The 69,168-nt window shown below is 61.2% G+C and overlaps 1 protein-coding gene across 1 annotated transcript; it reads right to left on the bottom strand.

Moving 5' to 3' along the window:
• Positions 1 to 29,826: 29,826 nt before the first annotated feature.
• Positions 29,827 to 68,532, bottom strand: LOC119945106 (neuronal growth regulator 1-like). The gene is made up of 7 exons (XM_038766133.1): positions 68,521 to 68,532; positions 65,988 to 66,477; positions 34,305 to 34,404; positions 33,653 to 33,656; positions 32,947 to 33,012; positions 30,045 to 30,154; positions 29,827 to 29,890 (listed from the first exon to the last, which is right to left on the bottom strand). Exons 1-7 carry the CDS (start codon positions 68,530 to 68,532, stop codon positions 29,827 to 29,829), a joined length of 846 nt encoding a protein of 281 aa, XP_038622061.1.
• Between the last annotated feature and the right edge of the window lie 636 nt (positions 68,533 to 69,168).

The following is a 69,168-nucleotide window of genomic DNA, read 5'->3' as shown; positions in this document are numbered from 1 at the left end:
AGGTACCCCTCAGCCTTCTGGCCCTGACCACCCTCTGCTGCCCTGCCCTGGTCGCCCTCTGCCCTTGGTTCATGGTCCCCCTTTCCTTCTTGGCCCTGGTCACCCTCAACCTTCTGGCGCTGGTAATATTCTCCCTCTGGCCCACGGTCCCCTCTACCTCCCTGCCTTGGTCCGCATATTCCACCTGGACCACACTGGTGCCCCGGTTCTTCCCAGTCCTCGTCCGCTTATAACTCCCGGCCAGGCACCCCTCTGCCTACTGTCCCTGGTCCCCGGATGCCTTCCAGCCCTGGTCTCCCTCAACTTCCAGGCCCTGGCCCCTTTCCTCGTCCTCTATCTCCCAGCCTAGGTGCCCCTATCTACTGGACCAGGTACCCCTCTGCCTCCAGGCCCTGGTCCCACTCTGTCTTCATGCCCTGGTCCCCCTATGCCTCCGGGCCCTGGTCCCCCGTTCTATCAGCCCTGGTCTCCCCTACCTCCAGGTCTCGGCCGCTCTCTCCGTCCTGGCCCTAGGACCCTCCACCTCCTGGACTAGGTCCCCCTATCTCCCGGCCCAGTTTGCCTTCTGTCTCCTGGCCCTGGTCACCCTATCTCTCAGCCCAGGTACCCCTCTGTCTCCTGACCTGGGACCCCTCTGCCTTCCCAACCTGGTCCCCATCTGCTTCCGTGCCTTGGCCGGCCTCTGCCTCTCTGTCCTGGTTGTCCCCCGCCTCTCGGCCCTGGGTCCCCTCTGCTTCTCAGCCCTAGTCCCGCTGGCTCCCGGCACAGATACCCCTCTGCCTCCTAGTACTGGTCCCCCCTGCCACGTCCCTGGTTCTCCTGTGACTGCCTGGTCCCGCTCTGCCTCCCCGCCCCGGTCCAATTCTGCCTCCCGGCCCTGGATCCCCTCTGCCTCCCTGCCCTGGTCACCCCCCGCTTCTCGTCCCCTGGTTCCTCTATGACTTTCGCCCTAGTTCCCCTTTACTTCCGAGAAGCAGGGAAGTGATAAGGGAAGGGAGGTAGATTTAACCCTCTGCCTGCTGGCCCTGGTGCCCGTTTCCTGGCACTGGTCCCCCTCTACCTCCCGGCCCTGGGCCCCGCTGCCTTCTGGCCCTGGTTCCTTTGAGCCTACAGGCCCTGGCCTCCCTCTATGTCCAATCCATTTGGTCTCTGTCCGTCCCAGCCATGGGTCCCCTTTACCTCCCGGCCCTTGTCCCCCTATTGTGCCAGCCACGGTCTCCCTTTACCGACAGGCACCGGCCCCTCTCTCCATCCTGGCCCTGGGACTCTCTACCTCCTAGCCTAAGTCCCCCTGTCTTCCGGCCCATGTACCTCGTCTGCCTCCCTGCCTTGGTCTCTCCCTGCCTCACGTCCCTGGTCCCCCACTGACTTTAAGCCTTAGTTCCCCTTAATTTCCGAGAAGCGGGGGAGACAAGAGCAGGGAGGCAGAGGTACCCCTCTGCCTGCCGGCCCTGATCCCCATTTTCTGGACCTGGTCCCCCTCTGCTTCACGGCCCTGGTCCCCGTCTGCCTCCTGAACTTCGTCCCCCATCTCCCGGCCCTGTTCCTTTTGAGTCTCCCGGCCCTGGTCCCTTTGAACCTCCCGGCCCTGGCCTCCCTCTACCTCCAGACCACTGGGTCTCTCTCCGTTCCGGCAATGGGTGCCCTCTACCTCCCACCCCTGGTCCTTCTGTTCTACCAGCCCTGGTCTCCATCTGCCTCCTGACCCTGGTCCCCCATCTGCCGGCCTTGGTACCACTCTGCCTACTGGCCACGGACCTCCCTTGCCGCCCTGCCCTGGTCCCCCTCTACCTCCTGGCCATGGTCCCCCAGTCTCCTCGCCCAGGTCCCCCTCCGCTTCCTGGCCTGGTCCCTCTGTGCCTCCAGGCTCTTGTCCCACCGGCATCTCGGCCCTGGTCCCCCTCTGCCTCTTGGCCCTTGTCCACCATCTCCCGGCCCAGGTACCTCTCTGCCTCCTGGTCCTGGCCTCCCCTGCCACGCTGTCCTAGTCACCATCTGCCTCCAGTCCCTGGTTCCCATGTGCCTACAAGCCCTATTTCACCCTTACTTCCAAGAATCTGGGGGGACAAGGCCAGAGAGCAGAGGAACCTCTCTGTCTGTCGACCCTGGTCCCCCTCTACCTCCAGGCCAGGGTCCCCCTCTACCTCCTAACACTGGTCCATTTAAGCATCCCAGCCCTATTCCCCTTCTGCCTCCCGACCCTGGTACCCCATCTCCCCCAGCCCAGGTACCCCTCTGCCTCCCGGCCATGGGTCCCCTCTACCTCCAGGTCCCTGTCCCCCTCTGCCTCCCTGCACTTGTTCCCCCCACTTCTCGGCCCTGGTCCCCCTTAGACTTCTGGCCCTAGTCCCTCTCTTCCTCCTGGAGGTACTCCTCTGCCTCCTGGCCCTTATCCCCGTTTCCCAACCGTGGTCCCCCTCTTCCTCCCGGCCCTGTTCTCCCTCTGCGTCCCAGCCCTGGTCCCCCCATCTCTCGGCCCAGGTACCACTCTGCCTGCTGACCCTGGTCCCCCTCTAGCACCAGACCATGGACCCCCTCTGCCTCCCGACACTGATCTCTTTGAGCCTCCTGGCCCTGGCCTCCCTCTACGGCCAGGCCACTGGGTCTCTCTCCTTCCCGGCCATGTGTCCCCTCTACCTCCCGGCCTAGGTATCCCTCTTCTACCAGCCCTCCTCTCCCTCTACCTCCAGGCCCTGGCCCCTTTCTCCGTCCCGGCCCTGGGACCCTCTACATCCCGGCCTAGGTCCCCCTGTCTCCCGGCCCAGGTACCGCTTTGCCTCCTGGCCCTGGTTCCCCTTTGCCTTCCTGCCCTGGTCACCATCTGCTTCCCGGCCCTAGCCGGCCTCTGCCTCTCTGAACTGGTCACCCCCGCCTCTCAGCCCTCATTCCCCTCTGCTTCTTAGCCCAATCCCAACTGTCTCCCAGCACAGGTACCCCACTGCCTCCCAGGCCTGGCACCCCTGCCTCCCGGCCCTGGTCCCCTTTTCCCTCCCTGACCTTGTCCCCCCGGCTTCTCGGCCATGGTCCCCCTTTGCCTCTGGGCCCAGGTACCCCTTTGCCTCCTGGTCCAGGTCCCCCTCTGCCTCCCAGTCCTGGTCCCCGTTTCTGGGCCATGGTGCCCTTCTGCCTCCCAGTACTGGTCTCCTCTGCTTCCCGACCCTGTCCCAACGTCTCCCAGCCCAGGTACCCCTCTGCCTCCTGGCCTTGGTCCCCCTCTGCCTCCTGGCCCTGGTCCCACTCTGCCTCCCGTCCCTGCTCCCTTTGAGCCTCCCAGCTCTTGTCTCCCTGTAGCTCCAGGCCATTGGGTTTCTCTCCATCCTGGCCGTGGGTCCCCACTACCTCTAAACCATGGTCTCCCTGTTCTGCCAGCCCTGATCTTCCTCTACCTCCAAGCCCTGGCCCCTCTCTCCGTCCTGGCCCAGGCCCCTCTCTCCATCCTGGTCCTGGGACCCTCTATGTCCCGGCATAGGTTCCACTGTCTCCCGGCCCTGGTCCCCCAGTCTTCCGGCCTTGGTAACCCTCTGCCCTCCGACCCTGCTCCCCCTGTCTTCTGGCCTAAGTAACCCTCTGCCTCCAGCCCTGGTCCCTCTCCGCCTCCCGGCCCATGTGTACCTCTGCCGCCAGGCCCAGGTACCCCTCTGCCTCCCGGCCCTGGTCCCCCTTCTCCCAGCCAAGTACCCATCTACCATCTTGAAGTAGAGATTGAAGTGGGGAGAGACAGGAGGATGGGTGATCAGAGAGGAGGCTGATGCAGTAATCGAGTCGGGATAGGATGAGAGATTGAACCAGAAGGGTAGCGGTTTGGATGGAGAGGAAAGGGCCCATCTTGGCGATGTTGCGGAGGTGAGACCGGCAGATTTTGGTGACGGATTGGATGTGAGGGGTGAACGAGAGAGCGGAGTCGAGGATGACACCAAGGTTGCGGGCTTGTGAGACGGGAAGGATGGTCGTGCCGTCAACAGGGATGGGAAAGTCAGAGAGAGGGCAGGGTTTGGGAGGGAAGATAAGGAGTTCAGTCTTGGACATATTGACTTTTAGATGGAGGGCAGACATCCAGATGGAGATGTCTTGAAGGCAGGAAGAGACACGAGCCTGAAGGGAGAGAGAGCAGGGCCAGAGATGTAGATTTGGGTATCATCAGCGTAGAGATGAGAGTTGAAGCCATGGGAGCGAATGAGTTCACCAAGGGAGTGAGTGTAGATAGGGAACAGAAGGGGACCAAGAACCGACCCCTCCCGGCTCTAGTTCACCTCTACCTCCCTTAGTCGACATCTTCTGCCCGGACCTCGTCACTCTCTGCCTACCGGCATGGTGCCCCGGTACTTCCCAGCCCTCGTAGCCTTCTACCTCCGGGCCCTTGTCTCTCTCTGCCTCTGGGCCCTGGTCCCCCGTGCCTGCCAGCCCTCGTCACCCTCTACTTCCTGCCCCTGACCCTTCTCTCCGTCCCAGCGCTGGGTCCTCTATACATCCTGGCACTGGCCCCCCTGTCTCCGGACTCAGGTACCCCTCTACCTCCTGGCCCTGGTCCGCCTCTGCCTCCCCGCACTGTTGCCCCTCTGCCTCCCGACCCTGGTCGTCCCCTGCCTCTCAGCCCTGTTCTCCCTCTACCTCCAGGCCCTGGCCACTCTCTTGTTCCCGGCCATGGGTACCCTTTAACTCCCGGCCCTGGTCCCCTTGTCTCTCAGCCCTGATACTCCTCTGACTCCTGGCCCTGGTCCCCCTCTGATGCCCTGCCCTGGTCCCTCTGTGATTCACAACCCTTGTCTCCTTCTACCTCCAGGACTTTGGGTCTCTCTCAGTCCCGGTTCTGGGTCCCCTCTACCTCCCTGCCTAGGTATCTCTCTACCTTCCGGCCCTGGGCCCCCCATCCTGCGGCCTAGGTGCACCTCTGACTGCTGGCCTTCGTCCCTCTCTGCCTCCCGGCCCTGGTCTCCCGTCTCCCAGTCCAGGTACCCCTCTGCCTCTCTGCCCGTGTCCCCAGGTCTCCCAGCCCAGGTACTCCTATGCCTCCTGGCCCTTTTCCTCCTTTCTCGTCCACCCTGTTCCCCCTCTGTGACTCCTGGCCCTTGTCTCATTCTACCTCCAGGCCCTTGGGTCTCTCTCAGTCCCGGCCCTGGGTCCCCTCTACCACGTGGACCTGGTCCCGTTGTCTCCCGGACCAGGTACCCTTCTGCCACCTGCCCCTAGTCCCCCGTGGCTGCCCTGCCCTAGTTCCCTTCTGCCTCCCGGCCCTGGTCTGTCTGTGTCTCCCGGCCCTGGTCTCATTCTACCTCTTGACCCTTGGGTCTCTCTCCATCCCGGCCCTGGGTCCTCTCTACCTCCAGGACCTGGCCCTCCGTCTCCCAGACCAGGTACCACTATGCCTCCCGGCCATGGTCTCCCTCTGTCTCACGGCCCTGCTCCCCATTTCCCGGTCCTGGTCTCCCCATGCCTCCAGAACCTGATGTCCCCTGCCTCACGGCCCTTGTCCCCACCCGCCTCCAGGCCCTGGTCCCCTTCTGCTTGCCAGCCCTGGCCGGCCTCTGCCTCTCTGACCTGGTCGCCCTTCACCTCTCGGCCCTGGTTCCCCTCTGCTTTTCATCCCTACTCACCTTGTCTCCCGGCACAGGTACCCGTCTGACTCCCAGCCATGGTCCCCCTATCACCCGGCCAGGGACCCTTCTGCCTCCTGGCCCCAGTCCCCTTGTCTACTGGCCCTGTTCCCTCTCTGCCCCCAGGCCCTGGTCTCCGTCTGCCTCCCTGCCCCGGTCCCCCTCTGCTTCCCAGCCCTGGCCGACCTCTGCCTCTCTGACCTGGTAGCCCCCCGCCTCTCGGCCCTGATTCCTCTCTGCTTCTCAGCCCTAGGCCCCGTCTCCTGGCCCACGTAACCCTCTGCCTCTTGGCCCCGGTCCCTCTGTCTACCGGCCCTGCTCCCCCTCTATCTGTTTTCCCTGGTCCATCTCTACCTCCCGGACCTTGTCCCCCATGCTTCTCGGCCTTGGTCCCCCTTTTGCCCTGTGTCCTGATCCCTATTTCCCAACCCTGGTCCCCCTCTGCCTCCTGGCCCTGGCCCTCCTCGACCTCCAGGATCAGGTCCCCATTTGCCTCCAGGCCCTGGTCCCCTTGTCTAGCGGCCCTGACCCCTCTCTGCCTCCAGACCCTGGTCCCTTTCGGGCTTCCTGCCCTGGTCCCCCTCAAATTCCCAGCCCAGGCCGGCCTCTGCCCTTCTGACCTGGTCATACCGCGCCTCTCGGCCCGGTTGCCCTCTGCTTCTCGGCCCTAGTCCCACTGTCTCCGGGCATAGACACCCCTCTGCCTCCTAGCCAGGGTCACCCTGTCCCCTGGCCCAGGTACCCCTCTGCCTCCCGGCCCTCGTCGCCCTGTATACCGGCCTTGGTCCCCCACGTTCTCCCGGTCCTGGTCACCCTCAGCCTCCCCGACCTTGTCACACTGCCTCTCGGCCATGGTCACCTTTTGCCTCCCGGCCCAGGTACCCCTCTGCCTCCTGGCCCTGGCTCCCAACTGCTTTCAGGCCCTGGTCCCTCGTCTACCGGCTCGGGTAACCCTCTGCCTCGTGGCCCTTGTCCCCCGCTGCCTCCAGGCCCTTGTCACCCATTCATTCAATCGTATTTATTGAGTGCTTATTGTGAGCAGAGCACTGTACTAAGCGCTTGGGAAGTACAAGTTGGCAACATATAGAGATGGTCCCGACCCAACAACGGGCCTCCCAACCCTAGTCCCCCATCTCCCGGCCCCTTTGGGCCTCCCGGCCCTGGTCTCCCACTACCTCCAGGCCACTGGGTTTCTCTCCGTCTAGGCTATGGGTCCCCTCTACCTCCATGCCCTCGTCCCCATGTTCTGCCAGCCCTGGTCTCCCTGTTCCTCCCGGCCCTGGTCCCCCCTGATTCCCTGCCCTGGTCCCCCTCTCCCTCCAAGCCATGAGCCATGGGTCTCTCACCGTCCCGGCCATGGGTCCCCCTGCTCTGCCAGCCTGGTTTCCCTCTACCTACCAGCCCCGGCCCTGGCCCACCGTCTACCGGCCCGGGTAACCCTCTACGTCCTGGTCCTGGCCCCTATATGCCTCTCTGCCCAGGTACCCCTCACCTTGCTGGCCCTGCTCCCAATCTACCTTCTGGCCGTGGTCCCCCAGCTACAAGCCTTGGTACCCCTCTGCCTCCTGGCCATGGTCCCCCCATGGTGCCCTGCCCTGGTCCCCCTCTGCCTCCCGGAACTGGGTTCTCCCTACCTCCAGGCCCTGGTCCCCCAGTCTCCCCGCCCTGTTAACCGTCTGCCTCCTGGCCCTGGTCCACCGTATCCTGGCACAGGTACCCCTCTGTCTCCTGGCCCCGATCTCTCTCTGCCTCCCGGCCCTGGTCTCCCGTCTACCGGCCCAGGTACCCCTCTGTCTCCTGACCGTGGTCCACTTCTGCCTCCAGGCCCTGATACCCCTCTGCCTCGCTGCCGTAGTCCCCCACCGCTTCTCGGCCCTGGTCACCCTTTGCCTTCCTGCCAAGATACTCCTCTGCCTCCTGACCCAGGTCCACCTCTTCCTCCCAGCCCTGGTCCCCCATCTCCCGGCCAAGGTATCCTTCTGCCTCCTGGCCCTGGTCCCCCACTGCCACCCTGCCCTGGTCCCCCTCTGCCTTATGGCTCTGGGTCCCCTCTACCTCCCGACTCCGGTCCCCCATCTCCTGGCCCAGGTCCCCCTCTGCCTCCGTCCCTGATTCCCCGGTCCCTGCCAGCCCTAGTTCGCCTTTAGTTCCAAGAAGCGGGGTGACAAGGGCAGGGAGGCAGAGGAACACCCTACCTCCCGGCCCTGGTCCCCCTGTCTCCCGATCCAGGTACCTCTCTCCCACCCGACCCTGGTCACCCCTGTCTACCGTCCGTGGTCCGCCTCTGCCTCCCTGCCCTTGTCAGCCCCGCTTCTCGTCCCTGGTCCCCCTCTGCCTCCTGGCCTTGGTCCCTCTCTTCCTCCTCCCGACCATGGCCCCCCTCTCCCGGCCCAGGTAGCCCTCTATTTTATGACCCTGGTTCCCCCTGCCACCCTGCCCTGGTCCACCTCTGCCTCCCATCACTTGTTCCCCTGTGACTTCCAGCCCAAGCTCCCCTTTACTTCCAAGAATCAGAAAGGACAAGGGCAGGGAGGCAGAGGAACACTCCCATCTCCCGGCCCGGGTACCCCTCTGTCGCCTGGCCCTGGTCCCCATCTGCCTCCAGGCCCTGGTCCCTCTCTGCCACCTGGACTTGGTCCCCCTCGCTTCTCGGCCCTGGTCCCCCATTGCCTCCCGGCCCTTGTCCCCCTCTGCCTCCTGGACCTGGTTTCCTACTTCCAGGCCCTTGGGCCTCTCTCCGTTCGGATCCTGGGTCCTCTCTACGTCCCAGCCCAGGTCCACCTGTTTCCAGATCCAGGTACCCCTCTGCCTCCTGTACCTCGTCTCCCTCTACCTCTAGGCCCTGGTACCTCTGTGCCTCCAGGCGCTGGTCCCTCTCTCTGTCCCGGTCCTGTGTCTGCTCTACTTCCCGGCACTTGTCCCCGGCTTTCCCGACCCAGGAACCCCTCTGCCTCCCGGCACTGATCTCCTTCTGCCCCACCCCCACCCCACAGCAATAGTGTATCTATGTACATATTTATTATTCTGTTTTATTAATGATGTGCATATATCTATAATTCTGTTTATATTGATGCTTCTGATGTCTGTCTGCTTGTTTTGCTTTGTTGTCTGTCTCCCCTCCTCTAGACTGTGAGCCCATCGTTGGGTAGGAACTGTGTCTGTTGCCGAATTGTACTTTCCAAGCGCTTAGTACAGTGTTTAGCACACAGTAAGCACTCAATAAATACGATTGAATGAATGAATGAATGAAGTGAGGAGAGGCAGGAAGTTGGGAGGTCGGAAAGGATGCTGAATCATTAATCCAGTGGGGGTAGAATGAGTGATTGTACTAACGTTGTGGAGGTTTGGTTTGGAGAGTAAAGAGTGGCTCTTGGCGATGCGTGAAGGTGAGCCTGGCAGGATTTGGAAACGGATTGGTTGTGTGAGGTAAATGAGAAAATAGAGTCAAGGGTGACACCACGGTTACAGGCTTGTGAGACGGGAAGGATGGTTATGCTGTCTACAGTGACGGGAAAGTTCCGGAGAGACCAGGATTTGGGAGGGAATAGCAATGATGGTGATGACGACGATGATGATGATGGTATTTGTTAAGCACTTACTATGTACCAAGCACTGTCCTAAGCACTGGGGTAGATACAAGATAATCAGGCTGGCCCATGTGGGGCTCACACTCTTAATCCCCATTTTCCAGACGGTAACTGGGGCAGAGAAGTGAACTGACTTGCCCCAAGCCACACAGATGATAAGTGGGGCAGCTGGTATTAGAACCCGTGACCTCTGATTCCCAAGCCCGGGCTCTAGGGAAAATATGGAGATCTGTCTTGGACCTGCTGAGTCTTAGGTGGACAACCAGGTGGAGATGTCCCAAAGGCAGGTGGAAATGCGACGGAGAGAGAGAGAAAAAACTGGGGAGGAGATCTAGATTTAGGTATCATCCGCATAGAGATGGTAGCTCAAGCCGAGAGAGCGAATAGGTTCTTTAAGGGAGTGAGTGTAGATGGAGAATAGAAGGGGACCAATAACTGACCCTTATAGGATCCCTACAGTAACGGGATGGGAAGAGGGGAAGGAGCCCACAAAAGAGACTGAGAATTGAAGGGCCAGAGAAATAAGAGAAGAACCGGAGAAGATAGAGTCAATGAAGCCAAACCAAGGTCAGAGAAGCAGCGTGGTTTGGTGGAAAGAGCCCGGGCTTGGGTGTCAGAGGTCGTGGGTTCTAATTCCGACTCTGCCACTTGTCTGCTGTATGTCTTTGGGCAAGTCACTTCACTTCTCTGTGCTTCAATTGCCTCATCTGTAAAATGGGGATTAAGATTGTAAACCCTATGTGGGACAACCTGATTACCTTGTGTCAATCCCAGCACTTAGAACAGTGCTTCGCACATAGTAAGCACTTAACAAATACCATCATTTAATTATTACTAAGGTTGGATAACGTGTTGAGGAGAAGGGGATGGTCGACAGTGTCAAAGGCAGCTAAAAGGTCGAGGATGATTAGGATGCAGTAGGAGCATTTGGATTTGGCAAGAAGGAGGTCATTGGTTATCTTTGAGAGGGGCTTTCAGTGGAGTGAAGGGAGCAGAAGCCAGATTGGAGACTCTCCCCTAGTAACCCAGAATGGACCATCTAACACTCTGCCTCTCCTTTCCCCATCCCTGACTTTCCCCCAGGGATCCATCAGTGACCAAACAACACCCCTGACTTTCCCTTCTTCATTAATTTCTATGCTTCGGTTTCCACATATGTAAAATGGAGATTGACTGTGAGCCCAGTGTGGAACAGGTACTGTGTCCAACCCAATTTTCGTGTTTCTACCCCAGCGGTTAGGACAGCGTCTGGCACATGATATGCGCAAAGCAATTACCACAATTATGATTATTCGCGAAGTCGGATTCGGCCATTCTGTGGGGGATTGTTCAACATAGGTCCTATTCTCATGTCTCATGCCACCTGAGGGAGTGGGCACCCTTACTGTCACCAGAGCCTGCGTACAGAGCAGCAGATTTCTCAACCCTAGTCCTCGTGGAAAGATGGAGCCAGGAGCTGGGCTGCCATAAGGTGTTGTTTTATGACTGGACTGTTTATGGCAGCTGGGCTGCCATAAGGTGTTGTTTTATGACTGGAGAATATGTTTGTTTTTGAATTTGCGTGCTTAAAAGTTCATCTCGGGTGGAGATAATGAGTAGGGGGCTGTCATATCTAGCAGAGGCTGATACTGAAAATGGGGATGGGGCCCTGTGTGGAGAACTGGTTCAGTCTGACTTGACTGGGATGGAGAATAATAATAATAATCATAATCATAATAATAATAATAATAAATAATAATAATGATAATAATAATAATAATAATGCCATTTGTTAAGCACTTACTATGTGCAAAGCACTGTTCTAAGCGCTGGAAAGGATACAAGGTAATCAGGCTGTCCCACGTGGGGCTTACAGATTTAATGTCCATTCTACAGATGAGGTAACCGAGGCACAGAGAAGTGAAGTGACTTGCCCAAAGTCACACAGCTTTCAGGTGCTGGAGCCGGGATTAGAACACATGACCTCTGACTCCCAAGCCTGTCGCGCTCTTTCCACTGAGCCACACTGCTTCTCGAAGTCTCGGGGCCCCAAATTCTGCAGATGGAACAAACCTTCTTGCAGCCGCGAACCTGTCTACACTTCCTCAGCCATTCTGTATCTCCCCCAGTCTATTCCATACTTCACTCTGCTACCAACGTTTTTCTATAGAAACATCCAGGATGCGTTTCACCGCTCCTCAAGAAACTCCAGTGATTGCCCATCCACCTCCTCATCAAACAGAAGCTCCTCACTATGGGCATAAGAGCACTCGCTCATCTTGTCCCCCCCATCCTACCTCACCTCCCTAGTCTCCTATCACAACCCAACCCACACCCTTCACCTCTCTAATGCCAACCTTCTGACTGTATCTCGACCTAGTCCGTCTCTGGCCTGGAACGGCCTCCCTCCTCATATCGGACAATGACTCTATCCACCTTCAAAGCCTCAATGAAGGCCCATCTCCTCCAAGAGGCCTTCCCTGACTAAGCCCTCCTTTCCTCTTCTCCCACTCCCTTCTGCATTGCTCTGACTTGCTCCCTTCATGCGTCACCTCCCTTCCAGCCCCTCAGCCCTTACATCCATATGTGTAATGTATTTCTTTATATGAGTACTGTCTCCCCCTCTAGACTATAAGCTCACTGTGGTCAGTGAAGCAGTGTAGCATAGCGGCAAGAGCATGGGCTTGGGATTCAGAGTATGTTGGTTGTAATCCCAGCTCTGCCATTTGTCTGCTGTGCGACCTTGGACAAGTCACTTTACTTTTCTGTACCTCAGTTACCTCACCTTTAAAAATAGGAATGAAGACTGTGAGCCCATGTGAAACAACCTGATTATCTTGTATCCATCCCAGTGCTTGTAACTGTTCGGCATATGGTAAGCGCTTAACAAATACCATAATAATAATGAATAAGTAATACATAAATAATAATAATAATAATAGTAATAATAATCAAGGAAAGCCTGTGTTATATTGTGTCCAGTCAAGTCATCCTTGACTCCGCTCTGTCATTCACCCCACACATCCAATCCGTCACCAATACCTACCGGTCTCACCTTCACACCATCGCCAAGATCCGTACTTCCCTCTCCGTCCAAACCACTATCTTCTTGGTTCAATCTCTCATCCTATCCCGACTGGATAACTGCATAAGTCTCTTTTCTGATCTCATACCCTCCTGTCTCTCACCGCTTCAGTCTATACTTCACTCTGCTGCCCGGATTGCCTTTCTACAGAAACGCTCTGGGCATATCACTTCCCTCCTCAAAAATCTCCAGTGGTTGTCTATCAACCTTCGCATGAAGCAAAAACTCCTCACTATTGACTTGTTATGTCTCCATTCCTTTGCCCCCTCCTACCTCACCTCCATTCTCTCCTTCTGCAGCCCAGTCCGCACACTCCTCTGACGCTCACTTCTTCCCTGGACCTCGTTCTCACCTGTCCCGTCATTGACCCCCGACCCACGTCCTACCTCTGGCCTGGGATGCCCTCCCTCCACACTTCCACCAAACTAGCTCTCTTCCTCCCTGGAACGCCCTCCTGAGAGCTCACCTCCTCCAGGAGGCCTTCCCAGATTGAGCCCCCTCCTTATCCTCTGCTCCTCCTCCCCTCCTCATCTCCCCGACTCACTCCCTCTGCTTTCCTCCTTCCCACAGCACATGTATATATTTGTACATAGTTCTTATTCTATTTATTTTATTAATGATGTGTATAAATCTATAATTTTATTTATCTGTTTTGATGCCAATGATGCCTGTCTACTTGTTTTGTTTCTTTGCCGGTCTCCGCCTTCTAGACTGTGAGCCCGTTGTTGAGTAAGGACTGTCTCTATCTGTTGCCACATTGTACTTTCCAAGGGCTTAGTACAGTGCCGTGCACACAGTAAGTGCTCAATCAATGCGATTGAATTAATGAATGAATGAATATTGTTATACTGTACTTCACCAACTGCTTCATATTGTGCTCTGCACACAGTAATTGCCCAGTAAATCGAATTGACTGGCTGACTGATGAATTCCGCTTAGCCAGGGGCTTGGCCCTGTTGGTGGGGTGAGGGCAGAAACCCTTTCAGGCCACTGGTAGTTGATCCTTTGTCCCCGCGAAAACTTGAACAATAACCCCAAACCACACTACATCTTGCTTGTTAGTGTGACCATCCAACCCCCGTGTCTTTGCCCTCCTCATCCCTGACTCTCCATCAGTGACCCAGCATGGACCATCCAGCGCCCCTGCCTCTCTCTTCCCCATTCTTGAGACTCCCCAAGTGATCCGGCAGGGATCGTTCAAAACCGCTGACCTTCGCTTCTCCATTAATCTCTCTGCTTCAGTTTCCTCATTCATAAAATAGGGATTAAGACTGTGAGCCCAGTGTGGGACAGGGACTGTGTACAACCCAATTATCCTGTGTCTAAGCCAGTGGTTAGTAGAGTGTCTGGCGGATAATAAGTGCTTAACAAAGACCACAGTTGTTATTATTATCTGGGAAGCTGGATTTGGCCAGTTTTCAGGGGATTGATCAGCGTAGGTGCTCTTCTCATTTCTGTTGCCACCTGACTTTTTTTCATTTCTTAAGTTCAGTCATTATGTTAGTGTTTGTTAGGCCTCGGCTCTTTCTGTTCGGTTGCTCGGATATGCATACAAATGATGCAGGGCCAAAAGCGATTGTTCGAAGTTCACAAATCCCAGGGTATAGACAATAAAGAAAGGAGAAGGAGCCGGAGGAAAGAGGGTTTAATCAGAGAAGGCCTCTTGGCGGAGTTGTGACCTTAATGCTTTGGAGAGGGGGATAATGACGGTCTGGCACATGTGAAGAGAGGGAGAGGGAGTTCCAGACCAGAGGAGGGACTTGGCAAATGGGGCCGCAGGCAAGATAGACGAGATGGAGGCCCATGGGATAAACCGGCGCTGGAAGAGCAAACTATCACCAGGTGGCGATAGAGAGGCACCGTGTGGGAGAGAAGCATCGGCGCCTAGTGGATAGAGCCTGGGGGGTCAGACCTGACTTCTAATCCAGTCCCTGCTATGTGCCTGCCGAGTGACCTTGGGCACGGCATTTCACTATTCTATGCCTCAGTTATCTTGTCTCTAAAATAATAATAATGATAAAATCATAATAACCATCATAATAGTTATTATGGTGGTATTTGTCAAGCACTTACTGTGTGCCTTGCACTGTTCTAAGTCCTGGGGTAGATACAGGGTAATCAGATCGGACACAGTCTATGTCCCACATGGGACTCACAGTCTTAATCCCCATTTTATGGATGAGGTAATTGAGCCTCAGAGAAGTTAAGTGACATGCCCAAGGTCACAGAGGAGACATGTGGTGGAGCCGGAATTGGAACCCACGTCCTCGGATTTCCAGGCCCGTGCCTCCCAGAACGACACCTGATGCTGTGAGGGGGTGATTGAGAGGTGCAGCTTCAAAGAATACTGCTTAGTAGCACTATGGGGCGGTAGAGAGGAGAAACACCCCAGAACAAGCTTACTGTGGTATAATAATAATGATAATAATAATAATAATAATAATAATAATAATAATAATAATAATACATTTTATGTGCTTACTTTGTGCCAAACACTGTTGTAAGAGCTAGGGTAGATCCAAGTTAATATGGTTGGACACAGTCCCTGTCCCATATGGGCCTATGAGGCCCATATTAGACTTAATCTCTATTTTACAGGTGAGGAAACTGAGGTAACTGCCCAAGGTCACACAGCAAGCATGTGGCAGAACCGGGGTTAGTACACAGGACCTTCTAACCCCCAGGCCCGTCCTATCCACTAAGCCACGAAGCCACGCTGGCTCAGTGGAAAGAGCATGGGCTTGGGAGTCAGAGGTCGTGAGTTCTAATTCCAGCTCTGCCACTTGTCTGCTGTGTGTCCTTGGGCAACTCACTTAACTTCTCTGTGCCTCAGTTACCTAAGCTGTGAGCCCGTTGTTGGGTAGGGACCGTCTCTATATGTTTCCAACTTTTTCTTCCGAAGCGCTTAGTACAGTGCTCTGCACACAGTAAGCGCTCAATAAATACGATTGAATAAATGAATGAATGAATGTAAAATGGGGATTAAGACCGTGAGCCCCATGTGGGGCAACCCGATTACCTTGTATCTACCCCAGTGCTTAGAACAGTGCAGCGTGCTTAGAAAAGAGAATCAGCGTGGCTCAGTGGAAAGAGCACAGACTTTGGAGTCAAAGGCCATGGGTTCAAATCCTGGCTCTACCAATTGTCCGTTGTGTGACTTCGGGCAAGTCCCTTAACTTCTCTGTGCCTCAGTTACCTCATCTTTAAAATGGCGATTAAGACTATGAGCCGCCCGTTGGACAACCTGATCACCTTGTAATCTCCCTAGGGCTTAGAGTAGTGCTTTGCACATAGTAAGTGCTTAATAAATGTCATAAAAAACAGTGCTTGGCACATAGTAAGTGCTTAACAATAGAAAAGCTGCGTGTCTCAGTAGAAAGAGCCCGGGCTTTGGAGTCAGAAGTCACGGGTTCAAATCCCGAATCTGCCAATTGTCAGCTGTGTGACTTTGGGCAAGTCACTTAACTTCTCTGTGCCTCAGTTACCTCATCTGTAAAATGGGGATTAAGACTGTGAGCCCGACGTGGAATAACCTGATCACTTTGTATACCCCAGTGGTTTGCACATAGTAAGCACTTAACAAATACCATCAGTATTATTATTAAGTACAATTATCATTATAATTATCATTACAGTGTACTGTACTGCCACCAAGTGCAGCCTCCCTGAACAAGCCCGCTGCTGTCAACAGGGGGTGATAGAGAGGTGCAGCCTCCCAGAATAACGATTGGTGCCACCAGGGGGCAGGCTGCTGTTCTCCGACCAGAGAATGGTTCTGGTTCGAGGGTCCAGGGACATCTCTCCAGAGCAGCTGCTCAGTGCTTCTCCTCTGCCTCTTACACCGTGGAGACATCCAACCCCCAGATTTACCCCATTATTAAGGAACCTTTACTGCTACCCCACAGGGAATCTCTGTGTGTGTGTGTGTGTGTGTGTGTGTGTGTGTGTGTGTGTGTGTGTGTGCGCGCGCGCGTGTGTGTTTGTGTTTGTGTGTGTGTGTGAATAATCTGGGGGAAGATGAGTAATGAAGCGGCTGCCGCTCATGGGAGAACAGGGTCTGGGGCTCTGTGCAGGAAGCTAGTTCTGTCTGACTCGATTGGGACCGAGAAGAGCCAGGGTCCTTAATTCTATAGAGGGGGCATGCTTTGCCGTGTGTCCAGTCCCTCTTCAGGGTCACTGCAAAGTCTCAGTCCCCAGAGAAAGGACATTTCTGGGCATAACACAGAAGCTTGAGGGATCTAGTGTCAGGCCGAGAACAGAGTGTCTATCAGGGTCTCTATCCGAATTTTCTCTGAGAAGCAAAGTGTGCAGACTCGTACCTGAGGTCAAGGAAGCAGGGGTGTGGGCAGGGAGGACAAAAAGCAGGTATTGTACTAGAAATTGCGGTCTAATCTATTGTGCGGTTCTGCACCGTCAATCGATCAGTTGGGTCGATGGAGCTCTTGCTGTGTGCAGAGCACTGTACTAAGCCCTTGGGAGAGTACAGTATGACAGACACATACCCTCCCCACAATAAGATTAATATTAACGATAATGTTGGTATTTTTAAGTGCTTACTATGTGCCAAGCACTGTTCTGGGCACTGGCATTGTTCTAAGTGCTTTTGCATATCGGGGGGACTGGAGTTCGTGGAGTAACAGAACTGGCGGTGCAGGTGGGAGGACAAAGCAGGTTTTCTTTTCTAGAAATGAAATTCTATACAGAGTGTAGTTCTGTCCCTCCAGTGTGAGGAGAACAAGCCACTTCTAAAGATGTGAGGAAGGGATGGGTAAGTGTTTGTAGGGAAGAGTGTGGCAGTCAGCGTAGCTGCATGTCCACTTAACCATGCTGGGCCGGGAGGGGGCAGGGAGAGTAGTCAAAAGTGTTGGCAAAACTAGGTTGTCTGTGATTCCCCCCGCCGCCTTTTCCTGCCTCCCCACTTCCCCTTTCCACACCCAACTTTGAGCACTGGTTTTCCTTTCAACAGATGTGATCCCGGTCAGACACTTAGGATGAGGGGTTCAGGTGTCTCAAGACCAAGATCCAGAACTCGACATGTCCACGGGCAGGGACCAGAGGAGAGGCTTCAGTGCCACTTCACTCCGATGAGACCGAGGTTCTTCTGCCCATCCCCAGAGGAAGCCAGAGTGAGTCCCGAGGTTCCCTTTCCTGAAATAGCATTCCCAGGCTGTTCAAAGCCCTCCAGCCAAAATCCCCTGGCAGAACACAGCTCAGGGCAGGATGGCCGAGGGGAGAATCTAGTTACTACTCATTAAAAAAAAACTGCTCAATGCATCTCTCCAGCCTTGAGGTGCATCTTTCTAATGTGGACAGAGGTCAATGCCCAGACATGCCCTGCTGTCAAGATGGGGTCTTGGGTGGTGCAGTCCTCCAAAAGAGAGAGAGAGAGAGAGAGAGAGAGAGAGAGAGAGAGAGAGAGAGAGTGTGTGTGTGTGTGTGTGTGTGTGTGTGTGTGTGTGTTTGTGTGTGTGTGTTTATGTATATTTATGGGTGTCTGTATGAGAGGCTAGCAAATTTTTGGTTCAAACCACACTTCATTTATCCATTCAATCGAACTTATAACAATAGTAATAATAATGTTATTTGTTAAGTGCTTACTATGTGCCAAGCACTGTTCTGAGCAAGGGGTAGATACATGGTCATCAGATTGTCCCACCAGGGGCTTACAGTCTCAATCCGCATTTTGCAGATGAGGTAACCGAGGCACAGAGAAGTTAAGTGGCTTGAATTAAGTTAAGGTCACAAGTAGCGGAGCCAGGATTAGAACCCAAGTCCTCTGACATCCAAGCCTGTGCTCTTTCCACTAGGCCATAGAGCGCTTAGTGTGAGCAGAGCACTGTAATAAGCGCTTGAGAAAGTACAGTACAGCAAAAAAGAGAGATGATCCCTGCCCCCTACTAGCGTCCAGTCTAGAGGAGGAGACAGGTACTAATACAAGTGAAAATGCATCAGGACATCAATACAAGTAAACAGGCATCAATTCGAAAAATACGATTACAGATATAATTAACAAAATCATTCATTCATTCAATCATATTTATTGAGCGCTTACTGAGTGCAGAGCACTGAACTGAGCGCTATATGTTGCTGACTTGTACTTTTCAAGCCCTTAGTACAGTGCTCTCCACACAGTAAGTGTTCAATAAATACGATTGAATGAATGAATGAATGACCACGGCCGAGAAGACAGGGAGACCAGGGCAGGGAGGCACGTCTGACCAGATCTGGGAGGCAGAGGAAAACCAGGGCTGGGGGACAGGGGGACCAGGGCCGAGAGGTAGAGGAGGACCAGTGCCAAGATTCAGGGGGGGACCAGGGCCAGGAAGCAGGAGGGGGACCAGGGCCAGGAGGCAGAGGGGGACAAGGGGGGGAGGCAGAGAGTGACAAGGGCCGGAGGCAGAGGGTTACCTGGGCCAAGAGACAGGCGGACCAGAGCAGGGAAGAAGAGGGGTACCTGGACCGGGGGATGGGAGACCAGGGCCGGGAGACAGAGGATTACCTGGGCCGGGAGGCAGAGGGGGACCAAGGCCGAGAGGCGGTGGGGGATCAGGGCAGGGAGACAGAGGGAGACCAGGGCCTGGAGGCAGAGGGGGGGACCAAGTCAGGGAATCAGAAGGGAACCAGGGCCAGGAGACAGAGGGGTACCTGGGCCGGGATAAAGGGGGACCAGGGCAGGGAAACAGAGGAATCCCAGGGCCGAATGGCAGAGGGGGACCAGGGCCAGGAGGCAGAGGGTTATCTGGGCCGGGAGTCAGGGTGAACAGGGCAGGGAAGCAGAGGACTACCTGGGCCGGGAGATGGGGGACCAGGGCCGGGAGGCAGAGAGGGACCAGAGCCAGGAGGAATAGGGGTACCTGGGCCGGGAGACATAGGGGGACCAGGGCCGAGAGGCCGGGGGGACAGGGTCAGGGAGGCATAGGAGGACCAGGGCTGGGAGGCAGAGGGGGATCAGGACCGAGACGCAGTGGGGACCGGGGCAGGGAGACATAGGAGGACCAGGGCTGGGAGGCAGAGGGGGACCAAGGTGTTGAGACAGAGGGGTTCCTGGGCCGGGAGACAGAGGGTCCAGGGCTGGAATGTAGAAGGGACCCAGGGCTGGGACGGGGAGAGACCCAAGAACCTGGAGGTAGGAGAACAGGGCCTGGAGGCACAGAGGGACGAGGGCCGGGAGGCAGAGGAGGATGAAAGACGGGAGGCAGATGAGGACCACGGCAGGGTGGCAGAAGGGCACCCGGACCAGGAGGGAAAGTGATACCTGGGCCGGAAGACAGGAGAACCAGTTCCGGGAGGTAGAGGGAACCCAGGTCCGGGACGCAGTGATGGACCAGGGCCTGGAGGTAGAAGGAGACCATTTATTCATTCAATCGCATTTATTGAGGGCTTACTGTTTGCAGAGCACTGTACTGAGCGCTTGGGAAGTGCAATTTGGCAACTTATAGAGACGGTCCCTACCCAACGGTGGGCTCACAGTCTAGAAGGGGGAGACAGAGAACAAAACAAAACATATTAACAAAATAAAATAAATACAATAAATATGCACAAATAAAATAAATAAATACAGTAATGAATACGTACAAAAATATATACATGTATACAGGTACTGTGGGGAGGGGAAGGAGGTAAGGCGCGGAGGATGGGAAGCGAGGGGGCCTGGGCACAGGGAGACCAGGGCGTGGACACATAAAGGGACCAGTTCCGGGAGGGAGAGGGGGACCAGGGCCTAGAGGCAGAGCGGGACCAGTGCCAGGAAGCAGATGGGTACCTAGGCTGGGAGACAGGGGTACCAGGTCCGAAAGGCAGAGGGGGACAAAGGCTGAGAGGGAGGCGGGGGACCAAGACAGGGAGGCAGAGGGGGACCAGTGTGGGAAGGCATGGGAGGGTTCACGGCCAAGAAGTAGAGCGTTATCTGGGCCGGGAGACAGGGGGACCTGGTCTGGGAGGTAGAGAGCACCCAGGGCCTGGACGGAGAGAGACCCAAGGGCTTGGAGGTAGAGGGAGATCAGGGCCGGGAGGCAGAGGTGGACCATGGCAGGATGGCAGACGGGGACCAGGGCAGAGGTGGCAGAGGGGAACCTGGGCCGGGAGACAAAGTGATGATGGCCGGGAGGTAGAGGGGACCCAGAGCTGGGATAGAGAGAGACCCAAGGGCCTGGAGGTAGAACGAAACCAGGGCCAGGAAGCACAGAGGGACCAGGGCCGGGAGGCAGAGCGGGACCAGGGCCAGGAGCCAGACGGGTACCTGGGCCAGGAGACAGGGGAACCAGGGCAGGGAGATAGAGGAGCATAGGGGTACCTGGGCTGGGAAGCAGAGAGGGATCAGGGCTGAGAAGTGGGTGGGGGGAGGGCGGCAGGGGCAGGGTGGCATAGGGGTAGTGGGGCCGGAAGGCAGAGGGGAAACAAGGTGGGGAGACAGAGGGGAACCAGGGACAGAAGGCAGAGGGTTACCTAGACCGGGCGACGGAAACCAGGGACGGAACAGAGAGAGGCCCAAGGCTGTAGATGCAGAAGGAGACCAGGGCCGGAAGTTACACAGGGACAAGGGCGGGGAGGCATAGGGGGACCAGAGCAGGGTGGCAGAGGGGGACCAGGGCCGGGAGATAGAAGGGACCCACGGCTGACACGGAAAGAGACCCAAGGGCCTGGAAGTAGAAGGAGACCAGGGCCGGGAGGCACAGGACCAGGGCAGGCTGCAGAGGGGAACCAGGGTCAGGAGGCAGAGGGGGACCAGGGCCGGTAGGCAGAGAGGTTCCTGGGAAGGGATACAGGGGGACCAGAGCCGGGAGGCCAAGGGGTGCCTGTGCTGATGGGTGGGGGGCAGGGCAAGGAAGCTGAAAGGGATTTCGTCCAGGAGGCAGTGTGGTAACTTGGCCGGAGGCAGAGGGGAACCAGTGCTGAGAGGCCTTGGGGACCAGGGCAGGGAGGTAGAGGGGGACCAGGGCAGGGAGGCAGAGGGGGACCAGGGCCAGGAGGCAGAGGGGAACCTAGACTGGGAAACAGGGGGACCAGGGCCGGGAGGCAGAAAGGGACCAGAGCCAGGAGGCAGATGGGGACCAGGGCCAGGAGGCAGAGGAATACCTGTAATGGGAAACATGGGGACCAGGGCCGGGAAACGGAGATCAGGACTGGCAGGCAGAGTGGTACCTCTGCGTCCCTGCCCTTGTATCTCCTGGTTCTCAGAAGTAAAGGGGAACTACGGCCAAAATTCAAAGGGACAAGAGGCATGGCAGGACCAAGGCAAGATGTCAGACGTGGACCAGGGCCTGGATGCAAAGGGGGACCAGGGCGAGGAGGCAGAGCGGGGCCAGGTCCAGGATTTACAAGCGAACCTGGGCCAGTAGACAGGTGGACAAGGGCCTGGAGGCAGAGGGTGAATAGTGCCAGGAGGCTGAGAGGTACCTGGGCTGGAAGGTAAAGGGGGACCAGGACCGAAAAGGGGGCGGACAAGGGAAGGAAAGCAGAGGGGGGCCAGGGCCTTGAGGCAGAAAGGGAGCAGGGCCAGTAGGCAAGGGGTCCCTGGGTCGGGAGACGGGGGACTAGGGTCGGGTGGTTTGGGTGAACAGGTCCGGGAAGCAGAGGGGGATCATAGCTAGGAGGCAGAGGGGTACCGGGGATCTGAGAAGGGGGACCAGGATCGGGAGGCAGAGGGTGTCCAGGGCCTGGAGGCAACGGTGGACCAGGGCCAGGAGGCAGAGGTGTACTCGGACCGGTAGACGGGGGACCAGGTCCGGGAAGCAGTGTGACAAGGACAGGGAGGCAGAGGGCGGCCAGGACCGGGATAAAAAGGGCGACCAGGGCTGGTAGACAGGACGACCAGGGCCGGGAGGCAGAGGGGTACCTATGCCAGGGGACAGGGGGACCAGGGCTAGGAGGCAAAGGGGTACCTAGGCCGGCAGACAGTGGGACTATGGCTGCGACGTAGAGGGTAACCAGGGCCGAGAGGCGGGGCGTGATCAGGTCAGGGAGGCAGAGGCCGGCCTGGTCCGGGAATTTGAGGGGGACCAGGGAAGGGAGCTAGACGGGGACCAGGACCGGGAGGGAGAGGGGACCCATGATCGGGACGGAGAGAGACCCAGTGTCCTGGAGGTAGAGGGAGGCCGTGGCCGGGACGCTCAAAGCGACCTGGGCCAGGAGGTAGAGGAGGACTAGGGCCAGGAGACAGAGGTGTACCTGGGCCAGGAGATGGGAGACCAGGATCGGGAGGCAGAGAGGGACCAGGGCGAGGAGGCAGAGGGGGTCCAGGGTTGGGAAACGGGGATCAGGGCCGGGAGGCAAAAGGGGACCAGGGCCGAGAAGCATGGGGGACAAGGTCAGGGAGGTAGAGGGGGGCTAGGGACAGGAGACGGAGGGAGACCAGGGCCGGTAGACAGGGGGACTGGGGCTGGGAGGCAGAGGGTTATATGGGCCAGGACCTGGGGCCTAGGGCTGAGAAGCAGAGGGGAACCAGGGCCGAGAGGCGGGGGGCGACCAGGTCAGAGAGGCAGAGGCCTGTCAGGGCTGGGAAGCAGAGGGGGACAGGGACAGGGAGGCAGAGGGGGACCAGTGCCTGGAGGCAAAGAGGGACCAGGGCCGGTAGACAAGGTAACTGGCGCCAGGAGGCAGAAGGGTCCCTGTCCAGGAGACAGGGCCGAGTGGCGGGGGGCCAACAGGTCAGAGATGCAGAGGCAGACCAGGGTCGGGAAGCAGAGGGAGACCAAGGCGGGAAGGCAGAGGGGGACCAGGGCCGGGAAGACAGAGGGGGACTAGGGCCTGGAGGCAGAGAGGGTCCAGGGCCGGGAAATGGGGATCAAGTCGGCAGGCAGAGTGGTACCACTGCCTCCCTGCCCTTGTACCCCCTGCTTCTCAGAAGTAAAGGGGAACTAGGGCCGAAAGTCAGAGGGGGACCAGGGACGTAAGGCGGGGGGCGAGCGGGGCTGGGAGGCAGAGGGGGATCAGGACCGAGAGGCTGGGGGTGACCTGGGCAGGGAGGCAGAAGGGTCCCTGGGCCGGGAGGCAGAGGAGTATCCGGGCCAGGAGATGGTAGACCAGGGCCGGGACGTAGAGGGGAGCCAGATCCAGGAGGCAGAGGAGTTCCGGGGCCGGAAGAAAGAGGGATCTGGCCTGGGAGGCAGAGTGGCACCAGGTCCATTAGACAGGAGACCAGAAACGGGAGGCATAGGGGTACCTGGGCCGGGAGATAGGAGGTCCAGGGCTTGGAGACAGAAGGGTAGTTGCACCGGGAGACAGTGGGACTGGGGCCGAGAAGCAGAGGGGAACCAGGGCCGAATGGCCGGGGGCGACCAGGTCATAGACGCAGAGGCTGTCCAGTGCTGGGAGACAGAGAGGTACCTGGACTGGGAGGCAAAGGGGGACCAGGGCGGAGAGACCGAGGGGGACAAGGGCCTGGAGGCAGAGAGGGACCAGGAATGGGAGGCAGAGAGTTACCTGGTCCGGGAGACAGGTGTACCAGGGCCTAGAGGCAGAGGGAGACCAGGGCCGGGAGGCAGATGAGAGAAGCAGCGTGGTGCAGTGGAAAGAGCTCGGGCTTTGGAGTCAGATGTCATGGATTCAAATTCCTGCTCCACCAGTTGTCAGCTGTGTGACTTTGGGCAAGTCATTTCACTTCTCTGGGCCTCAGTTACCGCATCTGTAAAATGGGGATTAAGAGTGTGAGCCCCCCCCCCCCGCCCCGCCATGGGACAAGCCGATCACCTTGTAACCTCCCCAGCGCTCAGTACAGTACTTTGCACATAGTAAGAACTTAATAAATGCCCTTATTATTATTACTATGGTGACTAGGGCGGGTTGGCAGAGGCGGGACCCGGGCCAGGAGGAAGAGGTGTACCTAGCCCTGGAGACAGGGGGACCAGGGCCAGGAGGTAGAGGTTGATTAGGGCCGAGAGGTAGATGGGGACCAGGGCCAGGAGGCAGACTGGTTCCTAGGCCACGAGACGGGGACCAGGACCGGGAGGTAGAGGGGACCAGGGCCGTGATGGAGAGAGGGACCAGGACCTGGAGGTCGAGGAAGACCAGGTCCAGGAGGCACAGAGGGATCAGGGCTGGGAGGCAAAAAGGAATCAGGGCAGGGAGGCAGAGGGTGACCAGGGCCAGGTAGTGGAGGGGTAACTGGGCCTGGAGGCAGAGGGGTCCGGCGCCTGGAGGAAAAGGGGGACCAGGACAGGGATGCGAGGGCGACAAGGGCAGGGAGGTAGAGTGGGATCAGGGCCATTAGGCAGAGGGATATCTGGGTCACGAGACAGGAGAACCAGGGCTGAGAAGCAGAGGGGTCCAGGGCCGAGTGGCAGGGGGTGACCTGGTCATAGACGCAGATGCGGACCAGGGTCGGGGGGCAGAAGGGTACCAGGGATGGGAGGCAAAGGGGGACCAGGGCGGAGAAGCGGGGGCGACAGGGGCAGGGAGACAGACGGTAACCAGGGCCTGAAGGCTGAGCGGGGCCAGGGCTAGGAGGTAAAGGGGTACCTGGGACGGGAGACAGGGGGACCAGTGTTGAGAAGGCAGAGGGAGACTTGGGCCGGGAGGCACATGGAAACCAGAGCCAGGAGGCAAAGGGGTACCTAGGCCGGGGGACAGGAGGACCAGGGCCGGGAGGTAGAGGGGACCGTGGGACGGGACGTAGACTCAACCAATGGCCTGGAGGTTGAAGAAAACCAAGACCGGGTTGCCGTGGGGCACCAAGGCCGGGAAACACAGAGGGACCAGGGCCAGGAGGCAGAGGGGGACCAGGGAAGGGTGGCAGGGGTGGGCCAGGGCCAGGAGCCAGAGCCTTACATGGGCCGGTAGGCAAAAAGGGACCAGGTTCCAGAAGCAGGGGCTCAAGAGCAGGGAGGTAGAGGTGGACCAGGGCTGGGATGCCAAGGAGGGCCAGGGATGGAAGACAAATGGGGACTAGGGTAGGTAGGCATAAGGGGACCAGGTCCAGGAGACAGAGGGTTACGTGGGCCGGGAGACAGGGGTCCACGGCCGGGAGGCAGAGTGGGACCAGTGCCTGAAGGCAGAGGGGTACCTGGGTCTGGGGACAGGGGGACCATAGCTGAGAGGTAGAGGGGACCCAGGGCCGGGACGGAGAGAGACCCAAGGGGTTGGAGGTAGAAGGAGAGCAGGGCCGAGAGGCAGAGGGGGACCTGGACCAGGAGGCAGAGGGGTACCTGGGTCGGAAGACAGGGGACCAAGGCCGGGAGTCAGACGGGTACTTGTGCTGGGAGGCAGATCGGGACCAAGGCCAGGAGGCAGTGGGGTACCTGGGACGGGAGACAGTGAGGGACCAGGACCAGGAGGCAGAGGGGTACCTGGACTGGGAGACGGAGTCCAGGGCTGGGAGGCAGAGGGGGACCAGGTCCAGGAGCCAGAGGGGGACCAGCGCCGGGAGGTAGAGGGTGACCATGCCGGGAGGCAGAAGTGTACCTTGTTCTTGAGACAGGGGGACAAGTGCCGGTAGAAGGAGACCAGTGCCAGGAGGCAGAGGAGAACCAGGGCCGGGAGGCAGAGGGGTTCCTGGATCGGGAAAGGGGGGGACAAGGGCCGGGAGGTAGAGCAGGCCCAGGGCCGCGACATAGAGAGGTAGCAAGACCTGGAGGCACAGAGGTACCAGGGCCTAGAGGTAGAGGAAAGTCAGGGCCATTATGCTGAGGGGGACCTGGGTCTGGAGACAGGGGGACCTGGGCTGGGAGGTAGAGAGGACCCAGGATCAGAACCCAAGGGCCTGGAGGTACGAAACCAGGGCCATGAGGCAGAGGGGTACCAGGCCCAGGAGAAAATGGGGGACTAGAGCCAGGAGCCAAAGGGGGAACAGGGCCGAGAAACGGGGGCGACCAGAGCCTGGAGGCAGATTGGGACCAGGGACAGGCGACAGAGGGATACCCGGGCCGGGAGATGGGGGTGTTCCTCTGTCTCCCTACACTTGTCCTTCCCGCTTCTTGGAAATAAAATGGAGCTAGGGCTGGAAGGCACAGGGGAACAAGGGATGGGAGGCAGAAGGGGACCAGGGCAGGGTGTCAGGGGGAACCAGGGCCAGGAGATAGAAGGCTACCTGGGCCGGGAGAGGGGGGACCATGGCCGGGAGGAGGAATAGTGGGTTCAGGGCCAGGAGGCAGGGGGTACCAGGGACGAGAAGCGGGGCTGACAAGGGCAGGGAGGCAGAGGGGGTCCAGGGACGGTAGACAGGGGTGACCAGGGCCGGGTGGGAGGGAGGTACCTGGATCGGGAGACAGGGGGACCAGGACCGGGAGGTAGGGGGTTCCTCTGCTTCCCTGCCCTTGTCCCCCCGCTTCTTGGACCTAAAGGAGAACTAGGGCTGGCAGGAACAGGGGAACCAGGGACGGAGGTAGAGGGGACCCTGGGCCAGGATTTAGAAGGGTACCTGGGCCAGGAGACGGGGGACCGGGGCCGGGAGGTAGAGGGGACCCAGAGCCAGAAGGCAGAGGCGGTCCAGGGCAGGTTGCCAGTGGGGCACCAGGGCCAGGAGGCAGAAGGATACTTTGGACGGGAGATGGGAGACGAGGGCTGGGAGGAAGGTGGGGGAGGAAGAGGGGGACCTGTGCCAGGAGGCAGAGGAGTACCTTGGCCAGAAGACAAAGAGGGACCAGGGCCGAGAAACGGTGGGGGACAAGGGCAGGGAGGCAGAGGGTTATCAGGGCCTAGAGTCAGAAGTAGACCAGGGCCAGGAGACAGAGAGGTACCTGGGCCGGGATAAGGGGGACCAGGGCCAGGAGGCAGAGGGTTACCTGTGCGGGGAGACTGGAGGACCAGGGCCTGGAGGTAGGGGGAACCCAGGTCCGGGACGCAGAGTGGGACCAGGGCAGGATGGCATCGGAGGGACCATGTCCAGGAGGGAGAAGGGTACCAAGACCTGTAGACGGGGGACCAGGCCCAGGAGGTAGAGGTGGACTAGGGCCAGCAGGCTGAGGGGTAGCTGAGCGGGGAGGCAGATGGGGATCTGGGCCAGGAGGCGGTGGGGGACCAGGACCAGGAGGCAGAGGGGTACCTATGTCCGTAGACGGGGGACCAGGGCCGGGATGCAGAGGGAGATCAGGGCCAGAAGAAAGAGGGGCACCTGTGCCGGGATACGGGGGACCAGTGCCAGGAGGCAGATGGTTAACTGGGCGGGGAGACTTGTGGACCAGGGCCTGGAGGTAGGGAGAACCCAAGTCCGGGAGGCAGAGGGGGACAAGGAGAGGGCATCATGGGGGACCATGAACAGGAGGCAGAGGGGTACCAAGGCCTGTAGATGGGGGACCAGGGCCAGGAGGTAGAGGGGGATGAGAGCCAGCAGGCTGAGGGGTACCTGGTCAGAGAGGCAGATAGGTGCCAGGGTCAGGAGACAGAGGGGTACCCTGGCCGGTAGACGGGGGACCAGGGCCGCGAGGCCGGGGTGGGGGACAAGGTCAGGGAGGCAGAGGGGAACCATGGTCGGGATACAGAGGGGGACCAGGGCTGGTAGGCAGAGAGATAGACTGGACCTAGGGCCGGAGGGATTAGGGGAACCGGGCCAGAAGGTCGGCAGGCGCGGGGGGGGGGGGGAAACAGGGCCAGAAAATAAAGTTGGACCAGTGGGAAAGGCAGCGGGGGACAAGGGCCAGGAGTCAGAGGGGGACCAGGTCCAGGAAGCAGAAGGGTACCTGGGCAGAGGGACAGGGGGACTAGGGCCGGGAGGCAGAGTGAGACCAGGGCCAGGAGGCAGCACGGTACCTGTGCCAGGAAGCAGAGGGGGACCAGAAAGGAGAGGCGGGGGGACCGGGGCAGGGAGGCAGAGGGGGACCAGGGCTATAAGGCAGAGTGGTACCTGGACCGGGAAACGGGGACCAGGGCCAGGAGGCAGCAGCGTACCTTTACCAGAAGGCAGAGGGGGACCAGAGCTGAGGGGCGGGGGGACCGGGGCAGGGAGGCAGAGGGGTACCTGGAGCCGGAGACAGGGGGACCAGGGCCGGTAGGTAGAGCGGACCCAGGGCCGGGACGGAGAGAGACCCAAGGGCCTGGAGTTAGAAGGAGACTAGGCCCAGGAGGCAAGAGGGACCAGGGTCGGGAGGGAAAGTGGGACCAGCGCAGGGTGGCAGATGCCGACCAGTGTCAGGAGGCAGAAGGGTACTTGAGGGCCGGGAGGCAGAGGGGTACCTAGGCCAGGAGATGGGGGACCAGGCCTGGGAGGTAGAGGTGACCCAGGGCCGGGATAGGGAGAGTCTCACGGGCCTGGATGTAGAAGGAGACCAGGGACGGGAGACAAGGGGGACCAGGGCCGGGAGGCAGATAGGCACCAACGCTGGGTGGCGGGGGGGCGGGCAGGGCCATGAGGCAGAAGGGTACCTGGGCCTGGAGACAGGGCAACCAGGGCTGGGGGGCAGAGGAGTACCTAAGCGGGGAGACGGGGTACCAGTGCACGGGGGCTACGGGGGGGAAAGCGCCAGGATGCGGCGAGGTACCTAGTCCGGGAGTCAGAAGGGGACTCGGGACGAGAGGCCGAGGAGACCAGGGCAGGGAGGCAGAGGGTGACCAGGGCAGGGAGACAGGGTTGACCAGGGCCGGGTGGCAGAGGGGGACCAGGGCCTACAGGTGGGAGAGACCAGGGCATGGAGACAGAGGGGGGCAATGGCCGGGAGGCAGAGGGGTACCCGGAGCGGGAAACAAGGGGACCAGTGCCAAGAGGTAGAGGGGTACCTGGGCTGGGAGGCAGGGAGACCAGAGTGGGCAGGTAGAGGGAACCCAGGGCCGCGATGAAGAGGAGGACCAGGGCTTGGAGGTAGAGGGAGAACAGCGTCGGGAAGCACAAAGGGACCAGGCCCCAGAGACAGAAGGGGACCAGGGCCAGGAGGAAGAGAGTTACCTGGACTGTGAGGCCAAGGGCTACCAGGTCCAGTAAGCAGAAGGCTACCTGGGCCAGGAGGCAACGGGACCAGGGCCTGGAGGTAGAGGGCACCCAGACCTGGGACGTAGAGGGACCCAAGGGCCTGGATGTAGACGGAGATTCGGGCTGGGAGGCTCAGAGCGATCAGGGCCGGGAGGCACAGAGCGACCAGGGAGGAGAGGCATAGAGTGACCTTGGCCGGGAGGCAGCGGGACTAGGTCCGAGTCGTGGGGGGAACCAGAATAAGGAGGCAGAGGGGGACCAGGGTCAGGAGGCAGAGGGGGACCAGCATGGGGAGGCGAGGGGAATCAGGGCCCAGAGGCAGAGGGATTACCTGGGCCGGGAGACAGGGGGTCCAGGTCCTGGATGCAGATGGGGAAAAGGGCCAGGATGTGGCGCGATACATGGGCCGGGAGGCAGAGGGGGACCACGTCGAGGAGCAGAGGGGAAGCAGGTCCGAGAGGCAGGGGAGGCAGAGGGCAGGCAGAGGGTGACCAGGAATGGGAGATAGAAGGGGACCAGGATGGGGAGGCAGAGGGGGACCAGGGCTGGGAGGTAGTGGGGTACCTGGGCTGGGAGACAGTTGGACCAGGGCCCGGAGGTAGAGGGAACCAAGGGCCGGGATTGAGAGAGACCCAAGGGCCTGGAGGTAGAAGGTGAACAAGTCCGGGATGCACAGAGGGACCAGGTCCGAGAGGTAGAGGAATACCCGGGCCAGGAGACAGGGAGACGACGGCCAGGAGGCAGAGGCGTCTAGGCCAGGAAGCGGGCAGCAGAACTGAGTTGTATATGGCTGGGGCGGAACGGGAAGCCAGGTCTGGAGGTAGAGGAGGACCAGGGCCAGAGGGCAGAGGGATACCTGGGCCGGGAGATGAGGGACCAGGGCCGGGAGGCAGAGGGTGACCTGGGCCGGGAGATGAGGGACCAGGGAAGGGAGGCAGAGGGTGCCCTGGGCCAGGAGACAGAGGAACCTGGGTCGGGAGAAAAAGCGGTGAAGGGGGGGGGCGGCAAGGGCAGGGAGGCAGAAGGGGACCAGAGCCGGGTGACCGAGGTGGAACAGGACCTGAATGCAGGGGCGTACCTGGCCCGGGAAACGGGGAATAGGGCCGTGATGGAGAGAGCCGTGATGGAGAGAGGGACCAGGGCCTGGAGTTTGAGGGGGACCAGGGCCAGGAGGCACAGAAGTACCAGAGCCGGGATGCAGACGGGGATCAGGGCCAGGAGGCAGAGGAGTACCTGGCCTGGAAGACAGGGCGACCATGCCAGGGAGGCAGAGAGGTACCTGGGAAGGGAGACAGGGTGAGCAGGGCTGAAAAAAGGAGTGTAACAAGTGCCGAGAGGCAGGTGGCGAACAGATCAGAGAGGCAGAGGCAGACCAGAGCCGGGAGGCAGAGGGATACCTGGGCTGGGAGATAGGGACCAGGGCTTGGAGGCAGAGGGGTAACTGGACCTAGAGACGGGGTACCACGGCGGGGAGCAGAGGGTGACCAGGACCAGGAGGTAGAGACGTACCTGGGCCAGAAAGTAGAGTGGGACCATGGCCAAGAAGTAGGGGGGACCGGGATAGGGAGGTATAGGGGGACCTGGGCCGGGAGACAGGGAGACCAGAGGCGAGAGGGGGACCAGGGCGGGTAGGCAGAGGGGGACCAGGGCCAGGAGGCAGAGTGGAACCTGGGCCGGGAGACAGGGGGACCCGAGCTGGGAGGTAGATGGGACGTGGGGCGTGACAGAGAGAGGGAGCGGGGCCTGGGGGTCCAGGGAGACCAGGGCCGGGAGGCACAGAAGGACCAGGGCCGGGAGGCAGAGGGGGACCAGGGCCAGGAAGCATAGGGGTACCTGGGCCGGGAGACAGGAGACCAGGGCCGGGAGGCCGAGGAGTACCTGGGCCGGAAGACAGGAGGACCAGGGCTGAGAAGCAGAAAGGGACCAGGGCCGAGAGGCACGTGGTGACCAGATCATAGACGCAGAGGCGGACCGGGGCCTGGAGGCAGAGGGCAACCTGGGCCGGGAGGCAAAGGTGGACCAGGGTGGAGATGTATGGGCGACAAGGGCAGGGAGGCAGACGGGGACCAGGCCCGGGCGGCCGAGGGGCAGCAGGGCCTGGGGGCAGAGAGGGTACCTGGGCCGGGAGGTAGAGGGAACCCAGGGCCTGGACGGAGACTCACCCAAAGGCCTGGAGCTAGAAAGAAACCAGGGCTAGGAGGCAGAGGGGTACCTGGCCCGGGAGACAGAGGGACCAGAGCCGATAGGCAGAGGAGTACCTGGGCCGGGAGGTAGAGGGGACCCAGGGCCGGGATGGAGACTCACCCAAGGGCCTGGCGCTACAAGGCCTGGAGGCACAGAGGGACCAGGTCCAGAATGCAGAGGGGGATCAGGGCATGGTGCCAAGGGGGGACAAGGGCCAGGAGGCAGAGGGGTAACTGGGCCGGGAGGCCAAGGGGGACCTGGGTCGAGAATACGGGGAGACAGGGGCAGGGAGGCAGGGGGGACCATGGCCGGGAGGCCACGGAGTACCAGGGCCGGGAGGCAGATGGGGACCAGGGCATGTAGGCAAAGGGGGACCAGGTCCAGGAGGCAGATGGGTACCTGGGCCGGGAGACCGGGGACCAGGGCCGGGAGGCAGAGGTGGAGCAGGGCCAGGAGGCAGAGGGGTACCTGTGCCGGGAGATGGGGGACCAGGGCCGGGAGGCAGAGGGGGAGCAGGGCCAGGAGGCAGAGGGGTACCTGGGCCGGGAGACGGGGACAAAGGCAAGTAGGAAGAGCGGACCAGGTCCAGGAGGCAGAGAGGTACCTGGGCTGGGAGACGGGGGACCAGGGCAGGAAGGCAGAAGGGTACCTGGGCCGGGAGGCAGGGGGACCAGTGCAGGGGAGCAGAGGGGTACATGGGCCGGGAGACAGGGGGACCAAGGCCGAGAGGCAGAGGGTTACCGAGGTCGAGAGAAAGGGGGACTAGGGCCGGGAGGCACTTAATACAATACTCTGCACAGAGTAAGCGCTCAATAAATACGATTGAATGAATGAAAAGGAGGCCAGAGCCCAGAGCCACTGAGGGACCAGGGCCGAGAGATAAAGGGGGATCAGGGAGGGGTGGCAGAAGTCGATAAGGGCCACGTGGCAGAGGGGTACCTACACCGGGATACATCGGGACAAGGGCGTGGAGGTAAAGGGGACCCAAGTCCCGAATGGAGAGAAAAGCGGACGGGACCAGGGCAGAGAAGCCGAGGGCGACCTAGGGAGGTAGAGGAGTACCTGGGCTGGGGGGCAGGGAGACAAGAGCGGGCAGGTAGAGGGGACCCAGGGCCGCAACAGAGAGAAGGACCAGGGGCTAGAGGTAGAGGGAGAACAGTGCTAGGAAGCACAGAGGGACCAGGCCCCGGAGGCAGAGGGGGACCATGGTAGAGCAGTGGAGGGGGACCAGGACCAGGAGGCAGAGGGGTACCTGGACCGGGAAGCAGAGGGAGACCAGGGCTGCGAGGTGAAGGGGAGCAAGGACCAGGAGTCTGAGTGGTGCCTGGGCCGGGAGACAGGGGGACGATGGCCAAGAGGTAGAGGGGTACCAGGCTGGGAGACGGGCAGCAGGGCCGGTTGTATATGGGACCCAGGGCTGGGAAGGAGAGGGGGACCCGGGCCTGGAGGCAGAGGGGGACACGGGACTGGAGGAATAGTGGGACGAGGGCTGGTAGGAAGAGGGGGACCAGGGCCAGAAGGCAGAGGGGTGCCTGGGCCGGGAAACAGGGGAATGACGGCCAGAAAGGGACCAGGGCCGGTTGGAAGAGGGGAATGACGGCCAGAAGGGGACCAGGGCTGGGAGAGGGGCAGCAGGGCTGGGTGCTTTATCTGACCTGGGGCTGGGACGGAGAGGGGAACCCGGGCCTGGTGGCCGAGGGCCACCAGAGCAGGTAGGCAGAGGGGGACCAGGGCCAGGAGGCAGACGTATACCTGGGACGTGAGACAGGGGGACTAGGTCCGGGAGGCAGAGGGGAACCTGGGCCGGGAGACAGTCGGACCAGGGCCGAAAGACAGAGGGGAACCAGGACTGAGACTCAGATGGGAACCAGGACCAGAAGGCAGAGGGGGACCGGGGCCAGGAGGCTGAGGGGTAGTTGGGTCAGGGGACAGAAGGACGAGGTCCAGGATGGAGAGAGACCCAAGAGCCTCAAGGTAGAAGGAGACCAGAATCAGGAGGCACAGAGCGCTTAGTACAGCGCTCTGTACACAGTAAGCGCTCAATAAATACGATTTAATGAATGAATGAACCAGGGCCGGGAGGCAGAGGGGAACCAGAGCAGGGTGGCAGAGGGGGACCAGGACTAGGAGGCTGAATGGTCCCTGGGCCAGGAAACAAGGCGACGAGGGCCTGGAGGTAGATAGGAGCCACGGCCGGGGAAGAGGGAGACCCAAGTGCCTGGAGGGAGAAAGAGACTAGGATCTGGAGTGCGAGAGAGTCTAGGGCCGGGAAGCAGAGGGGGACCAGGGCAATGCGGTACAAGGGGACCATTGCCAGGAGGCAGAGGGTTACTTGGGCCGAGAGGCAGGAGATCAGGAAGAGGGTGACCAGGGCCAGGAGGCAGAGGGGTACCTGGCTGGGAGACATAAGGGACCAAGGCCTGGAGGCATAGGGGACCAGGGCCAGGAGGCAGAGGGGTACATGGGCTGGGAGACGGGTTCCAGGGCCACGACGTAGAGGGGGACCAGGGCCTGGAGGCAGAGGGGGACCAGGGCCTGGAGGCAGAGGGGGACAAGGACCAGCAGGCTGAGGGGTACCTGGGCATGGAGGCAAAGGGGGATCTGGGCCAGGAGGTGGGAGAGACCAGGGCCTGGAGGCAATGGGGGACGAGGGCCATGAGGCAGAGGTGTACCTGAGTAGGGAGATGAGGGTTCCATGGCCAGGATGCAGAGGAGCACCTGGGCCGGCGATCAGGGGTACCAGGGCTGAGCGGCAGATGGGGACCACAGCAGAGTGGCAGAGTGGGATCAGAGCCGAGTGACTGGGGGTACCAGGGCAGGGAGGCAGAGGGGGACCAGGGCCAGGAGGCAGAAGGGTACCTGGGCCGGGAGATGGGGGACCAGCGCCGGAAGGTAGAGGGGTACCTGGGCAGGGAGGCAGAGGAGTACAGGTGCTGAGAAGCCGCGGGAACCCGGGCAGTGAGGGAGAGGGAGACTAGGGCCAGGAAGCAGAGGGTTACCTGGACTGGCAATCAGGGGGACCAGGGCGTGAGGTAGCGGGGTACCTGGGCCGGGAGACAGGGGTACCCTTGGGTGGTAGGTAGAGAGGACACAGGGCCAAGACGGAGAGAGCTGCCAGGGCCCGGAGGTAGAGGGAGGCCAGGACTGGCAGGTAACGGGGACCCAGGGCCAGGAGGCAGAGGGGAATCAAGGCCGAGAAGGAGGGGAGACCAGAGCCAGGAGGCAGAGGGGTACCTGGGTCAGGAGACAGGAGGACCAGGGCTGGAAGGTAGAGGGGATCCAGGGCTGGGACGGAGAGAAACCCAAGAACGTGGGGGTGGAACGAGAACAGGGCCGGGAGGTACAAAGGGTTGAGGGCCGGGAGGCAGAGGAGGACCAGGGCAGGGTGGCAGAGGGGGACCAGGACCAGGAGGCAGAAGGGTACCTGGGCCGAAAGAAAGGGGGACCAGGCAGAGAGACAGAAGGATATCTGGGCTACAAGACAAGGGGACCAGGGTCGCATGGTAGAGGTGACCGAGGGCCGGAAGGTGAGAGGGGGACCAGGGCCAGAAAGTAAAGTGGGACCAGGGCTGAAAAGCAGAGGGTAACAAGGGCTGGGAGGCAGAGGGGGACTAGGACCGAGACGCCGGGTGGGGGGGGGGACCAGGGCAGGGTGTCAGAGCGGGACCAGGGCGAGTAGGCAGAGGGGGACCGGGGCCAAGATTTAGAAGGGAACCTGGGCTAGTAGACCAGTGGACAAGGCCCAGGAGGCAGTGGGGGACCAGTGCCAGCAGACTGAGCGGTACGTGGTCTGGAAGGCAAAGGTGGAACAGGGCCGAGAAAGGGGTGGATAAGGGAAGGGAGGCCGAGAGGGACCAGAGTCGGGAGGCAGAGGGGGACCAGGGCCAGGAGGCAAGGTGTTCCTGGGCCGGGATATGGGAGGCTAGTGTCGGGAGGCTTGGGTGACCAGGGCCGAGAGGAAGAGAGGGATCAGGGCCAGGAGGCAGAGGGGTATCGGAGCCCAGAGAAGGGGGACCGGGGTCGGGAGGCAGAGGGGAACCAGGGCCAGGAGGCAAGGGGTTCCTGGGCCTGAAACGGGAGACTAGTATCTGGAGGCTAGGGTGACCAGGGCCGGGAGGCAGAGGGGAATCAGGGCCAGGAAGCAGAGGAGTACCGGGACCCGGAGAAGGGGGACCAGGGTCGGGAGGCAGCGGGTCACCAGGGCTAGGAGGCAGAGGAGTTCATGGGCGGGGAGACAGGGGGACCTGGGCCGGGAGGCAGAAGGTCTCAGGGCCGGGACGGAGAAAGGGGCCGGGGCTTGTTGGTAGAGGGAAACCAGGCTGGCAGAGCAGGGGGACCCATGGCCGGGACGGAGAGAGACCCATGGCCCATGGCTTGGAGGGAGAGGGGGACCAGGGCAGGGAATCAGGGGGATCAGGGCCGGAAGGTAGAGGGAGGCCAGGGCTGGCAGAACATGGGGACCAGGGCATGGAGGTAGATGGAACCCATGGCCTGGACGGAGAGAGACCCAGTGGCCTGGAAGTAGTGGGAGACCAGGGCCGGGAGGCGCAAAGGGACCGGGAGATGGGGGACTAGGGTTGGGAGGCACGTTGTTGGGTCGGGACCATCTCTATATGTTGCCAACTTGTACTTCCCAAGCTCTTAGTACAGTGCTCTGCTCACAGTAAGCACTCAATAAATACGATTGAATGAATGGGTGACCAGCGCCTGGAGGCAGCAGGGTACCCGAGCCGGTAGACTGGGGACCAGGGCCGGGAAGCAGATGGGAGCCAGGGCCAGGAGGCAGAGGGGTACCTGGGCCGGGAGGCAAAAGGGGACCAGGGACAAGAAGCAGTGTGACAAGGTCAGGGATGCTGAGGGTGACCAGGACCGGGAGAAAGTGAGGGACCGGGGACGGTAGACAGGGCGACCAAAGCCGGGAGGCAGAGGGGTACCTGGTCTGGGGGACAGGGGGCCCTAGCTGGGAGGCAGAGGGGTATCTGTGCCGGGAGACAGTGGGACTAGGGCTGAGAAGCTGAGGACAACCAGGGCCAAGAGGCGGGGTGAGACCAGGTCAGAGAGGCAGAGGCCGGCCTGGGCTGGGAAGTTGAGGGGGACCAGGGCAGGGAGCCTGACAGGGACCATGGCCGGGAGGCAGAGATGGACCAGGGCCTCTAGACACGGGGACAAGGGCCTGGAGATAGAGGGGACCCATGGCCGGGACGGAGAGAAACCCAGTGGCCTGGAGGTAGAGGGAGGCCACTCTATTCTATTTATTTTATTTTGTTAATATGTTTTGTATTGTTGTCTGTCTCCCCATTCTAGACTGTGAGCCCGCTGTTGGGTAGGGACCGTCTCTATATGTGGAAAAAGTGTACTTCCCAAGCGCTTAGTACACACAATAAGCGCTCAATAAATATAAATAAATAAATGAATAGGGGATCCAGGGCTCGGAGGGAGAGAAGGGTAAGGGCCAGGAGGTAGAGGGTGACGACGGCCGGCCGGCACAGGGGGACCAGGGCCCAGAGGCAGAGGGTGACCAGGGCCCGGAGGTACAAGTCTACGAGTGCTGGGAAGTAACAGGGCACCATGCCGGTAGGCAGAGAGGGACCAGGTCTGGGTGGAAGTTGTGGACTAAGGCAGGGAGGTAGAGGTGAACTAGGGCCGGAGGGAGAGGGGGAAAATGGCCGGAAGGTCGTGGAGGACCAGAGCCAGAGAGTAAAGAGGGAACAGGGTTGAAAGGCAGACATGGAAAACGGCCAGGAGGCAGAGAGGGACCAGGGCCGAAAAGCGGGGTTGGGGGGTCAGGGCAGGGCATCAGAGCGGGACCAGGGCCAGGAGGCAGAGGGTGACCCGGGCCGAGAAGCCGGAGGGATCAGGGCAGAGAGGCAGAGGGAGACAAGGGCCGGGAGGCAGAAGGGTACCTCGGCGAGAGACATTGGTACCAGGCCCGGGAAGTGGAGGGGTAAGTGGGCCATGAGAAAGCGGGACCAGGGTCGGAAGGCAGAGAGGTACCAGGGCCGGGAGGCAGAGCAGGACCTGGGCCTGGAGGCAGAGTGGGACCAGGGTTAGGTGACAAAGGGGTACCAGGATTCGTAGATAGGGGGAAATGACAAAGAGAAAGAGGGGGACCAGGGCCAGCAGGGTGAGGGGTACCTGTTTAGGGAGGCAGAAGTGTACCCGTGCCAGGAGACGCGGGACTAGGGCTGAGAAGCAGAGGGGAACCAGGGCCGAGACGCAGGGGGTGACTAGGACAGAGAGGCAGACGCGCGCCAGGGCCAGGAAGCAGAGGGAGACCAGGGTGGGAAGGCAGAGGGGGACTGGGGCCGGGAGACAGGGGTACCTAGGCCGGGAGGTAGTGGATCCCAGGGCCGGGATGGAGAAAGGTGCCAGGGTCTGGAGGTAGAGGGAGACCAGGGTTGGTAGAATATGGAGAGCAGGGCCGGAATTTAGAGGGGAGCCATGTGCGGGACAGAGAGAGACCCCGTGGTCTGAAGGTAGAGGGAGACCATGGCCTGGATGTTTAAAGGGAGCAGGGCCGGGAGGCCAAGGGAAACCAGGGCCTGGAGGTAGAGGAGGACGAGGGCCAGGAGGCAGAGGGGTGACTCTGCCCGGAGCTCGGGGGACCGGGGTCAGGAGGCAGGGGAGGACCAGGGCCTGGAAACGGTGACCAGGACCGGGAGACAGAGGGGGACCTGGGCTGGGTGGCAAAGGGGTCTAGGGCTGAGAAGCATGGTGGACAAGGGCTGGGAGTCAGAGGGGGACCAGGGCCGGAGGCAGAGGGTTACCTAGGCCGGATACAGGGAGACCAGGGCCGCAAGGCAGAAGAGTATCTGTGCCAGGAGACAGGGGCACTAGCGTTAAGAATCAGAGGGACAGGGGGCGACCGGGTCAGAAAGGCAGAGTCAGACCAGGGCCGGGAAACAGAGGGGGAGCAGGGCGGGAAAGCAGAAAGGGACCAGTGCCAGGAGGCAGAGGGATACCTGTGCCAGGAGAAAAGGGGACCGGGGCTGGGAAGCAGAGAGGTACCTGGGCCGGGAGACAGGGGGACCTAGGCCGGGAGGTAAAGTGTCCCAGGGCCGGGACGGAAGGAGGGGACAGGGCCTGGAGGTAGAGGGAAACCAGGGCAGGCAGAACAGGGGGGGACCTGTGCCGGTACGTAGAGGGGACCCATGGCTGGGACGGAGAGACCCAGTGGCCTGGAGGTAGAGAGAGAGAGAAGGACCGGGAGGCTTAAAGGGAGTAGGGGCAGTAGGCAGCGGGTGACCAGGGCCTGGAGGTAGAGGGGAACGAGGGCCAGGAAGCAGAGGAGTACCTGGGCTGGGAGACATTGGAGACAAGGGCACGGAGGCAGATGGGTTCTTGGGCTGGAAGAAAGGGGACCAGGGCCGGGAGGCAGAGGGGTACCTTGGGCGGGAGGCAGAGGGGGACCAGGGCCTGAGGGAGAGCGTTACCTAGGCCAGAAGACAGGGGGAGCAGGGCCGGAAGTCAGAAGGGTGCCTAGGCCGGAAGACTGGGGGACCCGGGCTGGGAGACAGTGGAACCTAGGCTGGGACATAGAGGGTCCCAGGACCAGGATGGAGAGAAGGGCCTGGGCCAGGACGGAAAGACGGGCCAGGGCTTGGAGGTAGAGGAAGATCAGGGCTGGCAGAACAAGGGCACCAGGGCCTGGAGGTAGTGGGGACCAATGACCAGGATGGAGAGAAACCCAATGGTCTGGTGGTAGAGGGAGACTAGAGCTGGGAGGCTCAAATGGAGCAGGGCCGGGAGGCAGAGTGGGACCAGGGCCTGGAGGCAGAGGGGTACCTGGGCTGGGAGACGGGGGGCCAGGGTCGGAAAGCAGAGGGGACCAGTACTGGGAGGCAGAGGGGCACCATGGCCCAGAAACGGGGACCAGGGTCGGGAGGCAGAGGGGGACCAGGGCCAGGAGGCAAAGGGGTACCTGGGACCAGAGACAAAGGGGGACCATGGCCGAGAAGCCGGGTGGACAAGGTCAGGGAGGTTAAAGGGGACCAGTGTAGGGAGGTAGCGTGGCCAGGGCTGGGAGGCAGAGGGGTACTTGTTCCGGGAGAACATTGGGATTGGGCAAAGAAGCAGAGGGGAATGAGGGCCAAGAGGTGGGGGGTGACCAGGTCAGAGAGGCAGAAGCCGGCCAGGGCCGGGAAGCAGATGGGGACCAGGGCAGAAAGGCAAAGGGGAACCAGGGCCAGGAGGCAGAGGGGTACCTGGGGCGGGAGACAGGGGGACCTAGGCCGGGAGGTAGGGGGTCCCAGAGCCGGGACGGAGAAAGGGGCCAGGGCCTGGAGGTAGAGGGAGACGAGGGCTGGTACAAGAGGGGCACCTGGGCCGGGATGTAGAGGGGACCAATTGGCCGGGAGGCAGAGAAGGTCCAGGGCCTGGAGCTAGAGGGGAACCAGGGCCAGGAGGCAGAGGGGTACCTGGGCCGAGAGATGGGGGGAACACTATTGGGGCGCAGAGGGAGACCTAGGCCTAGAGGCAGAGGGGGACTAGGGTTGGGAAACGGGAATCAGGGCCAGCAGGCACAGGGGTGCCTCTACGAGGAAGAAGGGGCCTGGGGCCAGAAGGCAAAGGGGGACCAGGACCGAGAAGTGGGGGGAACAAATGCAGGGAGGAAGAGGGGTCCCTGGGTTGGGGGAGATGGGGGACCAGGGTAGGGAGGCAGAAGGGGACCAGGGCTGGGATGCTTAAATGGACCAGTGTAGGGATGTAGAGGGGGACCCGGGCCTGGAGGTAGAGGGGGACCAGGGACGGCAGACAGAGGGGTTCCTCTGCCTCCCTGCCCCTGTCACCCCAGCTTCTTGGAAGTAAGGGTGACCCAGGGCTGGCAGGCACATGGGAAGCAGGGATTGGAGGCAGATGGTGACCAGGGCAGCATGGCAGGGCGGACCAGGGCCAGGAGGCAGAGAGGTAACTGGGCCGGGAGATGGTGGACAAGGACCAAGAGGAAGAGCGTGACCAGGGCCGCGATGCTGGTGGGGCTAGAGCCTGGAGGCACAGAGGGACCAGGTCCAGGAAGCAGAGGGGGACCTGGGCGAGGAGACTGGGGGACCATGACCGGGAGGTAGAGGGGGACCAGGGCAGGGCAGCAAGGGAGGACCATGGCCAGTAGGCAAAGTGGTACCAAGGCCGGCAGATGAGGGACCAGGGCCAGGAGGCAGATGGAGACCAGGGCTGATAGAACAGGGAGACCAGGGGTGGGAGGTAGAGGGGACCCATGGCCGGAACGGAGAGAGACCCAGTGGTCTGGAGGTAGAGGGAGGCCAGGGCCGGGAGGTTCAAAGGGACCAGGGCCGGGAGGCTCAAAGGGACCAGGGACGGGAGATGAGTGAACAGGTTTGGGAGGCAGAGAGGGACCAGGGCCGTGAAGTAGAGGGGGTCCAGAACCAGGAAATGGGGATCAGGGCCGGCAGGCAGAGGGGTACCTCTGCCTCCCTGCTCTTGCTCCCTCCGCTTCTCGGAAATCAAGGGGAACTAGGGCTTAAAGTCAGTGGGGGACCAGGGACGTGAGGCAAGGGGAGACCAAGGCAGGGAGGCAGACGGGGTACCTGGGCCGGAAGACAGGGGGACGTAGGCAAGGAGGTAAAGAGTCCCAGGGCCAGGATGGAGAGAAGGGCCGGTGTCTGTCGGTAGAGGGAGACCGTGGAAGGTAGAACAGGGGAATGAGGGCCGGGAGGTAAAGGGGACCCATGGCCGGGACGGAGAGAGACCCTTATATTGGACTTAGAGGGAGGCCAGGGCCTGTAGGCTCAAAGGAAACAGGGCCGAGAGGCAGAGGAGGACCAGGTCCTGGAGATAGAGGGGGAACAGGACCAGGAGGCAGAGGGGCCCAGGGCCGGGAGGCAGAGGGGGACCAGTGCCGGGAAACGGGGACCAGGGCCAGTAGGCAGAGGATTAAATCTACCTCGCTTCCCTTATCACTCCCCCGCTTTTCGTAAGGAAAGGGGAACTAGGGCGAAAGTCAGAGGGGGACCGGGGGACGAGAAGCGGCGGGGGGTGGGGGACCAGGACAAGGAGGCAGAGGGGATCCAGGGCCTGGAGTTAGAATTGGACCAGGGCGGGGAGTCAGAGCGGGACCAGGACCAGGATTTAGAAGGGTACCTGGGCTAGGAGACGGGGGACGAGGGTCGGGAGGTAGAGGGGATCAGGGCCAGGAGGAAGAGTAGTACCTGGGCCGGAAGGCAAAGGGGGACCAGGGCCGAAAAATTGCCTGGACAAGGGCAGAGAGGCAGAGGGAGACCATGGGAGGCAGTCAGAGGGGTACCAGTGCCTGGAAGGTGAGGGGACCCAGGGTTGGGAGGCAGAGGAGGACCATGGCAGGGCAGCAGTGGGGGACTAAGGTTATTCATTCAGTCGTATTTATTGAGGGCTGACTGTGTGAATAGCACTGTTCTAAGCTCTTGGGAAGTACAAGCTGGCAACATGTAGAGATGGTCCCTACCCAACAACGGGCTCACAGTCTAGAAAGGGGAGACAGACAACAAAACAAAACATGTGGTCAGGTGTCAAATCATCAGTATCAATGGAAGTAAAGCTACATGCACAGCATTGACAAGATAAATAGAATAGTAAATATGTACAAGTAAAATAGGCAGAGCGTACCTGGGCCAGGAGACGGGGGACCAGGGCCGAGAAGCGGGGTTGGGGGGGGTGACAATGGAAGGGAGGCCGATGGGACCAGGACATGGAGGCAGAGGAGGACCAGTGCCAGGAGGCAAATGGATACCTGGGCCGGGATATGGGGGACCAGGGTCGGGTGGTAGAGGGTGACCAGTGTCGGGAGGCAGAGGGGGACCAAGGCATGAAGACAGAGGGGACCAGGGCCTGGAGGCATAGGGGTACCTGGTCCAGGAGATATGGGCATCTAGGCTGGGAGATACAGGATAACCATGGCTGGGACGAGGAGAGGGGCCAGGGCTTGGAGGTTGAAGGAGACCAGGGCTGGAAGGCATCCGGGGACTAGGGACAGTAGGCAGAGGGGGACCTCGTCTGGAGATATAAGGCGACGAGGCCTGGGAATAACCGGGGCACCAGTGTGGTCCAGGTGGAAGATGGGGACCAGGGCAGGGACGTAGAGGGGACCATGGGCCAGAGGGAGAATATTACCGGCGCCAGAATGTTGAGGGGGACAAGGGCCAAGAAGTAAAGGGGGACCAGGAACCAAGGGCAGAAGGCGACCAGGGCAGGGCAACAGAGTAGGGTCAGTGCCAGAAGGCAGAGGGGTAGCTGGGCCTGGTAGTAGAGAGGACCCCAGGCCGGGACAGAGGGAGACCCATGGGCCTGGAGATAGAAGGAGACCAGGGCTGGGAGACACAGAGTTACCAGGGCCTGGAGGCAGAGGGGGACCAGGGTGGGAAGGTATAAGAGACCAATGCCGGGAGGCAGGGGGTACCGGGGCCGGGGGACAAGGGGACTAGGACCGGGAAGCAGAATGGTACCTGGGCCGGGAGACGGGGAGGACCCGGGCCAAGAGGTTGAGGGTCCCACTGCCGGGCCAGAGAGAGAGGCCAGGGCCTGGAGGTAGAGGGAGATCAGGGCCGGGAGGTAGAGGGGACCTATGGTCTGGAGGTAAAGAGGGACCAGGGCCGGTAGGCTCAAAGGGATCAGGGCTGGGAGGCAGATGGGGACCAGGGCATGGGGGCAGACGGGGAACCAGGGCCAGGAGAAAGAGCGGTACCCGGGCTGGAAGTCAGGGTGACCAGGGCCGGGAGGCAGAGGGATACCTGGGCCTGGAGACAGGGGGACCAGGACCAAGAGGCAGAGTGGGACCAGGGCCGAGAGGCAGAGGGGAACAGGATAGGGAGTCAGAGGGCGACCCAGGCCAGGAGGCAGAGGGTTGACTGTTGGGAGACAGGGTGATCTGGGATAGAAGGTAGACGGGACCCAGGGCCGGAACGGGGAGAGAACCAAGGGCCTGGATCTAGATGGAGACCAGTGCCGGGAGGCACAGAGTTTCCAGGGCCAGGAGGTAGAGGGGTACCTGGGTCTTGAGGCAGGGGCACCAGGGCCGGGACGCAGAGGGTTACCTGGGCTGGGTGGCAGAGAGGGACCAGGGCTGAAAGGCGGTGTGGACCAGAGTAGGATTGCAGAGTGAAACTAGGACCAGGAGGCAGAGGGGCACCAGCGCCGGGAAACAGGGGGACAAGGGCCAGGAGACAGAGGGGGACCAGGGTCGAGAGTAGGTGTGGACAAGAGCAGGGAGGTACAGTGGGACCAGGACCAGGAGGCAGAGGGGGACCAGTGCCAGGAAACGGGGACAAGGGCCGGCAGGCAAAGGGGCACCTCTGCCTTCCTGCCCTTATCACCCCCAGCTTCTCGGAAGGAAAGGGGAACTAGGGCCGAAAGTCAGAGGGGTCCAGGGTACGAGAGGTGGGGGGTTAGGGGGAGACCAGGACAGGGAGGCAGAGGGGGTCCAGGGCTGGGCGGCTTAAAGGGACTCGGGCGGAGAGGCAGAGGGGGACCAGGGCAAGGATTTAGAAGGGTACCTGGGCCAGGAGATGGGGGATCAGGACCGGACCTAGAGGGGACCCAGGGCTCGGAGGCTTAGGGGTACCTGGGCCTGGAGACGGGGGACCAGGGCCGGGAGGCAGAGGGGCATCAGGTCCAAGAGGCAGAGGGGTACCAGGGCCGGGTGATGAAGGACCAGGTCCTGATGACAGAGGGGAACCAGTGCAGAGTGGCAGAGGGGGACCAGGGCAGGGTGGCGAGGGCGGACCAGGGCCAGGAGGCAGATGGGTACCTGGGCCTGGAGACAGGGGGACCGGGGCCGGGTTGTAGAGGGGACCAAGGACCGGGATGGAGACTCACCCAAGGGCCTGGCGGTACGAGGAAACCAAGGCCTGGAGGCACAGAGGGACTAGGTCCGGAATGCAGAGGGGGATAAGCGCATGATGGCGGGGGGGGGGGAGACTAGGGCCAGAAGGCAGAGGGGTACCTGGGCCGGGAGGCAATGGGGCACCAGGGTCGAGAATTGGGGGAGACAAGGGCAGGGAGGCAGGAGGAACCAGGGCCGGGAGGCTACGGAGTACCATGGCCGATAGGCAGATGGGGACCAGGGCATGTAAGCAGAGGGGGACCAGGTCCAGGAGGCAGACTGTTACCTGGGCTGGCCGACGGGGGACCAGGGCCGGGAGGTAAAGGGGATCCAGCTTCGCGATGTAGAAAGGCCCAAGGGAGGCAGATGGGGACCGGGACCAGGAAGCAGAAGGTTACCTTGGCCGGGGGACCATGGCTTGGAGGACGAGGGGGAACAGGGATGGGAGAAAGAGGGGGACCAGGGCCGAGAAATGGTGGGGGACAAAGGCAGGGAGGCATAGGGGGACCAGGGCCAGAAGACAGAGGGATACCCGGGCCAGGAGATAATCGGGGATCAGGGCCGGGAAGTAGGGGGAACCCAGGGTCGGGAGGCAGAGGGAGACCAGAGCATGGCGGCAGGGTGGGGGGACCATGGCCAGGAGGCAGAGGGGTACCAGGGCCGATAGACGGGGGACAAGGGCCAGCAGGCTGAGGGGTTCCTGGGCAGGGAGGCAGGGGAGGACCAGGGCCATGAAGCAGGGTAGGACCAGGGCCAGGAGGCAGAGGGGTACCCGGGCCGGTAGACGGGGGAACAGCGCCGGGAGGCAGAGGGGGACCAGGGTCAGAATGCAGAGGGGTACGAGGCACGGGAGGCAAAGGGGGACCATGGCCGAGAAGAGGAGGTGACAAGGGCATGGAGTCAGAGGGGGTCCAGATCCGGGAGGCAGAGGATTACCTGGGCCGGGATACAAGGGGGCCTAGGCTGAGAGGTAGAGGGTCCCAGGTCCAGGACAGAGAGAGGGGCCAGGGCCTGGAGGTAGAGGGAAACAAGGGCTGGTAAAACAGGGGAACCAGGACCGGGAGGTAGAGGAGACACATCGCCGGGACTTAGAAAGACCCAGTGGCCTGGAGGTAGAGGGAGGCCAGGACTGGTAGGCTTAAAGGGGCCAGGGGCAGGGAGCAGAGGGGGGGACCAGGGGCCAGGGGGCAGAGGGGTACCTGGGCAGGGAGTTGTGGGGCCAGGTTCGGGAGGCAGAGATGGACCAGGGCCGGGAGGTAGAGGGGGACCAGGGCCAGGAGATAGAAGAGGACCAGGGCAGCGTGGCAGAGGGGGATCAGGGCCAGGAGGAAGAGGGCTAACTAGGCCGGGAGATGGGGGACCAGGGCCTGGAGGTAGAGGTGACCCAGGCCCGGGATGGAGAAAGAAACAAGGGCCTGGACGTAGAAGGGGAATAGGGCCAGGAGGCACAGAGGGACATGGGCCGGGAAGCACGGGTGGGGGGAAACCAGGACAGGGAGGCAGAGGGTCACCAGGGCCTGGAGGCCGAGCGGGACAAGGGCGGGGAGGTAGGGTGGTATCAGTGCCAGGAGGCAGAGAGGTACCTGGGCCAGTAGACGGGGTACCAGGTCCGGGATGCAAAGGGGGACCAATACCGAGAAGCCGGGGTGGCAAGAGCAGGGAGGCATAGGGGGACAAGGGCCGGGAGGCAGAGGTGGAACCAGGTCCGGGAGGCAGAGGGGGACCAGCGCCTGTAGACCGGGGGAGCAGTGCCAGGAGGCAAAGGTGTACCTGGGCCGGGGGACAGGGGGAGCTAGGCCAGGAGGTAGAGGGTCCCGGGTTCGGGACGCAGAGTAGGGCCAGGGCCTGGAGGTAGAGGGAGACCAGGGCTGGCAGACAGGGGGACCAAGACCCAGACGTACAGGGGGCCCATGGCCGAGACGAAGAGAGACCCAGTGGCCTGGAGATAGAGGTAGACCAGGGCCAGGAGGCTTAAAGGGACCAGGGTCGGGAGGCAGAGGGGGACCAGGTCCTGGACGCAGAGGGGGACCAGGGCCTGGAGGCAGAGGGGGACCTGGGCCGGGAAACTGGGAACTAGGGTCGGGAGACAGAGGAGTACCTGGGACTGTAGACAGGGGCACCTAGGCCGGTAGATAGAGGGGATTCAGAGCCAGGACAGAGAGAGGGGCCACGGCTTGGAGGAAGAGGGAGACCAGGGCTGAGAGGTACAAGGGGACCAGTGCCGGGAGACACAGGGGGACCAGGGCTGAGAGGTACAAAGCGACGAGGGTTGGGAGTAACGGGGGCACAAATTCCGGTAGTCAGAGGGCAACCAGGTCCGGACAGAAGATGGGGACCAAGGCAGGGGATTGATTGGACCTAGGACCGGAAGGAGAATGGGACCAGGGCCAGAAAATAAAGTGGGACCAGTGCTGAAAGACAGAGGGGTACAAGGGCCGGGAGGCAGAGGGGGACCACGGCGGGGAGGCAGAAGGGGACTACGGCCGGGATGCAGAGCGGTACCATGGCCAGGAGGCAGAAAGGTACCGGACAGGGGGACGGGGACTAGGGCCAGAAGGTAGAGGGAACCCATGGCCGTATTGGAGAGAGACCCTAAGGGCTGGAGGTAGAAGGAGACCAGGACTATGAGGCACAGAAGGACCAGGACCAGGAGCTAGAAGGGACCAGGGCAGGATGTCAGAGCAGGACCAGGGCCAGGAGGCAGAGGGGTAACTGGGCCCGGAGGCAGAGGGGTACCAGGGCCGAGAAGCAGGGGGGACCAGGGCAGAGAGGCATAGGGTGAAGTGGGGCCGGAGGGAGAAGCGTAACAGGGCTGGGTGGCAAATGGTGACCAGGGTAGGTAGGTAGAGGGGGACCAGATGCAGGAGGCAGATGGGGATCAGGGCCGGGTGGCAGAAAGTAACAAGCACTGGGACGCAGAGGACGATGAGGACAGCGAGGCAGAGCGGAATAAGGGCCGCGAGGTCGAGAGCTGAAAAGGTAGGGAGGCAGAGGGAGAAGAGGGCCGGGAGGCAGAGGGGGACCAGGGCCGGGAGGCGGATTGGGACCTGTTCCGGGAGGCAGCGGTGGATCAGGGGATGGAGGAAGAGGGGAACCAGGGCTGGAAGGCAGAGGGGAACCAGGGCCAGGATTTAGAATGGTACCTTGGCCGGGAGAGAGGGGGACAAGGACCGGTACCCAAAGTGGGACTAGGGCAGGGCGGCCCTGGGGTACCAGGGCCAGGAGGCAGAGGGGTACCTGGGCCAGTAAATGGGGTACCAGGGCCGGAAGGCAGAAGGGTACCTGGACAGGGAGGCAGAACAGGACCAGGGCAGATAGGCAGAGCGGGACCAGGTTCAGAAAGCGGAGGGGTACCTGGGCCGGAATATGGGGGACCAGGGCCAGGAGGTAGAAGGAGACCAGGGCCGCGAGGCAGAAGTGTACCTGGGCCGGGAGGGAGGGGGACAAGGGCTGGGAGGCACAGGGGTCCCTGGCCCGGGAGACAGGAGGACCAGGGACGAGAGGTAGAGGGGAAACAGGGCCGAGAATGGGAGGGGGACCAGGGCAGGGCGGCAGAGGGGGACAAGGGCCGGGAGATGGGCAGCATGGGTGGGTGGTATATCTGACCCGGGGCTGGGACGGAGAGGAGGACCCGGGCCTGGAGGCTGAAGTGGACCAGGGCAGGTAGGCAGAGGGGAACCAGGGCCAGAAGGCAGAGGGGTACCTGGGCCGGGAGACAGGGGAACTAGGTCCGGAAGGCAGATGGGAACCTGGGCCGGGAGACAAGCAGACCTGGGCCAGGAGACAGGTGCACCAGGGCCGAAAGGCAGGGGGAACCAAGACGGAGTCTCAGGTGGGAACCAGGGCAGGGAGGCAGAGGGGGACCAGGACCAGAAAGCAGAGGGTGACCAGAGCAGGGAGGCAGAGGTATACTTAGGTCGGGGGACAGGCGCACCAGGGCCGCCGAATGAGGGGAACCAGGGCCGGGCCGGAGAGAGACCCAGGGGCCTGGAGGTAGAACGAGACGAGAACCGGGCTGCACAGAGGGACCAGGGCCGGGAGGCAGAGCGGGACTAGAGCAGAGCAGCAGAGGGGGACCATGGCAAGGAGGCTGAATGGTACCTGGGCCAGGAGAAAAGGCGACCAGGGCATGGAGGTAGAGGGGAGCCACGGCCAGGGAGGAGAGAGACCCAAGACCTGGACATAGAAGGAGACCAGTGTCTGGAGGCACAGAGGGTCCAGGACAGAGAGACAGAGGGGGACCAGGGCAGGGCGGAAGAGGGGCACCAGGGCCATGATGCAGTGGGGTACCTGGGCCATGACACAGAGGGAACTGAACAGTGAGGCAGAGGGGTACCTTGACCAGGAGATGGGGGACCAGGGCCAGGAGGTAGTGGGGGACCAGGTCTGAGAGGCGGGTTGGACTGGGGCGGGGAGGCATTGGGGGACCAGGGATGGGAGGTAGAGGGGACTCAGGGCCGGAATGGAGAGATACCCAAGGGCCTGGAGTTAGAAGGAGACCAGGGCAGGGAGGCACAGAGCTACCAGGGCCGGGAGGCAGAGGTGGAACTGGGCAATGCGGCAGACGGTGACCATGGCCAGGAGGCAAAAGTTTACTTGGGCCGGGAGATGGGGGATAAGGGCAGGGAGGATGTGGGTGACTAAGCCCTGGAGGCAGAGATGGACCAGGGCCAGGAGGCAGAGGGGTACCTGGCCCAGGAGACAGGTGGATCGGGGCAGGGAGGCAGAAGTGTGCCTCGACCCGGAGACAAAGGAACCAGGGTCGGGAGGCAGAGGGGGACCTGGGCGGGGCGGCAGAGTGGTACCAGGGCCATGGCACAGAGGGACCAGAACAGGGAAGCAGAGGGGTACCTTGGCCAGGAGACGGGAGACCAGGTCCGGGAGGTAGTGGGAGACCAGGACTGAAAGGCAGTGCAGACTGGGGCAGGGAAACATAGGGGTACCAGGGCCGGGAGGTGGAGGGGACCCTGGGCCAGGACGGAGAGAGACCCAGGAGACGGGACCAGTGCCTGAAGGCAGAAGGAGACCAGGGCAGGGACGCAGAGGTGGTCCAGGGCAACGTGGCAGGAGGGGACCATGACCAGTAGGCAGAGGGTTACCTGGGCCGGGGGACAGGGGGACCAGGGCAAGGAGGCAGAGGGGTATCTGGGCCTGGGGACAGAGTGACCAGGGTGGATAGGCAGAGGAGGATCATGGCCGAGAGTCAGAGGGGTACCGGGGCTGTGACGCAGTGGGGGACCAGGCCCGGGAGGCAGAGGGACACCTGGGCTGGAAGGCAGAGGGGGACTAGTGCTGAGAGGCGGGAGGTACCAGGGCAGGCAGGCAGTGGGGGACCAGGACTGGGAGGCAGAGGGGGACCTGGGTTGGGAGGTGGAGGGGACCCACGGCCAGGAGGCAGAGGGGTATGTGAACCGGGAAACCAAAGGACCAGTGCTGGGAGGTAGTGGGGTACATCTGGACCGAAAGTCATGGGGACCAGGGCTGGTTGGTAGAGGGGAAACAGGGCTGGGAAGGAGAGATGGCCCATTGCCTGAAGGTAGAGGGAGACCAGGGCCGGAAGGCACAGAGGGACAAGAGCTGGGAGACAGAGGGGGACCAGGACCAGGACGCAGTGGGGTACCTTGTTCAGGAGACAGGGGGGCCAGGGCTAGGACATAGAGGGGTTACCTCGGCCAGGAGACCCGTGGACCATGGTCGGGAGGTTGAGAGGTACCTGGGCCAGGAGACAGAGGAACGAGGGACGGGAAGTAGAGGGGTATCTGGGCCCATAGACAGCGGGACCAGGGCAAAGAGGCAGTGGGGGACAACAGCCGAGAAGCAGAGAGGTACCAGGGCCTAAACGCAAGGGGAAACCCGATCCCGGAGGCAGAGGGGTACCTGGGCTGGGCGACGGGGTTCAGGGCTGGGAGGCAGAGGGGACCAGGGCTGAGAGGCGGGAGGGACCAGGGCAGGGACGGAGAGGGGGACCAGGACTGGGAGGCAGAGGGGTCCTGGGCCAGGCGACAGGGGGACCAGGGCCGGAATGTAGAGTGGGACCTGTCCCGGTATGTGGAGTGGACCCAGGGCCAGGACGGTTAGAGGAGACCCAAGGTAATAAGAAACTAGGATACTAGGCCTGGGAGGTACAGAGGGACTAGGGCCAGGACGCAGAGGGGGACCAGGGCCAGGAGGCAGAGGGGGACGAGGGCCAGGAGGCAGACAGGGACCAAGGCCGGGAAGGCAGAGGGGTACCTGAGCCAGGAGGCAGAGGGGTACCTGGGCCAGGAGGCAGAAGGGAACCAGGGCCGGGAAGCGGTGGGTGACCAGGGCAAGGAGGCAGATGGGACCATGACCGGGAGGCAGAGGGGGACCAGGGCCCGGAGGCAGAGGTGTCCAGGGCCAGGTTGCCGAGGGGTACCTCGGGGTCCCAGGTGTCCCTCTGCCTCCCGGCCCTGGTCCCCCACTGCGTCACAGCCCCGGTACCCCTCTGACTCTCGGCCATGATCCTCCTCTGCCTATCCACCCTGGTCCCCCTGTCCCCCGGCCCAGGTAACCCTCTGCCTACTGGTCATGGTCCCCTCCTGCCACGTTGCCCTGGACCACCTCTGCGTCCCTACCCTGGTCTCCTTCTGCCTTCAGGCACTGGTCCCGTCTCCTGGGTCTCTCTCCGTCCTGGCCCAGGGTCCCCTCCACCTCCCGGCCCTGGTACCCCTATGTTTCCCTGCCCCAGTCTGCACTGCCTTTCAGTCCTGGTCTCCCACTACCTCCCGGACCTGGTCTCCCGTCTCCTGGCCAAGGTACCCCTCTGCTTCCCTGTTCTGGTCCCTCTGTGCCATGGCCCTGGTACCACTCTGCCGCCCCGCCCAGGTCCCCCTCTGCCTCCCGACCCTGGTTCCTTTGTCTCCGGGTCGAGGCACACTTCTGCCTCCCTGCCCCGGTCCACCTGTCTCCTGGGCCAGGTACCCCTCTGCCTCCTGGCCCTGGTCCATCTCTGCCTCCAGGGCAGAGACGGGGTCCTGGGCCGTGACGCAGAGGGGGATCGGGGCAGATAAGCAGGGGGACCCGGGATATGCAGACAGAGTCGAACCAGGGCTGGGAGGCATATGGGGACCAAGGCTGGGAGGCAGAGTGGGACCAGTGCCAGGAGGTAGAGGGGTACCTGGGCCAGGAGACCCGGGTAACACGGTTGGGAGGTAGAGAGGTGCCTAGGCCGGGAGACAGGGGAAAAGTCAGGGAGGTAGAGGGGATCCCGGGCTGGGCTGGAGAGAGACATAATTGCCTGAAGTTTGAGGGAGACCAGGGCCAGGAGGCACAGAGAATCCAGGTTCAGTAGGCACAGAGGGACCAGGGCCTGGAGGTAGAGTGAGATTAAGGCCTGAAGGCAGAGGAGGACTAGGGCCATGAGTCAGAGGACTATCTGGGCTGGGAGCCAGGTGGACTAGGTCTGGGAGACAGAGGAGTACCTTGGCCGGGAGACAAGCTGACCAGGGCCAAGAGTCAGAGGGGGATCAGGGTTAAGAGGAAGGGGAGGACCAGGACCGTGAGGTAGACGTGGACCATGGCGGAGAGTCTGAGGGGAATCAAGGCTAAGAGGCAGAGGGGTACCTGGGTCCGGATACAGGGGACAAGGGCCGGGAGGTAGAGGGGACCCAGTCCCGAGAGGTACAAGTTGACGAGGGCTGGGAAAAACGGCGGCACCCTGCCGGTAGGCAGAGAGGGGTCAGGGCCGGGTGGAAGATAGAGACCAAGGCAGTGAGGTAGCGGGGACCTAGGGATGGAAGGAGAAGGGAGCCAGGGCCGGAAGCTTGTGGGGGACCCGGGCCAGAACGTAGAGTGGGACCAGGGCTGAACGGCAGAGGGGGACTAGTGCTGGGAGGCGGCAGAGGGGTACTAGGGCCGGGGGAGAGGGGGCCACGGCCAGGAGGTGGAGGGAACCCAGGGCCAGGAATGAGAAACTGACCAGGGCCTGGAGGTAGAATGAGACAAGGGCCGAAAGGGAGGGGGGAACAGGGCTGGGAAGGCAGAGAGCAGCAGCAGGTCAGAGAGGCAGAGGCTGATCAGCGTCGGTAAGTAGAGGGTGACCAGGGCTGTGAAGGCAGAGAGGGACCAGGTCCGGGAGGCAGAGGGGGAACAGGGCCGAGAGTCAGAGGGGGACGAGGGACGGGAAGCAGAGGGGGACCAGGGCCGGGTAATGGGGATCAAGCAGACAGTCATAATGGCACCACTGTCTCCCTGTCCTTGTTACCCCCGCTTCTCAGAAGGGGAACAAGGACCGAAAGAGGGGGACCATGGGCGTAAGGCAGGGGGCGACCAAGGCAGGGAGGCCGAGGGTGACCAGGGCAGGGAGGCAGAGGGAGACCAGGGCGGTGAGGCACAGGGAGACTAGTGCCAGGACACAGAGGGACCATGGCTGGAGGTTTGAGGGGGCCCAAGGGCGGGAGGCGGAGGGATACCAGGGCAGGAAGGCAGTGGGGGACGAGGGCGAGAAGGCAGTGGGAGACCAGAGCCAGTAGGCAGCGGGGTACCTGGGCCGGGAGACGGCACATCAGGGCTGAGAGGATGAGGAGGACGAGGGCCCGGAGGCAGAGGGGTACCTGGGCTGTAAGGCAAAAGGGGACCAGGGCCGAGAAGCGGGGGGTGACAAGGGCAGTGAGCCAGAGGGGGACCAGGTCCTGGAACCAGAGGGGTACTTGGGCCGGGAGACGGGGGACCAAGGTGGGGAGGCAGAGGGAGACCGGGGCTAGGAAACGGGGACCATTTCCTGTGGGCTGATTGGTTCCTTCCCTCCGGGCCCTTGTCCCCCCGCTTCTTGGAACTAAAGGGGAACTAGGGCTGTCAGGCACAGGGGAACCAGCGACAGGAGGCAGAGGGGGGCCAGGGCAGGGAGGCAGAGGGGGGCCAGGACCTGGAGGTTGGGGGTGATCTGGGCAGGGACCTGGGGGTGACCTTGGCCAGGAGGCCAAGGAGTACCTGGTCCGGTAGACGGTGGAACAGGGCCGGAAGGCAGAGGGGAACCAGGGCCAGGAGGCAGAGGGGTACTTGGGCGGGGACGCAAAGTGGGACCAGGGCCGAGAAGCATGGGGAGCAAGGTCAGGGCGGTAGAGGGGGACCGGCACCGTTAGACAGGGGTCCAGAGACGAGAGGCAGAAGGGTACCTGGGCCAGGAGACAGGGGGACCAGAGCTGGAAGACTCAAAGGGACCTGTGTTGGGAGGTAGAGGGGGACCAAGGCCTGGAGGTAGAGGGGGACCAGGGCCAGGAGGCAGAGGTCTCTGCCCTGGTCTCCCTGCCTCCCGCCGTAGGTATCTCTGTACCTCCTGGCCCTGGTTGCCCTCTGTCTCCCGGCTCTGGTCCCCCGTCTCCCGGCCCAGGTACCCCTCTGCTTCCTGGACCTGTTCCACTTCTGCCTACCTGCCCTGGTCCCCATCTGCCTCCCGGCCATGGTCTCCCTCTGCCTCCCTGCCATTGTTTCCCCCGCTTCTCGACCCTGGTCCCCCTCTGCCTCCCGGCCCAAGTAACCTTCTGCTTCCTGGCCCTGGTCCCTCTGTTCTTCCCGGCTCTGGTCCCCCACGGCTTCCTAGCCTTGGTTTCCTACAACCTACATGCCCTTGGGTGAGTCTCTGTCCTGACCCTCTGTACCCTCTACCTCCTGGACATGGTCCCCCTGTCTCCCGGTGTAGGTACCCCTCTGGCTCCTGGCCCTGGTCCCCCTCTGCTTATCCGCCCTGGTACACATCTGTCTCCCGGCCCTGGTCCCCCTCTGCTTCTCGGCCCTGGTACCCCTTTTTCCCTGCCCTAATCCCCCTCTGACTCTCGGCCCTGGTTCCCCTGTCTTCCGGCCCAGGTTCCCCTCTACCTCCCGGCCCTGGTCACCTTCTGCCTCCTCACCCTGGACCGCTTCTACCTCCCGGCCCTGGTCCCCTTGTCTTCCGGCCTAGGTACTGCTCTGGACCCCTCTGCCTACGTGACCTTGTCCCCCTGTCTCCCGGCCTAGGTACCCATCTGCATCCTAGCCTTGGTCCCTCTCTGCCTTCAGGCCCTGGTTCCCTTCGGCCTCCCAGCCCTGGTGCCCCTCTGCCTCCCCGCCCTGGCCCCCCTCTGCCTCCCCGCTCTTGTCGCCCCCGCATCTCCACCCTGGTTTCACTTTGTCTACCAGCCTAGGTACTCCTCTGCCTCCCGGACCTGGTCAGCCTCTGCATCTATGACCTGGTCACCCCTTGCCTCTCGGCCATTGTCCCCCTCTGCTTCTCAGCCCTGGTCCTCCTGTCTCCCGGTCCAGGTCCCCCTCAAGCTACTGGCCCAGGTCCCCCCAACTTCTCGGCCCTGGTCCCTCTCTATCTCCAGGCCCAGTTACACCTCTAGCCCCTGGCCCTGGTTATGCTCTGCCTCCCGGCCCTGATCCCCGATCTCTCGGCTAGGTTACCCGTCCACCTCCCAGCCCTGATGCCCCTCTGCCTCCCCACTCTGGTCCCATTCTACCTCCCGACCATGGTACCTCTCTACCTCCCGGCCGCGGTCACTCTGTCTCCCGGCCCAGGTACCCATCTACCTCCCGACCCTGGTCCCCCTGTTCTGCCAGCCACGGTCTCCCTCTATCTCCAGGCCCTGGCCCCTGTCTCCGTCCTGATCCTGGGTCCCCTCTACCTCCAGGCCTAGGTTCCCCCATCTCCCGGCCCAGGTACCCCTCTGCCTCCTGGCCCTCGTCTTCCTCTGCCAACAGACCCTGGTCACCCTCTGCCTCCCGGCCCTGCTCCCTTTATTCATTCATTCAATCGTATTTATTGAGCGCTTACTGGGTGCAGAGCACTGTCTTAAGCGCTTGGGAAGTACAACTCGGCAACATATAGAGACGGTCCATACCTAACAGCGGGCTTACACTCTAGAAGGGGGAGACATACAAGAAAACAAAACATTAACAAAATAAAATAAATAGAATAAATATGTACAAATAAAATGAATAGAGTAATAAATACGTACAAACATATATACATATATACAGGTGCTGTGGGGAGGGGAAGGAGGTAAGGCGGGGGGATGGGGAGGGGGAGGAGGGGGAGAGGAAGGAGGGCGCTCAGTCTGAGGAAGGTGGGCGCTTATCAGCCCAACCACAGCCGCCGCTTCCCCCACCCCACCCCACCCGACCCGGGGAGTGTCAGCCTCCCCCCGCCCCAACAAGGCTCGGCTTTGGACATGGGAAGGTTGAAACAGGCCCCAGAGGTACCGCCGTGCCCCTTTTCTATGGTATTTGCCAAGTCTTTAGAGAGGCAGCGTGGCTCCGTCGAAAGAGCACGGGCTTGAAGGCAGAGGTCATGGGTTCAAATCCCCACTCCGCCACTTGTCAGCCGTGTGACCATGGGCAAGCCACTCAACCTCTCTGGGCCCCAGTTCCCCCGTCTATGAAATAGGGATGAAGACCTTTAAACCTCCTGACACTGGTCCCCCTGTCTCATGGCCTAGGTTCCCCTCTACTTCCTGACCCTGGTACTAATGCCTCCCGGCCCAGGTACCCTTCTGCCTCCCAGCCCTGGTCCCCCTTTGCCTCCCGGCTCTTGTCTCCCTCTGCCTCTGCCATGGTTCCCCCGGTTTCTCGGCTCCGGTCCCCCTCTGCCTCCCGATCCTGGTACCCCTATGCCGCCTGGCGCTGGTCCTGCTCTGACACCCTGCCCTGCTCCCCCACCCTGCTTCTCGGCCCTGGTCCCCCTCTACCTCCTGGCCCTTGTCCACATCTGCCTTTCAGCCCTGGTCCCACTTTACTCTGCCTCCTGGCTCTTGTCCCCCTCTGTCTCCGGGCCTGGTTACCCTCTGCCTCCCGGCCCTGCTCCCCTGGTCCCCCTGTCTCATGGCCAATATATCCCTCTACTTCCCGGGCCTGGTATCACTGTCTCCCAGCCCAGGTACCCTTCTGCCTCACAGCCCTCGTCCCCCTTTGCCTCCTGGCCCTTGTTCCCCTCTGCCTCTCTGTCCTGGTCCCCTCGGCTTCTCGGACCCAGTCCCCCTCGCTTCTCGGCCCCGGTCCCCCTCTGCTTCCCGATCCTGGTACCCCTCTGCCTCCTGGCCCTGGTCCTGCTCTGACACCCTGCCTTGCTCCCCCACTCCACTTCTCGGCCCTGGTCCCCCTCTACCTCCTGGCCCTTGTCTACGTCTGCCTTTCAGCCCTGGTCCCACTTTACTCTCTGACTCTGGTCCCCCCCAAACTTCCGGCCCTGGTCCCATTCTCCCTCCGGCACTAGTTCACCTCTACCTCCCTGCCTCGGTGCAAATCTCCCGCCCGGACCTGGTCCCTCTCTGCCTAGCGGCATGGTGCCCCAGGGCTTCCCAGCCCTCTTTGCCTTGTACCCCCGGCCCTGGTCACCCTCTGTCTCCGGACCCTGGTCCCCCTGTGCCTGCCAGGCCTAGTCACCTTCTACCTCGTGGCCCTGACCCTTCTCTCCGTCCCAGCCCTGTGTCCCCTATACATCCAGGCCCTGGCCCCCCTGTCTCCGGACTCAGGTACCCCTCTACATCTTGGCCCTGGTCCACCTCTGCCTCCCCGCACTGGTCCCCCTCTGCCTCCCGGCCCTGCTCTTCCCCTGGCTCTCAGCCCTGTTCTCCCTCCACATCCAGGCCCTGGTCACTCCCTCATTCCCGGCCCTGGATCCACTCCACTTCCCGGTCCTGTTACCCCTGTCTTGCGGCTCTGGTACCCCTCTAACTCCCGGACCTGGTCCCCATCTGCCTCCCTGCCCCGGTCCCCCTCTGCCTCCCTGCCCCAGTCCCCCTCTGCCTCCCTGCCCCCGTCCACCTCTGCCTCCCGGCCCAGGCCGGCCACGGACTTTCTGACCGGGTTGCCTTCGGTCTTTAGGCCCAGGTACCCCTCTGCCTTCTGCCCCATGTCCTCCCCTTTCTCCCGGCCCTGTTCCACCTCTGCCTCCCTGACCTTGTCCCCGCCGGCCTCTCGCTTCTAGTCCCCCTCTAGCTCCCTACCCTGGTACCCTCCGCCAATCGGTCCTGGCCCCTCTCTGCCTCCCAACCCTGGTCCCCCGTCTCCTGGCCCAGGTACCCCTCTGCTTCCTGGATCTGGTCCCTTTCTACCTCCAGGCCTTGGTCTCCCTCAGCTTCCTGGCCCTAGTCGATTTGAGCCTCCCGGTTCTGGCCTCCCTCTACCTCCAGACCACTGGTTGCTTCTCCCTGCTGGCCAAGGGTCCCCTCTACCTCCTGGCCCTGATCCCCCTGTTCTACCAGCCCTATTCTCCCTCTACCTCCTGGCCATGGAACCTCTCTGCCTCTCGACCCTGGGACACTCTACCTCCCAGTCTAGGTCCCCCTGCATCGCGGTGCAGGTATCCCTCTGCCTCCTGGCCCTGGTCCAACTCTGCCTTCCCGCGATGGTCCTCCTCGGCTTCTTTGACCTGGTCACCTCTGCCTCTCGTCCCTGGCTCCCCTCTGCTTTTCAGCCCTAGTCCCACTGTCTCCCGGCCCAGGTACCCCTCTGCCTCCCAGCCCTGGTCCCCCGGTCTCCCGGCCTTGGTACCCCTCTGTCTTCCGGCCCTTGACCTCCAACTCCTGGACCAGGTCCCCCTCTGCCTCCAGGCCCTGGTCCCCCATCTACCGGCCGTGGTACCCCTCCGCCTCTGGGCCCTGGTCCCTCTCTGCCTCCAGGCCCTTGTCCCCCGGCTTCTCGGCCCTGGTACCCTGTCTCCCGGCCCAGTTACCCCTCTGGCTCCCATCCCTGCTTCCCCTGTGCCTACCAGCCCTAGTTCCCATTTACTTCCACGAAGTGGGGGCGATAAGAGCAGGGAGGCAGAGGAAACCCTCTGCCTGCCAGCCCTGGTCTCCGTTTCCCGGCCCTGGTCCCCCTCTGCTTCCTGACACTGGTCCCCTATCTCCCGGCCCAGATACCCCTCTGTCCCTTGGCCATGGTCCCCCTCAGCTTCCGGGACCTGGTCCCCCTCTACCTCCGGGCCCTTGTTTCCCCCGTTTCTCTTCCCTGGTACCCCTTTGCCTTCTGGCCCAGGTCCCGTTCTTCCTCCTGGCCCTGGGTCCCCTCTTCCTCCTGGTCCTGCTCCCCCTTCCCCCGACGCAAGTACCCCTCTGCCTCCTGGCCTTGGTCCCCTACTGCCGCACTGCCCTGGTCCCACTCTGCCTCCTGGCCTTGGTCCCCCTCTTCCTCCTGGCCCTGGTTCCCCCCGACACCCTGCCTGGTGCTCCTCTGCATCCCGGCTCTGCCTCTCCTTGAACTCCCAACCCTGGGCCCTCTGTCTCCTGGCCCAGGTATCCTTCTAACTCCCGGCCCTGGTCCCCCTCTACCTCCCAGCCTTGGTCCCGCTCTCCTTCCTGGGCGGGAGTCTCCTCTATCTTGAGGCCCTGGGCCTTCTCTTCCTCCGGGACCTAGTCCGCCTTTTTCCCGGTGAAGGTCCCCAACCGCCTCCCGGCCCTGGTCCGCCTCTGCTTCTCTGACCTGGTCGCTCCCCGCCTCTCGGCCCTGGTCACTTTGAACCTCCTGGCCCTGGTCTCCCTCTACCCCCAGGCCATTGGGTCTCTCTCCGTCCCGGCAATGGGTCCCCTCTACCTCCCGGCCTAGGTCCCCCTTTCTCTAGGCCCAGGTAACCCTCTGCCTCCGACCCTGGTCCTCCTCTACCTCCGGGCCCTTGTCCCCCTATGCCTCCCTGCCCTTTTCTGCCCTGCTTCCCGACCCTGGGGATCCCTTTGCAAAGGAGGATCCTTTTGAATTTCGGCCCAGGTAATCCTCTGCCTACTGACCCTGATCCCTCTTTTCCTCCCGGTCCTGGTCCCCCACCTCCCGGCCCAGGTACCCCTCTACTTCCTGGCCCTAGTCCCCCACTGCCGCCCTGCCCTGGTCCCCCTCTGCCTCCCGGCCCTGGGTCCCTTCAACCTCCAGGCCCTTGTCCCCCTGTCTTCTGGCCCAGGTACCCTTCTAAATTCTGGCCCTTATCCCCCTCTGCCTCTTGGCCCTGCTCCCTCTGTCTCAGGGCCCAGGTACCCCTCTGCCTCCCTGCGCTGGTCCCCCTGTCTCCAGGCCTAAGTGCCCCTCTGCCTCCTGGCCCTGGTCACACTCTTCCTCACGACCAAGGTACCCCTCTGCCTCCCAGTTCTGGTCCCCCTCTGCGTTCCTGCCCTGGACCATCCTGCCTTTCATCCCTGGTCCCCCTCTGCCTACAGGCCCAAGTACTCCACTGCCTCCTGGCTCTGCCCCCGCCCCCCCGCATCCCAGACCCTGAACCCCGTCTCCCAGACCAGGCGCCCCTCTGCTTCCCGGCCCTCGTCCTCCCATGTGTCTCGGGCGTGGTTCCCCTCTGCCTCTCGGCCCTGGTCCCTCTGTCTCCGAGCCCAGGTACCCCTCTGCCACCAGGCCTTGGTCCCCTTATGCCTCCCGGCCAGGTACCCCTCTGCCTCCCCGTCCTGGACCACCTATCTCCCATCTCAGGTAACCCTCTGCCTCCTGGCCCTGGTCCTCCTCTGCCTCCTGGGTCTGGTATCCCTCTGCCTCCTGGCCCTGGTCCCCTCCTTGCCTCCCGGCCCTGGTCCCCTTCTGAATCCTGGCCCTGGTCCCTTTATCCAACGGCCCAGGTACCCCTCTGCCTTCCTGTCCTGGTCCACCTGTCTCCCGGCCCAAGTACCCCTCTGCCTCCTGGCCCTGGTCCTCCTGTGCCTGCCGGCCCTGGTTCCTCTGTGCCTCTTGGTTCCGGTCACCTTCTACCTTCAGACACTTGGGTCTCTCTCCGTCCCTGACCTGGGTCTTCTCTACCTCCCAGCCCTGTTCCCCCGTCTCCCGGCCAAGGTACCCCTCTGCCTCCCGGTTCTGGTCCCCCTCTCTCCCGGCACAGGTACCCCTCTGCCTCCTGGCCCTGGTCCCATCTTCCTCTAGGCCCTGGTCCCTGACTTCCTGCCCAGGTAATCCTCTACCTCCTGGCCATGGTCCCCCTATGCCTCCTGGCCATGGTCCACTTCAGACTCCCAGCACTGGTCCTCCTCTGCCTCCCAGTCCAGATCCCCCTCTGCCTCCCGGCCCTGGTCCCCCTCTGTCTCCCGGCCCTTTCCCCCTCTGCCTTCCGGCCCTGGTCCCCCTCTGCCTCCCTGTTTTGGTAGCTCCCTGCCTCTCGGCCCTGGTCCCCCTCTGCACCCGGCCCTGGTCTCCCTCTACCTCCAGGCCCTGGGGTCTCTCTATGTCCCAGCCCTGGGTCCCCTCTACCTCACGAAGCTGGTTCCCCCACCTCACGGCCCGGGTACCTCTCTACTTCCCAGCCCTGGTACAAATGTCTCCTGGCTCAGTTACTCTTCTGCCTCCCGGCCCTGGTCCCCCTCTGCCTCTCGGCCCCGTTCCCCCTCTGCATCCCGACCTTGTTCCCGCTCTGCCTTTCAGCCCTGGTCCCACTTTACCTTCTGACCCTGGTCCCCTCTTCCTGCGGCCCTAGTTCACTCCTGCCTCCCTGCCATTTTCCGCCCGGACCTGGTCCCTCTCTGCCTACCGGCGTGGTGCCCCGGTTCTTCCCAACCATCGTCGCCTTGTACCTCCCGGCCTTGGTCCCCCTGTGCCTGTCAGCCCTCATCACCCTCTACCTCCTGGCCCTGGACCTTCTCTCCATCCCGGCCCTGGGTCCGTCCCCTCTACCTCCAGTCCCAGGTCCCCCTGTCTCCGGACTCAGGTACTCTGTCTCCGGACTCTGTCTCCTGGCCCTGGTACGCCTCTGCCTCCCGGCCCTGGTCTCCCTCTACCTCCAGGTCCTGGTCACTCTCTCTTTCGCAGCCCTGGGTCCCCTCTACCTCCCGGTCCTGGTCCCACTGTCTCCTGGCCCTGGTCCCCCTCTGCCTCCTGGACCTTGTTCCCCTCTGCCTTATAGCCCTGGTCCCACTTTACTTTCTGGCCCTGGTCCCCGCCCCACTCCACGACCTTAAAGCCCTGGTCCCATTCACCCTCCAACCATAGTTCCCCTCTACCTCACTTCCTTAGTCCTCATCTTTCACCGAGACCTAGTCCCTCTCTGTCTACCAGCCCAGGTCCCCCTTGTGGCTGCCAGCCCTCTTTTCCCTCTACCTCCTGTCCCTGGCCCTTCTCTCCATCCCGGCCCAGGTCCCTCTCTGTCTCTCGGTCCTGGTCTCCCTTTGCCACCCGTCCCTAGTTCCCCTGTGCCTGCCAGCCTTCGTCTCCCTCTACCTCCTGGCCTTAGCCTTTCTCTCCGTCACGGCCCTGGGTCCCCTCTACCTCCGGCTCCTGGTCCCCCTGTCTCCAGACTCAGGTATCCTTCTGCCTCCTGGTCCTGGTCCATCTCTGCCTCCCCGCACTGGTCTCCCTCTGCCTCCCGGCCCTGGTGGACCCCTGTCACAAGGCCCTGGTCTCCCTCTACCTCCAGGCCCTGGTCACTCTCTCATTCCCGGCCCTGGGTCCCCTGTCCACTTGTCCAGCTACCCCTCTAACGCCCGGCCCTGGTCCCCTGTTTCCCGGTAAAAGGATACTTCTGCCTCCCGCCCCTGGTCCCCCTCTGTCTCCTGGCCCTGGTCCAACTTTACCTTCTGGCTCCGGTCCCCCCCGACTTTTTAACCCTGGTACCCTTCTCCCTCTGGCCCTAGTTCACCTCTATGTCCCTGACTTGGTCCCCATTTTTCTCCCGGAACTAGTCCCTCTCTGCCTCCCGGCATGGTGCCACAGTTCTTCCCAGCCCTCGTCACCTTGTACCTCAAACCCTGGCCTCCCTCTACGTCCAGGCCAGTGGGTCTCTCTCCGTCCCGGCTCTGGGTCCCCTTTACCTCCTGGCCCTTGTCCCCCTGTTCTGCCATCCCTGGTCTCCCTCTGCCTCCAGGCCCTCGCCCCTATCTCCAACCCGGCCCTGGGACCCTCTACCACCCAGCCTAGGTCCCCCTGTCTCCCGGCCTAGGTAACCCGTCTGCCTCCCTGCCTTGGTCTCCCCCTGCCTCACGTCCCTGGTTCCCCACTGACTTTTGGCCCTAGTTCCCCTTTACCTCCGAGAAGTGGTGGGGGGACAAAAGCAGGGAGGCGGAGGTACCCCTCTGCCTGCCGGCCTTGATGCCCATTTCCCAGACCCGGTCCCCCTCTGCCTCCCGACCCTGTTCCCCCATCTCCCGGCCCTGGTCCCTTTGAGCCTCCTGGCCCTGGCCTCCCTCTACCTCCAGGACACTGGGTCTCTCTCCGTCCCGGCCATGGGTCCCCTCTACCTCCCAGCCCTGGTCCCCCTGTTTTTGCCAGCCCTGGTCTCCCTCTGGCTCCTGGCCCTGGTCCCCCATCTACCGGCCTTGGTACCCCTATGCATACTGGCCATGGTCCTCCCCTGCCTCCCTGCCCTGGTCCCCCTCTACCTTCTTGCCATGGTCCCTCAGTTTCCCCGCCCAGGTCCCCCTCTGCCTCCTGGCCCTGGTCCCTTTGTGCCTCCAGGCCCTTCTCCTACCCACATCTCGGCCCTGGTCCCCTTCTGCCTCTTGGCCCTGGTCCACCGTCTCCGGACCAGGTACCTCTCTGCCTCTTGAACCTGGTCCCCCCTGCCACGTTGCCCTGGTCACCATCTGCCTCCTGTCCTCGGTTCCCCTGTGCCTTCCAGCCCTAGTTTCCTCTTACTTCCAAGAAGCTGGGGGGCAAGGGCAGGGAGGCAGATGGGGAGCAGAGCCAGGATTTAGAACGGTACCTGGACCAGGAGGCAGGGCGACTAGGGACGGGAGGTTGAGGGGACCCAGGGCCTGGAAGTAGAGGGGGACCAGGGCAGGGCAGCAGAGGGGGATCAGAGCTGGGAGGCAGAGGGGTACCTAGGCAGGGTGACATTGGTACTAGGGCTGGGAAATAGAGAGGTACCTGGGCAGTTAGACAGGGGGACCGGGGTTGTGAGGTAGAGGGGACCCAGGGTTGGGATGGAGAGAGAGACCCAAGGGCCTGGAGGTAGAGGGAGATCAGGGCCGGGCTGGAGAAGGGGACAAGGGCTGAGAGGCAGGTGGCTACCAGAACAGGGAGGCAGAGGGGGACCAAGGCCGGGAGGCAGATGGGTACCTGGGCCGGGAGATGAGGAGCCAGGGCCGGGAGGCAGAGGGTGATGTGGGCCAGGAGGCAGAGGGGTACTTGGGCAGGGTGGCAAAGGGGATCCAGGGTGAAGAAGAGGGGGCGACAAGGGCTGGGAGGCAGAGGGGGACCTGGGCCTGGAGGTAGAGAGGGACCAGGACTAGGAGGCAGTAGGGCAGTTGCGCATAGGGGGACCAGGGCCAGGAGGCAGAGTGGAACCTAGGTCGGGAGACATGTGGATTAGGGCCGGGAGGTAGAGGGGATCAGAGCCGGGACGGAGAGAGGGACCAAGTCCTGGAGGTCGCGGGAGACCAGGGCCTGGAGGTCGCAGGAGACGAGGGCCGGGAGGCACAGATAGTCCAGGGTCGGGAGGCAGATGGGGATCAGGGCGGGGAGGCAGATTGGGACCATGGCCAGGAAGCAGAGGGGTACCTAGGCAGGGATACAGGAGGACCAGGGCGGAGAAGCAGAGCAGGGCCAGGGCCGAGAGGCAGGTGATGACCAGGTAATAGAAACAGAGGTGTATCAGGGCCGGGAGGCAGAGGGGTACATGGGCCAGGAGGCAGAGGGGTACCTGGGCTGGGACGCAAAGGGAGACCAGGGCCGAGAAGCATGGAAGACAAGAGCAGGGAGGCCAAGGGGGACCAGGACCGAGAAGCGTGGAAGACAACAGCAGGGAGGACAAAGGGGACTAGTGCCAGGAGGCAGATGGGGCCCAGGACAGGTAGGCAGAGGGTACCTGGGCCAGGAGATAGGGGCACCTAGGCCGGGAGGTACAGTGCTCTGCACACAGTAAGCACTCAATAAATACGATTGATTGAATGAATGAATGAATTCCCCTGTGACGGGCTCATCCGTTGAGCGCCCGAAACCGAAGAGAAGACAATAATAATAATAATAATAATAATAATAATAATAATAATAATGGCATTTGTTAAGTGCCTACTATGTGCCAAGCACTCTTTTAAGCACTAGGGAGATACAAAGTAATCAAGTTCTCCCACATTCATTTATTCATTCAATAATATTTATTGAGAGGTTACTGTGTGCAGAACACTATACTAAGCTCTTGGGAAGTGCAAGTTGGCATCATATAGAGACGGTCCCTACCCAACAACAGGCTCACAGTCTAGAAGGGGGAGACAGACAACAAAGCACAGCATGTGAACAGGTGTCAAGTCATCAGAATAAATACTAGTAAAGCTAGATGCACATCATTAACAAAATAAAATAAATAGAATAATAAATATGTACAAGTAAAATAAATAGAGTAATAAATCTGTACAAGCATATATATACAGATGCTTTGGGGAGGGGAAGGAGGTAGGGCGGGGGGGTGGGAGGGGGAGAGGAAGGAGGGGGCTCAATATCAGAAGGCCTTCTAGAGGAGATGAGCTCTCAGTAGGGCTTTGAAGGGAGGAAGAGAGCTAGCTTGGAAGATGTGCGGAGGGAGGCATTCCAGTCCAGGGGGAGGACGTGGACCGGGGGTCGATGGCGGGACAGGTCACGGTCTTAATCCACATTTTCCAGATGAGGTAACTGAGGCACAGATAATTGAAGTGACTTGGCCCAAGTCACACAGCTGGTAGGTGGGGGAGCTGGGATTAGAACCCGTGACCTCTGACTCCCAAGCCCAGGCTCTAGGGAAAATAAGGAGATCTGTCTTGGACCTGTTGAGTCTTAGGTGTCAGGTGGACATCCAGGTGGATATGTCCGGAAGGCAGGAGTAGATGCGAGCTTGGAGGGAGAGAGAGAGGACTGGGGAGGAGATAGAGATTTGGGTATCATCTGCATAGAGATGATAGTTGAAGCCGAGGGAGCGAATGAGTTCTCCGAGTGAGTGCAGATGGAGAATTCATTCAATCGTATTTATTGAGCACTTACTGTGTGCAGAGCACTGTACTAAGTGCTTAGCAAGTACAAGTGGGCGACATATAGGGACGGTCCCTACCCAACAGCGGGCTCACAGTCTAGAAGGGGGAGACAGACAACAAAGCAAAACATATTAACAAAATAAAATTAATAGAATAAATATGTACAAGTAAAATATATAAATAGAGTAATGAATATGTACAAACGTATATACATATATACAGGTGCTGTGGGGAGGGGAAGGAGATAGGGCGGGGGGATGGAGCGGGGAGGGGGAGAGGAAGGAGGGGGCTCAGTCTGGGAAGGCCTCCTGGAGAAGGTGAGCTCCCAGTAGGGCTTTGAAGGGAGGAAGAGAGCTAGGTTGGTGGATGTGCAGAGGGAGGGCATTTCAGGCCAGGGGGAGGATGTGGGCCGGGGGTCGATGGCGGCACAGGTGAGAACGAGGCACGGTGAGGAGATTAGCGGCGGAGGAGTGGAGGGTGCGGGCTGGGCTGGAGAAGGAGAGAAGGGAGGTGAGGTAGGAGGGGGCGAGGTGATGGACAGCCTTGAATCCGAGAGTGAAGAGTTTCTGCCTGATGCGTAGGTTGATTGGTAGCCACTGGAGATTTTTGGAGAGGGGAGTAACATGCCCAGAGCATTTCTGCACAAAGACGATCTGGGCAGTGGCATGAAGTATGGATTGAAGTGGGGATTGACAGGAGGATGGGAGATCGGAGTGGAGGCTGATGCAGTAATCCAGTCGGGGTAGGATGAGAGACTGAACGAGCAGGGTAGCAGTTTGGATGGAGAGGAAAGGGCGGATCTTGGCGATGTTGTGAAGGTGAGACCGGCTGGTTTTGGTGACGGATTGGATGTGAGGGGTGAACGAAAGAGCGGAGTCAAGGATGACACCAAGGTTGCGGGCTTGTGAGACGGGAAGGATGGTAGTGCCGTCAACAGTGATGGGAAAGGCAGGGAGAGGGCAGGGTTTGGGAGGGAAGACAAGGAGTTCAGTCTTGGACATATTGAGTTGTAGGTGGCGGGCAAACATCCAGATGGAGATGTCCTGAAGGCAGGAGGAGATGCGAGCCTGATGGGGAGATATGTCTCCAAGAAATGGAAGGCTCTGGTTTCCCAGTGGCCAAGCAAGTGAGGGTGACATTGGTTCCTTCATTAACAATCATGTCAGTCGAGATGTCACAGATCTGCGGAGGAACTTGTACAGTTAGGTGCACCTGCATGGATCTAGGAGTGTGTTGAGTCTGCACGGAACAAGTATATGGACCGTCATCTGTAACATCAACGTTCTGTATCTGGAGGCTGTAGTCCCTTTTATTTGAAGTGGAAATTGAAACTCGAGGATCCACCGACCATTTATCGCTTCCGGCAAAAATGATACTTGACCGGTTCAGCCTAGCGCCCTTTGAAGCTTCATCTTCCAGGTAACACCTAAGCACCGCCGTTTCCCCTTTTCTGACCATCATGTTGTCCACAGCCGGCCAGGGGAAGTCCATACTCTGTCCAGCCGGGAGGCAGGAAGGCAGCAGACAGCAGAGGCTGAGGAGCACGGCTGCCAGCCACTGGTTCAGAGAATAGAAGGGGACCAAGAACTGACCCTTAAGGGACCCCTACAGTAAGGGGATGGGAGGGGGAGGAACCCGCAAAGGATACTGAGAATTGAAGGGCCAGAGAAATAACCGGAGAGGGTAGAGTCAATGCGACTCCGCTCTGTCATTCGCCCCACACATCCACTCCGACACCAAAACCGGCCGGTCTCACCTTCACAACATCGCCAAGATCCTCCCTTCCTTCTCCATCCAAATTGCTACCTTGTTGGTTCAATCTCTCATCCTATCCCGACTGGCTGTCTGCATCAGTCTCCTTTTCTCATGTCCCATCCTCCTGTGTTTCCCCGCTTCAGTCTTGTCACCCGTCGTCCGGGGACGGGTTCGTTCAGTGATCGGCGAGGCGAGAGAGAGAGAGAGGCCGGGGACGGAAAGCCTAAGCTTTATTTAAAATTAATTCCGCGAAGTGAATTGAATTTATGTAATTGTTTAGACGCAATGGATTGAGCTTCCCTTTCGGGAGGAATATAATCAGTTAGCAATATTAGAGCTTCCCTACACGGGAGGAACACAATCATCCGTTAATCACACGTGGGTGAGTTGGTTAACTCTCACCCATGTGCACTTCCCACTCGGGAAGAATCCACTTACTTTCCCACATGGGAAGAATTCATTACATTACCCGCGCACATGGTGGGCGGCTAGCTCTCACAATGTGCTCTCCCTACATGGGAGGAATCCACTCATAATTCCCATCAGCAGCGGGATACCTGGGTCCCACCCACGACACACTCACCCATCCCGCGGCCCTTGCCTCAGTGTGTTGGTTCTGGTTGTAGAACGGGCATCTGGCCTTCTGGGCAGGGACAGAGACACGTGGGCTGCTGCTGCTGCTGCTGCTGCTGCTGCTGCTGCTGCTGCTGCTGCTGCAGCGGCTGCTCCTGCTGCTGCGTGTCCTGGTGTTCTGACCCGGAAGGTCAGAGGCGACAGGTATTTATTGCCTGTGCCCCTAGGCCATTCCAGCTTCCGGCCTCAGTCTATCCAATCGCTGCCCTCCCCGCCTCCTCCATACCTAATTTGATTGGCACGGGGGTGAGGGACACCTTCTGTATTCCCAGCTTGGGCTGTCAATCTAGCAGATTTGGTCGTGGGGGCGGTATCCCACCCTCACTTCCGAGTTCCGCCTGCTGGCTCAGATGGTCACGAGATAGTTTTTGACCTTGAGATGGCCGGTACCCGAGGGTCACCTCGGGACAAGTCTATACTTCACTCTGCTGCCCGGATTATCTTTCTACAGAAACGCTCTGGGCGTGTCCAGTGCGTCATGCCCGCTACTCTGAGCAGTGCCAGTCCTCCACTCTTCCCTCCCAGCCCCCTCCCTCCCCTCCTCCCCGCCCCCACCCTATTCCAGTTCTCCTTTCCCATCGCCACCCCTCTTCGCACTCTCCCCGCCTAGGCCCCGCCAACTCATTCCAATCCAAACCCTCCCCACCCCTCGCACGCTTCCCCTTCCCTCCCCTCCCTCGACAGCTACTGCCAAGTGTGGCCTCTGGAACCCCCGCTCCATTATAAGTAAGATGCCTTTCATCCTGGACCTATTCCTTTCCAGCTCTCTACTCCTCCTCTCCCTAACTGAAACATGGCTGTCTCCGGACGACACGGTATCTTCTGCTGCTCTCTCCAGTGGAGACCTCTTCTTCTCCCAATCTCCCAGACTCACCGGAAAAGGAGGTGGTGTCGGTTTCCTTCTCGCCCCCAATGTCGCTTTCGCACGATCCCTCCTCCTCCTTCCCTTTCCTTCCCTTCCTTTGAAGCCCACATTATTCGCCTCTCCCACCCCCTCCAGATTCTTGTAGCCGTCATCTACCACCCCCCGGCCCCACGTCCAACTTCTTCAATGATTTTGACCCCTTCCTCACCTTCCTTCTCTCCTTTTCCATGCCCACTCTGATCCTTCGAGACTTCAACATCCTCATGGGTATACCTGGCGACTCCTCTGCCGCCTGCCTTCTATCTCTACTTGACGCTGCCAAACTCCACCCCACGTCGCCCACTCACCAAATTGGTCATACCCTCGACCTCATCATCTCCTACCGCTGCACTGTGTCCACCCTCACCAACTCTGAAATCTCTCTCTCTGATCATAATCTTCTCACCTGCCTCCTCACTCACACTCCTTTCCCCTGTAAATCTATATTACTCCCTCACACACAGAGATCTCCACTCTCTTGACCCCATCCATTTTTCTGGGCGCCTCACATCCTACCTCGCCTCCCTCTCCTCTCCATCCATTCTTGATGATCAGATTACTGCTCTCAACTCTACTCTTTCTACTCAGCTAGACTCACTCGCTCCCCTTTCCCTTCGCCGCTCTCATACAACTAACCCACAGCCCTGGATCACTGCCACTGTCCGCCTCCTTCGCTCTTATGCTCGAGCTGCCGAACGCTGCTGGCGAAAGTCTAAACACCATACCAACCTCGTTCACTTCAGGTTTATCCTTTCCTGCCTTAACTCAGCCCTCTCCTCTGCCAGACAAAACAATTTCTCCTCCCCTATTGACACCCATGCCCATCATCCCCGTCAGCTCTTCCGTACATTCAACTCCCTACTCAGGCCCCCGGTTCCTCCCGCTCCTCCTTCCCTCATCCCCAACGATCTGGCCTCCTACGTCATTAATAAAATTAAATCCATCAGGTCTGACCT

Source organism: Tachyglossus aculeatus, chromosome 24 (assembly GCF_015852505.1).
Source record: "Tachyglossus aculeatus isolate mTacAcu1 chromosome 24, mTacAcu1.pri, whole genome shotgun sequence".
Lineage (NCBI taxonomy): Eukaryota > Metazoa > Chordata > Mammalia > Monotremata > Tachyglossidae > Tachyglossus > Tachyglossus aculeatus.
Note: the sequence above shows the minus strand (reverse complement) of the source record. Positions and strands in the feature narration are given on the sequence as shown.

Coding starts and splice junctions, on each gene's coding strand:
- LOC119945106 (XM_038766133.1), bottom strand. Junction 34,405..65,987: donor GAGACATATCTCCCCATCAG/GCTCGCATCTCC, acceptor GTTACCTGCCAG/TCCTGGCCTCCCTCTACCTC. Junction 30,155..32,946: donor TGGTGGCCCTCGGCCACCAG/GCCCGGGTTCCC, acceptor TTCCCGGGCCAG/GTACGCCCCTGCATTCAGGT.